Raw genomic sequence first — 60,948 nt, forward strand, 5'->3', positions numbered from 1 at the left:
TAGAGTACTTTTAAAGCGAAATTGTAGCAGGCTTCTCGTGTTCGAATGGCGTGGTAGTCAAGACACCGGACTAGTAACTGATGGCTGGGGAGAAGCGCCGCAGGTTCGAATCCCTGCTTCTGCAAATTTTAGAAAAAATTTCTTTTTTTTCTTCCGCTTATTTTACATTATATTATTTTTTTAATGTGTTTTTCTATATTTTAGAGGGTCCTACATAGAGCAAATAGTTTTTTTAAAATGGGAAAATTGCGAATAACGGGTAAAAACAGGAAAAATCCAGGAAAATTGATTTATTTCCATTGTTTTAAATTATTTTTTTATAATATATTCGACACTTTATCATACCAAAGGTGATCTATGAGTAGAATCGTGCATCTTACGTTGTTAAGGAACGCATAATAGAATAATAATTGTTAAAAAAAAAAAAAATGGCGGGGAGGAGTTCGAATTTCGAAGCCATCTAACTCCCTTCAATATTTAATTATAATTTTCAAACTCGGTCCCTAAGTAGGGGTCTATGGTCCAAACATATATGCTGGAGGAAATATTTATATGTGAATTAGGGGGTGCAGGGGGGGCATCAGAGTTCAATTGCATAGCTGACTGTGAGAGGACTTTTGAAGCGAAATTGTAGCAGGCCTTTCGTGTTCGAGTGGCGCGGTAGGCAAGACACCGGACTAGTAACTGACGGCAGGGACGAAGGGGCGCAGGTTCGAATCCCTGCTTCAGCAAATTTTCAAAAAAATTTCTTTTTTTTTCTTCCGCTTATTTTGCATTATATTATTTTTTCAAAAAGTTTTTCTATATTTTAGAGGGTCCTACATATAGGAAATAATTTTTTTAAAATTCGAAAATGATGAATAGCGCTTAAAAACAGGAAAAGTCCAGGAAAATTGGTCCTACATATAGCAAATAAGTTTTTTAAAATGGGAAAATTGCGAATAACGGGTTAAAACAGGAAAAATCCAGGAAAATTGGCTTATTTCTATTGTTTTAAATTATTTTTTTATAATATATTCGACAATTTATCATACCTAAGGTGATCTATGAGTAGAATCGTGCATCTTTCTTTGTTAAGGAACGCATAATGGAATAATAATTGTAAAAAAAAAAAATGGCGGGGAGGAGTTCGAATTTAGAAGCCATCTAACTCCCTTCAATATTTAGTTATAATTGGACTTTTGAAGCGAAATTGTAGCAGGCTTCTCGTGTTCGAGAGGCGTGGAAGTCAAGACACCGGACAAGTAACTGACGGCTGGGGCGAAGAGGCGCAGGTTCAAATCCATGTTTCAGCAATTTTTCAGAAAAATTTCTTTTTCTTCTTCCGCTTATTTTACATTATATTATTTTTTCAAAGTGTTTTTCTATATTTTAGAGTGTCCTACATATAGGAAATAATTTTTTTAAAATGGGAAAATGGCGAATAACGGGTAAAAACAGGAAATATCCAGGAAAATTGGTTTATTTCCATTGTTTTAAATTATTTTTTTATAATATATTCTACAATTTATCATACCTAAGTTGAACTATGAGTAGAATCGTGCATCTTTCTTTGTTAAGGAGCGCATAATGGAATAATAATTGTAAAAAAAAAAAAAAAAAAAAAAAATGGCGGATAGGAAAAATCTTTTGTCAGATGCTTTAGATGGTGAATTTAAAAAAAAAATCAGATTTAGATCAAATCGATCCGATTTTGTGATTAAAACATAATAATGATTTTTGCAAACCGCAGCTTCTGGTGAGCGTTGTAGTTATTAACTTTTCAGTAGATGAACTGTAAAAATTCAAACATTTTCTGTGCATATTTTTTTGTAAAAATAATATACAGAAGTTTGGTTCATATAGATTGGCTTAAAATTTATTTAAATGCTGCCACTTTAAAGTAAGGTTTTTGCAATTTAATTAAAATTTAGTATTGCACCTAGAACTTGCACTTTTTAACCAACTTAAGGCGACAAGATTTGTTTTTTTTTTTTAAATTCGTTTTTTTAACTTTTTATCCAAAAAGAGACAAGAGGGAATCAAATGCTTTTTTTTTTTTTTTAACCAATATTCTCAAAAAATTCACATTGTGCTGAAATTTAGATCTTTTTTCCAAACTTCGAAAATCCCTTGTCACCTTAAAATTGACGAAAAAAATTTTTTTTCAGCGTTTATATTATTGCTGAAGTAAAAGCAATTTAAAACATAAAAAGTTACTTTTAAATGAAAATTGCTTAATTGACCAAAAATGGAATCCTCCCACCGCATACTTGCTTCTGGCGATTATTATAGGTGAAACCACTATTTTATCAGAAATTGTTTTACTGCATAATTGAAGTAGGAGGGATGGTCACAAGGGTTGCATTGAGCTCACCACTCCAACCCTCCTCAAGAGGCTTAATAAGATAGCAGCGTAGTCCACCATAACAATCCGCTATCACCGGATTAAAAGAGACTAGTTTTGAAATTGGATCAAATTACAGCTGTTTCACTTACGGATTGAAAGATAGTGGGTCCGAGCATTAAAAAAAAAGTTTTGAAATTAGTTTAAATGACAGAAAGATTGAGTACCACAGAAAAGTTAATGGGTTCGAATATTGGTCAAAAGAGACTGGTTTGTAAGAAACTACCCAGTTTATAGCAGGCACCAAGAAAAAGTTAGAGGGTTCGAGTACTTATCTGAAAAGAATGTGTCAGGAAATTTTTCAAATGACAACGGTTTCGAGTAGAGATATAGATAGTGGGTTCGAGCTAGATAGACTGTTTGCTCAAATTATAACAGATCCAGGGGGAAATAGTAAGTTATCAGTATTTTCCACCAAACACTGGGCAAAGCGTGGAGGTAGCGGGTTCGAATCCCGCTTTTACACTGGATGTATCTCCGTGCAGTCCTTCTCTGTATTGTGCTATCTGTCCAGCATTTTGACAAAAGTTTATAAGCCTAAATTAATCACACAAGCTTGCAAACATATGAAAATCCAATAAACTGTTAACCATTATACTTTTAAGCTGAGATAATAAAAACCTCTAATTTGCAAGAAAAATTTTGCATGAGAGTAAAACACGTACATCGTAATTTTCGAGAGTTATCTTTTAGTTTTATTCATTATCAACTTTAAATAAATATCCATGTAATACCCTATTTTAATTTAGTTAATATTCACATTAATTTAGTTAAAATTGTTTTCAGTATTAGACTTCTGGTTTCGCATGTTCTTTTAAGCGGATCCCTCTCTTAAGCAAATATGCTTTCCAAAGGGGGTCCACTTTACTGAAGTTTCCTTGAATTCTGCACTAAAGTGAAATAAGACCAGTTATTTCAGCTTGACAACTCAGAAACTGGGAGTTCGTGTGCAGGTCGTCGGGCTACCGAAGCAGGGGTGCCATTCCCTCTACAAAGATCAAAATTGTGATGACATGTCTTCGGATCATCCTCAGGCATGTTTCACAGACCGTCGCCAATTGACCTCAGCGCAGCTCTAGCGCCACGTAAATGAACTACAACAACAGAAACTGGGAGAATATTTTCAAAACTACAAATTATCTTCAGGAATAGTTTTAACAATATTCGAATTTTGAATATGCTTGCATAAATGAGTGTTACCAGGCACTGGATACTCTCTAAATTTGGTCAACTCAGAGTACCAGGCACCGGGTATCGAAACTAGAAATCAGATATTAAAATTCTTTTATCTAAAAAATCTTGCCTGGCAACAAATAATTGCCGAGGTACATCTTCAGGTCCATCGCTAAGGATTTTAAATAAAAATTTGCCAAATATCAACAGTATTCGCTCATTTTCGAAAGTCTTCGCCAAATGCAAGTCTTAACAATTTTTTATTATAAATTTTTTTCCTCATAGAAAACTATTTTACGATAGTTTTGTACCAAGATTTTGGAGTCAGTTCTAATTGGTTATGCAGCGTTTCTAATGAATATGTGAATGCAATCAAATAAAAATACTGATTGCTTTTTTTTTTCTTTTTTTTTTTTTTCAGAAATTCATTTTGGCGTAGTTTTGAGGATAGAGTAAAATATATAATTTTCTTTCTAGTGGAAAAAATCATTCGCCAATACTTTTGCCGAAACACAATTTTATTCGCCAAATTTACGATTTCATTGCATTTTGCGAAGTGCTGAATGCTTACCAAAGTCGTAATTCCTGATGGTTCCATCAAAACATTTTGATGGTTTATGTTGGTTTCAGTATGATTTATGATGATCCAACATCATTTGATGGACACCATCATTCAACATTTTTCGTTCATGGTTTTTGATATGGCAACAAATTCCCTGATGGAAAGTGCTACTTTAATACTATGATGGTTTACCGTCGAGAGAAGTTTGATTCTTATGGACCATCAATCCGCGATGATTCCAACTAGACATTTCCATGATGTTATATATTGGGAATTCTTGATGGATCTCTGGAAACCATCAAAACAATTTTTTTTTATATTAGACCATCATAAATCAATCCGAAAGCTTACATTGAGATGATGGTTTTTCATGATCGTCCCTACATTTGATTTCTAGGAAACTATGATGGAAATTACTGATGGTTCAGCTTGAAGGGATCATCAAAACAAGTTAATATGCAGGACGTCATAAATCAGACCAAATTCTTACATTGAGGTGATGTTCGTTACCATCAAAAATATAATGGTTTATGATGGAATTATTGATTGTTACCATCAAGACTTTTGACTTGCGTAGCGCGGATGCTGCATCTAGTCAAAAATCTTGATGGTATACACAATGGACAGAATTCTATGGTTGAATAAAAATTCTGAATTGTTCACTTTTGACTGTATTTCATATGAAATTCACTAACTGTTATATTTAAAATGTTTTATTTAAAAAAAATTATTAATTTTACAATTCAAAAGAATTCTTAGTAATAAAACACTTTAACTGTTTTGAAACGTTCCAATTTTACAAAGAATAGCTTTAAAACCATTAAGACCAAATATTCTTTAAAACATAAGTACAGTGTGCAAAATAAAAAAAAAGTAAACACCCTGAATAACTTTTGATCTACTGATCGGATTTACACGTACTATGTATCAACGTTGATTGTCTGAACGCCTAATCTTAAACATGCTAATGAATTAATACAGACGATTTATTGAGTTACGTACTTCGTACGTAACCTGACACTCAAAACAGGGGGGATAGCCTGGTTGGTGGAGCACTGGGCCCATGACCAAGAGGTCGCGGGTTCGATCCCTGCCTGACAAAAACTAAAGCCCGCTACATCTGTCGGGTCACAAAGTCCTCCATGTTCCCATAACGAATCATACCTCTGGGGGTACTGACCCGGGGGCTCCTTGTCTTCTGGATTGGTTGAAAATTACAAGGCTGCGGAGTTGAACGTTAGTAGTCGTAACGCAAAATTGGGTTGGCTGTTCAACGATTGTTGTTGTTGGCGTATGCCAGTTAAGGCAAAGGGGTGCGATTGTTCTTGTTTGGCATGGTATAAAGAAAGATGTTAGGACATGGGCTCAGCAATGCTTGGCTTGCCAACGTTCTAAGGTGACACGTCACACGCAGAGCAAGTTTGGTACATTTGTTCCGCCAAATGCCAGATTCGAGCACGTGCACATCGACATCGTAGGTCCCATGCCGCCATCAGATGGTTTTCACTACCGCCTTACTTGTGTCGACCATTTTTCCAAGTGGCCAGAATCTTACCCGCTCGCAGATATAACAGCCAAATCTGTTGCTGAGATTTTCTATGCTGGATGGATTGCTAGGTTTGGAATACCTCTACGAATCACAACAGGCCAGGGAACACAGTTCGAAGCCGCACTGTTTGATGCCCTGACTAAGTTCATGGGTTCGGCCGTCATCGAACAAGCCATTATCATCCCGCAGGAAATGGTCAAGTGGAAAGATTTCACAGACAGATGAAGGGAGCGATTAGAGCCTACAGTACAAGTCAGTGGACCAGAGTTTTACCTACCATTCTTTTAGGTTTTAGAACTGCATGGAAGGAGGACTTGCAAGCAACGACAGCGGAAATGGTTTCATGGAACGACAGCCTGGAGAATTTTTATGTTCGTCTACTGGTACAGCGGATCCCGCTAACTTTCTTGAAAGCTAAAAGAGACCATGCAGGAGTTGCTGCCAGTAAAGTCCAGACATCAGGGTCATAGAGCAGTTTTTGTAAGTAAAGACCTTTCGTCGTGTAGTCATGTTTTCCTGAGGTCCGATGTCCTGCCTGAAGCCACCATACGAGGGTCCATTTCAAGTGCTGAGTCGAGGGGAGAAGGTTTTTAGGATTCTTATTCATGGCCGAGAGAGTACGGTAAACGTGGAACGTTTGCTTATCAATGAGGTGAACTGGGTTCAAATCTCAGCGAAGGCTAGTGTATACGAATTACGATCCTGGCTCCCACCGACCACAGTGATGACATAAATTATCCTCAGTGGTAGACAGATCATGGGTTAGAGTTCCCTTGCCATCAGGCTAACCGTGGGAAGTTTTCTTATCCATGTAAAGCAAACGTGGGTTAGTTCCATCAAAAAAGTTCTCTACGAAGACAAATTTCTCCCAATACTTCATGAAGGAGTTCCCTTGTCTTCTGGATCGGGTTCAAAATTACAAGTTTACGTAGTTGAACAATAGTAGTCGTAAACCCAAAAAGTTAGGTCGGCTGTTCAACGACAGTAATAAAATTATAAAATATATCTTGATTTGATAATAACTGTTTTTAGCGGGTGGCTTAATAATTATCTACAATAAATTACTTTAAAATGAAAAATTCAAACTATTTTTTTTAACCCAGTTGAAACCTGTTTTTGCTACGGCTTTTTTTATTTTTAATGGGAGGCTTATTGAAAATTTTGGTGGGATAAGATAAAATAGTAATTTCTAACAAACTAACACTGAAGAATTTTGGTTCAAAAATTAGCTTAGTCAGCTAAAAACTGCTTCGGCTAAAAAACCTCTTTAGGTAGGTTAAAACTAAGCATTCCCGTGCGACCCTTGGCACTCCCTGCTTGGCACAAAGAGATTAAGGATTTACAATTTTGCCACCAATGTAATGACGGGGTTGCCACTCAAATCTGAAAAAAAAATCGTGTTTCCCCTGTGCATATTATACACAATATATTAAGAGAAAACACACATTCACTCTGCTCTTATCTAATCTATATTAGTCTAACTATACTAGTTTTAATTGCTGGAAAAGTTTAAAGAAATATGGAACAGCTTAACCAATTTAAAACAAATAATTCTATAGTAAATGAAATAGTTTAGTATAGCAGAAATGTCATCCTTAAATGTGTCATAGAATGCGCATTCAGTGGTCACCACTTATTAAAAGACAAAAATAGGAAACAAAATCCCCTGTATCTTCCCAGTTTTTAAGGAAAAACTCGAAATTCCCCTGTTATTTTAGGTGATTTTTAAATTTCCTGTATTTTCCAGGTCCTGTAGAGTGGCAACCCTAAATAAGATTAATTTGGAGTTGGTGGGCTCTGTGTAAGCATCTAAGCTAATTCTTCTCAACAAAAATTTTGTTTTAAACATATATGTTTTTTAAGTTGGTTAGCTAATGAAAGTTTTTGATGCCAAAGGTAGGTTTACGATACACTGTTATTGGGTTAATTACGTTAAATTTGAAATTTCACTTTAAAAATCGTGGATTTTTAGTTAACAGGAAACTGCATCAACCGATAAAACAAAGTTTTGGTAGACTATTGTGTGGAAATAATTGGTAAGTACACTAATTATTTCCTACAATTTGAACACAATGTCCAATTTCTTCATATTTTTATTTTATATTATTACCGTCGTTGAACAGCCGACCGAATTTTCATTTTACGGCCTCCAATGTTCCTTAGCCTTGTAATTTCAAACCCAATCCAGAAGACAAGGGAACTCCTGGATGGAGTATTGAGAGAAATTTGCCTTCGTGGAGAACTTTTTGATGAAACTAACCCTCATTTGCGTTACATAGAAAGGAAAACCACGAAGACCACTCACGGCTAGCCTGACGGCAAGGGGACTCCACATGCTTCTAATTGATTTAATGATGATTAATTTAATGATTGATTAATGATGATTCTAAAATTATATATGAGTATGTAGATTACGGAACATTCTGCATCATAGAATCAGGATGTATCAGTTTTATAATTATAGATTCAATGTTAATAAAAGATATTGATTTAATTGTGAAATATAATTTTCTTCTGTTTGACGTCGTGCTGTAAGAAAAAGTTACTTTTATCAATCTATGTGTATATTTCGGTTTCTGTATATATCGTAATCTGCGTAAGGGATTATTTAAAAAAAAACCTTTAGCCAACCGTTGTTAGATGCCTGCTCAAGATACTTAATCGTTTCTAGAGTATCGTCAATTAGCAATTCGAGTTAAGGAACTTGAAACTTCTGCCTCAAGAGTTACATACTAGAATTGTTTTGAAATCCACTTTAGTTATTCTTTATTGACTTAATACTAGATTAATAATTCTATCCAGTTAGTTTAGTTCACTATTTAAACCCTCTATCTCTAATCGTACCCATTATGTTTCAACCTGCTATTAACTGTTGTTTTCAAAAATTAGTCTTAAGACGGATACTCTAACTCGCAATTAGTTTAGTTCACTATTTAAACCCTCTATCTCTAATCGTACCCATTATGCTTCAACCTGCTATTAACTGTTGTTTTCAAAAATTAGTCTTAAGACGGATACTCTAACTCGCAATTAGTTTAGTTATCAAAACTAGTCTCTTCAATTTAACAGTCGAACCTATTAACATTATGTTACTCCAGTACTTGTAAAATTTTCTGATCAAATGATTGTACAAGCGAATATACGAACCAGAGCCGATTAGATTAAGAAAAAAAATCAGTGTTTAATAACTAATCGAATGATCCTGAAAAAAGTGTTGAACTTGAAGTGAAAAAGTCCTAGTACTGAGATGATCGCTTTGAATATTGAGTAGGTACGAGAACTGATTGAGAAGTAATAGGTTAAATGAAAACGAATTAGATAAACAATGATATTAGGTTAAAAGTATTAGTAAATGGATAGATATTGTGAGATGAGATAAAAGAAATTTGTATATGATTAAAATAGTCTCACTATACTATTTTCTCTGTTATCAAACGCATTCATTCTACCTTTATATTAGTACTCGGACTCACTCACTTTGATTGTATTGTGAATAGCCTCGTAATTTTGAACCCAATCCAGAAGAAAAGGAAACTCCTGGATCAAGTATTGGGAAAAATTTGCCGTCGTAGAGGACTTTTTGATGGAACTAACCAGCATTTGTGTTACATGGAGAGGAAGATCACGAGAACCTCCCATGGTAAGTCTGACGGCAAAGGGACTCAAATCCATGATCCGACCACCACTGAGAATATTTCACGTCAGCACTGTAGTCGGTGAAAGCCGGATGCAGAATTCGTACCGAACAGCTATCACCGGGATTCGAACCCGGTTCACCTCATTGGACGGTAAACGCTCTATCCCCTGAGTAAAAAAAAAAAAAAAAAAAAAAAAAAACGTTTTTGAGTAATATAAATGAGGTGTTGTCTATAATGAATAACACTTCGATGCACAATAGATAATTTAGTATCTGCATACAAGATATCGTTAATTTAAATTAATATTTTATTTCAGTCAAAAGTTATGTCTTAAAGAAAACTGTTTAGGGTCAAATACTGCTTCATTAGAGGAGAGTTGTCTAAATCGTAGAACATTTACAGCCACAAAAAAACTGATAATTGAATTTAAAATATTTTATTAATGAAATATAGTTATTCTGCTACACATATTACTTTTTTGTTAATAAATTTGTGCAGTGAGTACAGAAAATTAATTATTTGTTCAAGTTCTGCAAGTGGTATGATTTAAATCCTAATTGTCTAATTCGTCCACCAGCTCTCTAAATTGTACTGACCTAGAAAATTTGAGCAAAAAAGACTAAATTAAATCAGCAGTTAGTAATCGAAAACAAGTGCTTAGTATTATAATGTAAAATACAGTATTCTTATCTTAACTGCTACGAGTTCAGTAAATGGTATTTAAAATCAAAAAAGTTGCATAAAACATAACAGTTTGTTAGAAAGCTCAAGTATGACTTTTATTTGAGAATAAAAACATAATCATAAAAATAATTAGTACTTATAAAACAAATTATTACGTTCAATATTTGATTCAAGGTTTAGTTATGATTTAAGTACCACACGCAACTTCCTTTTTATAACTTTTGGCAGGCTCGTTTTTCATGAACTGAAGTTCCGTACAGTAAATATTGCACCATACCTTCAATTAAATGAGCCTCACACATAAAGCAAAGCGTTCGTTAGGATTAACTTCAATGATTGCGTCATCCTGCAAAAAAAGTGCTTTTTCTGATTCAATGTACACCTAACTTGTTTCAATTTCTTGCTTAGATGATTTCTTCTATTTGATTTTAAGTTCACTCGATAATAGCAGTTAATTTTTGTAAGTGTTGCTTGCTTGATCTAGAGCACTTTGTGATTTACAAGCCACTTTTTTTTCCTCTTAGGTTTTCGAATCGTGGAAATTAATACTATTGAAACATGCTGTGAAGCAAGTTGGTCTGTTGAACTCTTAGCAGATGTATCATTATTTGTATCATCACCGATTGATTCGTATCCATGATTATAATTTCAGCTGGCGGAAGTCAGTTTCATTAAAAACTGGTGAATCACTGAGACACATGTCAGAAAACTTAAATCATTGAACGAGATTTTCAATTGTTGCTGCTTGTAAGCCTCGGTAACGAGATCCGAATCTAGGTATTGTGGGATAATGAGACCAGGCCAACATTATCCGCGCCACACATACCCGTTCATAGAGAGAACCACCCATGCCCAGAGCAGGACTCCAACCCGCAGCCATTGGCATCGCAGTCAGTAATTAGATAAATGTAAAAATCTATAGTCTCAAACATTCGAGATTTTCGTTGTCAATTTTTAAAATTTAATCTTAAATATATTAGTGTCTTGGCACATAAAAGTTTGACATAATTTGAGGTCATTTTTTGTTAATCAGTTATTTACTGAAATATACAAATGTTGTCATATGCACAGATATAAGCTGTAATCTTATCTATAAGTAAAACCTACACACCTAGCACAACAGTGTCCATTTTCCAACTGGATAGAACATTTAAATTTTCACAGAGGCTTTGCTGTGAAATATGATACAAGTTTTAAATGTTTTCGAACCACCAAAAATCTTCAACTTGGACATAAAGTAACCCAACTACTAGTGACCACACGAATAACATTTAAATTTAAACATTTCTCTGGAAATGCTTAAAATTTTATATTGCTTCATTTAGAAATTTTGAAGTTATGAGATCAAAAATTTTTTCTTTTTTTCAACTTTAAAGTAAAGCCACATTATGTTTTTTTTTTTTTTTTTTTGTTAAAAAAATTAGAAATGAAGTAACTAGAAAATAAAATGCATACATCATAAAACAACTAAAATAAAAAACAATTTGGAAACTTTTTATTTTATTTAGTGAAACATTCCTTTTAAAGCATACAGAAAGATTTAATCCTTAAAAAAAAAAAAAAAAAAAAAAAAAAGAAAGAAAAAAACATCTGTCACAAAAAAGTTTTGAAACATAAACTTAATAATAGACAAACATTATACGTACTAATATCATCCTGAACCATAATTTTATAACAATGAAAGTATCAATGATTATTCATATATAATTCTAATTAAAACAAAATAAAGTATTTGCTTATAGAATCAAAAATTACTAATGAAATTAGTCTAAAAGGGAAAAAAAAGTATTATTGTTTTATACGTATATGTGAGAGGAACTTTATTCCATCATAATAAAACTTCCGAATATTTTTTTTCAAGGAATAGAAATTTCAGGAAATGTAATGTTCTTTCACAATCAATACTAATTTCATTGGTTATAGTTATGCAACTCTTAATGGCATGTTGTCACATCTGGTATTATTTAAGACTGCAAAGAATAGAAAGTACTGAAAGAAAAAAATATCAAAGCTTAACATACCAAGAAAACAGAATCAGCTAATAAAAATAGACATACTAAGAGAAGCACATCTAAATCAGATAAATCATTTTTGAAATTTATTTACTTTTAAAAAATTATTGCTACATTTTTGAATAAAAATTACTAAAACAGAGAATATGTCTTAAACCTACTGAATTTATATTACAATAAAAGCATTCAGTAATCATTACTCTAATTGGATATTTTAAGAATCCGTATGATAAAAGAGGGATGGAGATTAAGTAAGGAAAACAGAAGAATGCTACTTTACTTTTGAGGAACTTGGCACATTATTCAATAGTAAATACTTTAAAAAGTATTTAAATTTGAAAAGAAATTTGATGTTGTAAATCGGAGCAAAGAAAACTGATGTTTTCAGGGAAAAACTGCATTAAGAGTACACAGAAAAGAACAACATATTTAACTCATTTTTATATGAGCTTGAACAGTCATGATACAAAGTGCTTTTAATATTATCCACACATTAAAAGACATAATATTTTATACTAGTAACAAAAACTAAACTAATAAAACCATATAACAAACAAGTAATTGTTTATAGAATACATGGGTAGGAATGTGACGCACTATTTAAACATCAGTTATGAAAACTATTAATAGATAACAACCCACAATGAAACGAATGCATAAAGAAGTATTAAAATTCACAAAGAAACAATCCAATTTTAAGTAAACTTTTAAAAACATAAACTATAAATAATATTTAACAAAGAAATATATATATACTTTTTCTTTCTTTCAACTTTACACATTATAGATTAAATTCACACATAAAATTCAGAAATTTTTGTAGCAGCAATTTCTTCTAAGCTAAGTCATTTGTTAAAAAAATATAGTTTTTTTAGCTTTAAACAGTACATAGTTTGTAAAATAAATAATTTTTCAATAAACAATACAAAGCTATTTGTTGTAAATTAATAATAAATGTAGCAATATGAATGATATTACTCATAAGAGCTACATTTGATTAAAAAAATCTTTATAACAATTCTTCTAAAAATCAAAACATTTTAGAATAGTCTCTTCTAACAACTCTTAAAAATGCTGAAATTTATCAATAATTAAAAAAAAGTTATCGAATAAAACCATGTTTACATTGTTAGCAATAACAAGAAATGATTATATAAAAATACATATTTCTTAAAACATGATTCATTACAAAAATTGTAGTTAAATGCAAATGCAGAAATATTTTGCATTACCTGATTTAAGTATCTAAAAGTAAGCACATCTGTAGCTAAAAACATTTAGAATGTAAAGATTTCTAAAAGTAGTACTGATTTTTATACCTATTTAAAATTTCATACACAAACAAAGTTTCGTAAATATTATCAGTTAGTTAATCAATAAGTATGTTGCAGAAGTGCACAAAATGAACTTGAATGGGCAAGGTTAGATAAATTGAACATAATAATAGAAAGATATATTAATAATAATAAAAATATGAAGAAGAAATAAGAAATCTTATCACTGTTTTTCTAACTGATTTCGATGAACATTGAAATTCAAATTGGTTTCCTCTTACTTACCACTTTTTATTTTTTTAAATTTGCTTTTTTTTAAAAAAATGTTTAAAACAAATGTAGTTCAATGGTTTATATAAAAAATTAAACATGTCTGCATATTTCATGCAGGATAAAAAATAATAATAGTAATAAAATTCATTTTTTTATGCGGAAAACTATAAACCAGCTATTGAATTTAATTAAAGACGACGAAATAAGAAAAACTTGAAATGTATTGATTCAAAAAAATTTTCACTCATACCTTTTTTTTAACACAAATTAAACTTGTACTTTTTAAACTAATCAATTAATATAAATTGTAAAGTCTTTTTTCCCATTGCAAAGATTTTTTTCCACAGAAAACTCTTTTTTGTGGCCCCCTTTTGGAAAAGGTTGTGCACCTCTAGTATATTATGTATTAATAATTTTTACAATTAGATACAGGTTACAGAAAACGTTACCGTAGGAAAGTAGCAATTAAAAAAATATTTTTTCTCGAAATAAGCACTCCATTTTAAATTTTAATGCTATAATTCCACAAGAAAGTTTCTTCGTGAATGGCATTTACGCATATTAAGCATATCTGCTGGACAGCTTCAATGTTAACGCCTTCAATGTGAAAAGCTACATTCACAAACAAAAATCTATGCGATGCAAGTTTATTGGCATATGTGTTTCTTATAGAATAAAAATGATTATAACAGGTCAGTGAAATTGTATTTTGTAACTTGTTAAGTCTGCAACATTGTGGACATGTCCAATTTAAAAATTCTTAGAAAAATATCAAATTAAAATAAAATTATAATTTTTAAAAATCACATTTGTTACAGCAAATAGGAAATTTAATTTTTGGGGGGAAAAAATCACTTAACAGCTTTGTTGTAATAAAACTTTTAAAAATGAGTCAACTATGCAAATAAAATATACATTATCTCTTAAAATATCATATTTTAATGATTGATAATGATCCAATTTGAATTCTTTAACATTTTATGCAATTTTAAGAGTTTACATCATTATTTTGAAAAAACTAATTTTATATTCACAAAATACATTTAATGATCTTAAATTTGTTATGTGTGATACATTGAATTTGTTGCAAAAATAGTTTTCAGCATATCATGCTAGAAATAGAGTGGAATCACAAATTACAATAACGATATTTCAAAACAATACCAAAAGTTCTAGTAATACAGGAATATAAGATATTAATAAAACAAAAAAATAAATAAAACCAATGAATAAAATCATAATTTTAACGCCTGCATCTTACACCTAACTTTTATACCTTTTAAGCAGGATTTGCAACTGGTGTCAACTGTTATTGACTGGCTACGTCTGGCATAGAATAAGAAAAAAAATTACCAAAATGACATAAATTTTGGTACTTTCTTTATTTTTTTTATTAACTTAACTACTGCAATGAACGATTTTGAAGGAACAGTTTTGCTAGATTTCATACAATTTAAATATTTGACTATTTTTTCCAAAAAAAAAAAAAAAATCTAGAAATAATTATTTAAAAAATTTTTTCTTTAAGAGAACAGCTTTGTCTCGTAATTCAGAAAGGGTGTCCCCTGCTGGAAGAACCAATTCTTCGATACCATACTTTTGAGTAACTTCGTGCATATTATTGTTACTACTTATCAACGTATTTAAATCCCATACACCCAAATGCTTACTTTTACCCTGATAAGCATATACATGTACATTTGATGCATTACTTAAAAGTTCTTCATTTAACATTTCAGTACTGACAATATGTACTTTTAAACCAGAAGACATTAAATCATAATTTAAACCTTCATCTTTTTGTAACTGGAAACAGAGTCCACTAATCACAGCCCAATGTGCACACCTACCATTATTAAAACCAGGCTCATGGTTTTTGTCTGCATCATAGGGCATTAGCACAGGTAAACCTTTACAAATGTGAGATAAAATCATATGCACATTGTTTTTTAAATCGTTTATCACAAATGCATCACAGTCTAACAATAGAGAAGCAAGTTCAGACATGTTATAAGCCGAAAAGACTTCACCAGATCTTGAAAAATTAAATTTCTTAGCACACGCGAGTATGTCAGATGTATCGATATTATTGAAAAATTGACTAGCCATGGATAATGCAACGATGCCACAACTGGGCCCTTCTTGTATAATGGAATGGACAGAATTACAATAGGATACAATTAATAAATCAGTGTCACGAAAGACATATTTGAGGCGGGAGGTCTGTTCATTGGCATTTAAACAATTACCTGAATTGACAATTTTTGTCCTTAAATCTGTACATTTTGAATTCTTCAGAAATGAAGGAGGTGGAGGGGGAGGTGGTGGTGGTATTGAAGTTTGTTTTGTCCTCACACCATTATTCTCCATTTAGAGTACTTCAGAGTACAAACTGTACTAATAAGTATCTGGAAAAAATGAAATTAAGTTGGTTTCAGCAATAAAATAAGAAACATTAGGATATGTTCAGTGTTTTAAAAGAAAAATATTCGTAATGAGATATATCAGAGTTTAAAAAACCTCAAGACTTTGACATTCCATGCCAGGGAAAGGGCTCGGCCAGTTTTACAAGCTCAGCCTGGCACGTTAGTCTAGAAATTATATATCCCCAAATGAAAATTTGGCAAACCCAAACATCTTTTTTGATAGCATGTTAATTAAAAAACACATGAATTGAACATAGGCAATTTGCTTTAACCACTTCCTTGATTATGCCGAGTAAACTCGGACGCAGCAGAATTCGTCAATACGTTTTGTTTTATCACCTTTTTACTCGGCCGGACGCAAAGCAAATAATAATAATAATTTGCTGTGATTGGAAGTTTGTCAATTTTTGTTTGGGAGTTTTGCTGCTTGTGAGAATGCAAACATGTTTTGTGCAATTTTAAATACGGCGGTTGCTGAATTTAGATAGGGAAAAAAAAGAGTAAAAAAATGGCGTTCGGAAGCAAAAGTAAAGCAGGTGATTTTTCAGATGATGAAAATGTGAACATATACAAAGACTAATATTTAACTTTTTTCATTTGCCCGAGATAATTTGGGATTGTAAACTGATGGTAAATTAAATATTTTTTTCGCATAAAACAAATAAAAATTTTAACTTAGTACTTGTGTATTATGTTTTGTTTTAGTTCCTTGTATTTATTAATAAAATAAAAAAATTTGTTTATTTTTTGAATTTTTTCTTTTTTCAAAATAAATTGGCAAGGGAGGCGGTTAAAGAAACTTATTACCAAATAATACACCTCACTAACAATAAACTAAAAAAACATTAGAAATACAAATAAGAAGAGATTAGAAACTAATCATCATACAAATAAATAAAAAATGCTCTGATATTAAAGAATTTGAATCAGATGTTCAGCTTAAGTTATTTCACGTCTGCTTTTGTTTCATGATTCAATTTTTATATTTAATATTTTTTTATACACAGCAAGTGAAGTAAACTTTTTAATTAATTAAAATGCATGACTGATATACAAAAATACATTTAGTTACTTAAGAAATACAAGAACGAAATTCGACCCATCACTACGCACAGTAAGGTTTTCGAGTGCGTCTATCAGGGGTGATTGTGAGCCCAAGTCAAATTTCCGGAAAATTTCTTGAGTTAAAAAAAAAAAAGAGTTTACATTGAAAAATTAACCTGGAGATGTAATTAAAATTTACAAATGTGTCTTTCTTTCTTGAGCTAATGATTTTATAACAACTATTTACTGATAAAAAATGAATATTAATCTTGAATATAAGCTTATAAAGTATCTCTCTGGGTCTCCCTTACAAAAAAATAAAATAAACTGTGTTTTTAAGTTCCACCTTTGGAAATTTGATTTCTGGAAACTTCTGTGATCAGTGATTTTTTGAAACTTCTGGACCTTCGATCTCCAGAAACTTCCGGATCACTGTTAGAGAAAATTCCGGAGCACAAACAGCCCTGGTCTATGATAAACTGCTAAGGAGAGAATGTTTATATCGACTACGTCAAGGTAATTGATTTTATATAAAATGAATGAGATGATTGTCAAGTGATTTTTGATTAAGCTGATTGTTAAGTGTGTTTTTTTTTTCTTCAATAATTTGACAAAGTAACATATAGTGGATAAATTTCAAGTTTATCTGTTTTTATTTATAATTATTTAATATGTCCTACACTAAAAATTTGGGTTTTTGACAGTAATTGTCAAAACAAAAACAGGGTTCCTACACTACTTTGAGAAAACAATATCCTGACTTTTGCAGGTTTTTCCTGACCTTTTACAATAAAATTCCTGACCCGCCGTTTCCCACTCCAACAAAACCTTTAATATTGCAGTTTCAATTAGTAATAATATGCTACTTAGTCATAAGTATCATAGATTGAATAGGATAAACACTTATATATTAAAGTGGAATTGCATAATAGCACTTTATATCCCAAATTATATTTTCAGAAAACTTGTGAAACATATTTCGAATTATCAGGATTAGATCAAACTTTTAGTGTGTTTTTGTAGTTAGATACGAAAACTATTTAAATAAAGAGATCAAGAAAATCTGTTGAACTATGGAAACATTATTTAATTTAATGTTAAGGGGAACCAAATGCATGAGTGTCGTCAGGATATAAAGGGTTAATCAAATCTGCAAGATATGTATCAGTATCCTCAAATAATATTTACTCTTAAAACATACTAGAACATTTGTTACATTAAAATATTAATTTTTAAAAATCAAAATTTAACTCAAAACTGACTTTTCTTTTAAAAGATAATATTGAAATATAAAGGGGAAAAAAGTCAAGAAAAGTTAATTATATACAAATGAAAATTCAGATAGAAAAATTATGCAACTTGTGAGAAAAATAAAATCAAAAATATATTTTTTTCTTCAGTATTTTTAAATTTATTTCTGTAATACTGTAAGCTTCCGGAGAAACTGAGGGGCTCCTATGTTATATAATATTTCTCAACATATATTTTGTTGTTTGACAATTTTCAGTTCTGTTGCAGCAGTTTTCGTAAATTTAGATTTTCTTAATTTCAAATCATCTATCGTTTCTCTTATTCATATTCTAGAAATTTCAGCTTTTTTATTCTTTTGTTTTATTGGGGGGGGGCTTCTAATGCATGTCTTCATCTTGTTCTAGATCTTTTTACAGCATCTAGCATTTTTTCATTAATGTCTATGTTTTTTAATCCATTTATAAATGAAACATAATCATACACACACCTTTGTGAAATAATAGAGTCTTCATTGAGGTTTTCAACCAATAAGCTTTTATTGATTGAAAACCCCCTTCGACTGTTGCGTTACCATGAGAGAGGATAAGAACAATTTTTATAACCACCCACAAATTTTCACTTTTTTTTTCTCTGTGCAAATATTTCAAAAAAAATTATCTAATCTCTTTTGCCGTGGATTAAACTCTAAGAAACTCCTTTGTTCTTCGTTTTTTTTTTTTGGCAGCATCACAAAACAGTGAAAATTCTTTTTTTGATTTTTCTACTGTTGTTTCAGCTACTATTGTCTGTTAACCAGTTATTCACACAAAGAGCAATAAACCTAGCAACCCAATCAAAAATTCCTTGTCATTGGATAAACAGGAGGAAAATTGCTAACTGGACAGGTTCTACCAGGGAAAGAGGAATGTTATTATGAGGAAATTACATATTTTGAATTGCAGAATTTTTCCTTGAAACTTTATTCTTGCCTGTCAGTCTTTGAATGAACTATAGTTATTTTTTTCCCTAACTTTATGAATATGTAAGAAAAATCGTGACTTTCTAGCTTAATTTTAGAATAGCCTGACTTTTGCAGGAGAGTTCTCTTTTTCAAAGAGAACAATTTATATGCACTTTCGTATTCACTTTTCGATACTTGTGTATTGTGTGGCACTTTTGGAACATTTATATAAAATTGAGAATACTATGAATTCAAATTTTATGATATTGAATTCGTTCTGATAAAAAAATCAATTTATCAAACGGAAATTCCTATTAAAATAATGACCTTACCAAATTTCCCGATTACCATGTTGGGATTAGGGACAGTTGGCTGGAAGTTGGTAGAAAAAATTATATTATGAATTTATACATCGTAAGAATTTTGGCTTATAACTCTCATAGTTAGTGTGCTACTCATAAGCCATTCTCACTGAAATGAAATGTAGGCGATCGCAACGCTTGAATACACCATCTGGGGAGAAGACCGGTTCCATGGCTATGGCCCTACTCCCTTCCCTCTACTCCACTTTTCAGTTATGTAGAAATGTACTCAGCAGTATTTTTCCTATTCTTAATATTTTTCGTCCTTTACTAATAAAAATATTTTTTTAAATTTCCATGATGCATTCTTTTAGAACTATGTTTAATGTAGTTTTCAGTTCCATATTGTTTCCCAACTTAAAAGATTTTAATCTATATGAAAATCAAGACAGGACAAGAAATTCAAGCTAACGAATTTCCTTCTTCTATGACTCTCCACATGCTAAATGGTGATACAAGAGTCTATGTTTTGATAATGATGCAAGAGTGATATGAGTCGAGTTGAAAAATCTCTTTGTAGCCCAAATTTAAAGTAAACTATTGTCTATTTCGAAATTCCTTTAAAGTCGGTTAAAGGAATTTCTCTCCTGCATTTCAGAGGTTCATTTTGCTGATACTTTAACGATTTTTAATATTTTTCTAGTTTACAAGATAACTTTGCCATCAATATCAAGTAAAAGGATAGGTCTCAAAATTTCTAGGAACATATACATTTCTTAAAGAAATATTTATAAAACACTGTTAAAAATTTTTTTTTCATTGCAACCCTAGATTGTTAGCAGAGGTGTCGATAAAATTGACAACGATGAAAGAGTGATTTGAGTCGAGTTAAAAAAAACTTTTCGTAGCCTACATTTGAAGTAAACTAATGTCTATTTCGGTTATAGGAATTTCTTTTAAATTATTTTTCAAAATTTTTTGGTTCATTATAAATATATTGTGTTCATATAAAGTCAAAGGAAAGGTGCCAAATTTTCTAAACACATATACATATGCTGTAAAAGATTTATAAATGTTTTTAATTTTTTTAAGTTTAATTTGTCACTATATACCCAAGTAGCACAGGGATATTGTAACAGCTTTAGTCTACATCGACCGACATTGTCAATATTGGCGAAAATCGACATTGTATGTACGATATTGTACGACTCCCGTCGATTTCACATTAAAAATCTGTTTGTAAAACTTTTGATTTTAAACTTTATTGTGCTCTTAAATCAAAATTAATCATTTAAAAGACAAAAAATGACGTCAAATTGTTATAATTCCAAAAAATAAATTAAAAAAAAATAAATTTAGAGATATCCGAGATGCTGAGAGATATCGATCGACGTTCCCCAACGTTTTTACAATATCGAACAATATTGTTTCGCGATGTTGAATATACGTTATAAAAGGGGTCCATTTTTATATAGTACAATGTTCCGCTACGATATTGTACAATGTTCAAAGCTAAGTTTTTACGATATCGTTTTTGTGAATTGTGCTACTTGTGTAGTTTGCACAAATGTCGCTAAAATCGATTGTAATGCAAATATGATATAAGTTGGGTTAAAATCTTCTGTGTATCCTTTATTCGATGTACATAATTACCTAATTTGGCATTGCTTTTCTATATTTACCAATAATTACTATTTGCTGCGTTTGAGAGGGCCATTTTGCGGATAATGATTTTTTATATTTTTTCGTTCACAAGAGAACTTTGCTATCAATATCAAGGAAAAGGATAGGTGTTAAAATTTCTAAAGACATATACATATATTAGAAAAATATTTATTAAACATTTTTAAACTTTTTTTAAATTTTTTTTTTCAATCTAACTCTAGATTATTAGCAAAAGGTGTTAATAAAATTGTTAATGATGCAAGAGTGATTTGAGTCGAGTTAAAAAAAACTCTTTGTAGCCTACATTTGAAGTAAAATATTGTTTATTTTGATTACAGGAATGTCTCTCCTTCATTTTCTAATTATTATTAGATACTACATTTGAGGGGACCATTTGACGGTCATTTTAATGATTTTTCATAAATATTTTGGGTTCACAAAAGATTTTTGATATTTACCCAAAATAAAAAAATAAATGACAAAATTTCTGAAAATATATAAATATGCTAAACCATATTTGTAAAACATTTTGTAAAATAAAATTAATAATTTTAATTTATAAAATTTAAACTATTTGCTGCGTTTGAGGGGGACATTAGGTGGACATTTAATTTTTTTAAATAATTTTTTGGTTCAAAATAGAAATTTGATATTAATATATAGTCAAAGGACGTGTACAAATATTTCTAAAAACATATAATACGTTAAAATATGATTATAAAATGTATTGAATTTTTTTTTTATTTTGTCATTATATAAGTTAGCACAGGTGTCACTAAAATCGATAGCAATGCAATTATGATATGAGGCGTTTTAAAAACTTTTATGTAGGCTACCGTTATGTAATAACCGGATCTTTACGTTTGTTCTAGGACTTAATTTCAATTTTTTGAAAGGGTGGCCTCAAAACTCAACTTAGTGCAAATTATATTTTAAGTTACGAAATCAGTCACAAAAACGTACTTCTCTGAATAACTATTCGACGGGTCTGGATTTCTGACTGCAAGAATAAAGGGGTGAAGCAGCAATATGAAAAATATGGCCCCCATAGTTTTGTCAGAAGAGCGGTTCAACGTTTGGCCCCTTAATATTAATTTTACTTACCGCACCTTTCGCCATCTTTTGGGAACCTTTTTTTTTCACACCAATTATAAAATTAGCTCATCCAAAGATAATTTTAATTAACTTGTAATAAATATTTATTGCTTTTCATTTTTTTTTTTTAATTTCATATTAGTTGAATATATTTTTAATTCTAAAGTAAACAAATTTTCGCGTCATTTCAAAGCATGCAATTTTAAATGGCGAGATACAAAATGCGTGCAGAATCGGTTGAATAATTACTGAGAAATCGTATTTTGAAAATACGACTTTTTTGAAGTTCTATTTTGCAGGAACTATGCGACAGATTTCCCTCAAATTTTGTATATTACTTTTTAAAATTGCATTCTTAAAAATGATGTGAAAAATTGTATACCTTAAAATTCAAAATTTTTTTCGACTGTTTTGAAATAAAATATAGAATTATCATAAATATTTTTATTATTTTTTAATTTGCTTTATAAGTTCTCGAGATATGCGAACGTAAACTGAAAAAATAAAATTTGCATTCAGGAGTCCAAACTTTTAGCCGATCTCCTAAACAAACTATTGGGGCCATATTTCCCAGATTGCGGCTTTAGTTGGAGGTTCTGAAATCTGAATTCGTCGGGAAAAAAAAAGATATGTTTATTCAGAGAATGTACGTTTTTGTGTCTGATTTCGTAACTTAACCCACTGGCGGTTAAGGAAATGGGCAAAATTGCGAGAATGTTTCTCCCCTACACAAAGTTCCCCTATCAGTTAACATGGGAAAACCGGTTTTGCTATGCAGAGAAGACTGCATGTTAAAATGCGACTTTTTACGTGCAGAACCGTCAGTGGGTTAAATTATCGTCTGCACTAACTAATTTGCTTATTTGAGGTCACCCCATTGAATAATTTGCATTGGTTTTACTCAATTTTGAATACATCTGCTTCATTGTATCTAGTTTTATAAATTCCGTGTGATTTTTAATAAGGAAAATTTGTAATATACATTTACCTTTATTTTAAAACCGTTTGTTTGGCGCAGCATGTTCTTCTTTGGACTTTGTGCCATTAAAACCTACATTCAATCAATCATTGAATAATTTGGATTGAGTCTTAGAACATGAAGACCCGCACATTAGATCAAAAGTTATTTCGGGTAATGGTAATTTTATTTTAGTAATTTTAGAACAAAAAACTAACCCCGAGAAATAGCATTAGGCCAAACGATACTGAAAAAATTGAAAGAGCCAGGTAATCTCTAAATCTTTATTTCGAAGGGTTTGTTCTAAAAACATGTTTTTCTTAATAAAAATAACTTAAAGCTACCGGGAAAGACAACAAATAATAAAAATAAAAAATGGAATGAATTGTTTCAGCTTAATTAATTGTGTTCACGTCTTTCAGTTTTGTGTGCATGATTTCGTTATGTTGATTAATACTGATTTATTGGTTTATTTACATCTTTTTCCCCCATACGAAGAACAAGTAATCAGATAGAAAAAAAGGATCAATGACTTGTTAAATTAAATAGTAATTATAATTAAATAGTAAGAAAATTACGGTAAAATTGCCACCTTTTTAGTGTACTTTTTACGGGGAAAAACAACTGGCAACTCAATTATTTTTTTCTTTCTATAAAATTTATTTCGTCTATAACGAAAAAATCGACGCACCAAGAAGGAGTTGTCCGATTGAAACGAAAATTGGTGGATAGGAAGACAATGTACAGAATAGTAAATGCAGTGGCATACGCAAGGGAGGGGTTAAACACCCCCTTGAGCTCAGACAAAATGGCAAAAATAAAAATTTTAGTTGAAATTATGCGAGCTATTATTTTTCAAGACTATATATTTTTATCTGCCTTATGCCTACTTTTTTTTTTCTCACGGTATTTCTCAGAATACTGAAAAAACATTATAATAGGGTTGTACTTTTGAAACCAAATTCACGTGATACTGTTACGGACTGGTTCGTTTCTGTCCTACCAGTATAGTTTTCGAGACTGGCTGTCATTCGCGAGGTCTTTACGCGATGATTCTGGAATCCTAGACGTTCTGTCGTCTTTGAGACAATTCGAGAATTTTGGAGATGCGGTGAAAAATTATATAAAAAGGGAAACGGAGTACAGTGGAGTTAGTTAGTCAGACTAAGAGTTATCTCTGCCCCTTGTCTTTCGGAGCTTACCGCTAAATCTGTTTTGATTTATCTCAACAAAAAGTTCATTCAATCGCCGAACCGTCCCGCAGTGGACTGATCGTTAAGACACGGTTCGCAGCAGATCACCGAAGTCAAGCATCACTGGCTACGGTCAGAGCGCGGGTGGGTGACCACTTGTATCAGCCCGCGTAGGACGAGGGTGTGCGGTATTGGTCCTCGTTAAACTGTTCTACCGTAAAGTGCTCGATTTCGCGTGCAGGTCGTCGGGCTACCGAAGCGGGAGTGCCATCCCCTCTGCAGAGGATCAAAATTGTGATGACATGTCTTCGGATCATCCTCAGGGGTGTTTCATATACCGTCGCCAATAGCCCATCGTGCAGCTCTAGTGTGACGTAAATGAACAACAACAGCAAGCATAGAACAAAATGAATTCTCTTATCATATTAAAATAACATCTTCCAACCTAAATTCACAACTACAACTACAACAATCGCCGAACCCGTCGTCGTCATTATTTCGACTAGTGAAGAAATCAGTAACAATACCATTGGAGATACTGTGCTCGTTGAAGTTATTCATTCCAGCTCGAAACTTAGAGATTGTAGCATAGCGGATATTTCTGTACCAATCCATATATATATATATATATATATATATATATATATATATATATATATATATATATATATATATATATATATATATATATATATATATATATATATATATATATATATATATATATATATATATATATATATATATATATATATATATATATATATATATATATATATATATATATATATATATATATATATATATATATATATATATATATATATATATATATATATATATATATATATATATATATATATATATATATATATTTGCTGTTCTTGGATCTTTAGGATGTCAAAACGCAAGAATTTAACAATTTTTAATTATTTTGGGAAAAAACCGCGACCTGAAATTAGTGAGGTGACAGCATCTAGTACCAATGTAAGTTTTTCTGTTGTACAGAAATGTGATACTTCCGTTGAAGAAAACGTTTCTAACATAACAAAATGTGATGAATGTGAAAGTGGCCCTCAAAGTGTTACTTCCCACCCATATGACATTGGACTTTTTTTAGAAGATATTACATTATGTTCTTAAACTTAAAAAATCAAAAATATAACTAAACAATGTTGTCTAAATAAAATGTCAAAATGGTCTAGCTGTCTAAATTAGGGAAATAATAGTGCTTTATTATAGAATCGAATTTCTTTTAGTAGTTTCAGAAAATTATGAACACCCCCTTGAAAAAATTCTGCGTACGCCACTGAGTAAATGATTAAAATTTCAATAACAATTGAATAACTTATTGCAGAGTTACAGTAACAAGTTCAATACGGTGTTGACCCGCCTCTAGCCAGGATACAAGCTGCCACACGGCATGGCATAGACCGATAAAGCTCCCGGATGGTCTCTTGCGGTATTTCCTGCAAAATTCGATCCAATTGTGGAACGAGGTCATAAACGTTCCGTGCCAGATGCAATCGCCTTCCCATCATATCCATGACATGCTCGATGGGAGAGAGATCTGGTGATCTGGCAGGCCAAGGAAGAGTTTGACAAGCTTGCAGACAGTTCATAGCAACACGTGCCATATGTGGTCTGGCATAGTCCTCCTGAAAAACCAGCCCAGGGCGCTGCAAAAGGAACGGTAAAGGTACTTAGGATGTCGTCGACGTACAGCTGTGCAGTAAGTGTACCTCTAAGGACGACCAAAGGGGTCCGGCTGTCAAAGGAAATGACACCCCAGACCATAATGCCTTGCTGAGGGCCGGTGTGGCGTGAAATAGTGAAGACAGGATCCCCCCTCTGCCCTGTGCGTCTCCAAACACGTCTTCGATGATCGTCAGGACACAGTTGGAAGTGGGATTCGTCGCTTAAGATTATACGTCCCCAGTCGGCATCATTCCAGCCTGATCGAGCGTCGATTTTGCGCGTCTTTGTGCGTTCTTGGTGCGTCGATTTTTTTGTTATAGAGTGTATATTAATAATAAAAGTAGTTATATTTTGATTTAAAATTTGCATTTTTAATATTTTTATAAAAGCTAAAAAGGTAGTTGATGCATAAGAAATTATAATAATATTAAGCACTGATTCCTTCCTCTTTTTTCAATTTTTTTCCTTAGCTATTAAGTTCTGCACTAACGCGAAATCGAAAGGACGATGCCGAAATAATTAGGCGAAAGGGAAGAGCTTAGAGATGTGAAGATCTTTAGTTAAAATAAATCGTTAACTTTGCAGACATAATGCTATCAATTTTAACTATACATTATAAAAGCAATTCTTAAATTGCAAACATACTATTAGATTCTTTAATTATCTTGCTTGCACTAATTAATTAACATATTTAAAGTTTCTTTTTGCTATTATAAGATTATTTAATTATCTTGTTTGCTCGAATTAATTAACATATTTACGAATCTGTGTGATGGTGTTGTTGTGGTACAAACTTCGAATAATTAAAAAGTGATTTATCACTAACAAAACAGTTGTAGTGTTTTCCCTTTGTTTAAAATGACACGTATTGTACATGTTTGAAATACCAAAAAGGATAAACATATAAAAAAAATTCTAATTTTATCAAAGAAGTAGCTTTTGCATTTAAAATACGTGATTTCGATGAACAGATGTTTAGTTTCTCATCATTGTAGATAAAAACTTACTTAAAAACTTGTGCAAATATTTTTTTGATTTGTCGACCAGCAATAATTGTTACAATTCTCTTTTTAAATCACAACCATGATTCTCACTGGTTGCATTTTAGTGGTGCTTGTTGCAACAGCATTAGGAAATAATGCCGCGGGTAAGTGTAACGACAAAATTTTATTTGTAATTTACGATAATACTGTGATTGTGACTATTTTTTTTAATAACTGTCGTTGAACGGCAGACGCAATTCTTGGGTTTATGACTACTAATATTCAACTACGTAGCCTTGTAATTTTGAACCCAATCCAGAAGACAAGGGAAATCCTGGATCAAGTATTGGCGAGAAATTTGCCTTCGTGTAGGACTTTTTGATGGAACTAACCCGCATTTGCGTTACATGGAGAGGAAGACCACGAGAACTCTCACGGTTAGCCTAACGGCAAGGGGACTCTAACCCATGATCCGTCTACCACAGAGGATATTTCATGTCAGCGCTGTGGTCGGTGCAAGCCGGGAGCGGAATTCGTATCGACCAACCATCGCCGGGACTCGAACCATGTTAACCTCCTTCGAAGGCGAACGCTCTATTCCCTGATCAGTCACTGCTCAAATTATACTCTTTGTACATATGCCTCTCCAGGTTAAGCAATTTCCTCCCACTTTCCCTCTCTCCGTTACCAAGTTTTCAGTAAATTTTGCAAACATTTCAGTAAGAAGTTTAAATGTAATAAAGTGGGGAAAAAGCGAACAAAATTTTGCTGAAATTTTATCAGCAAAGAGTTTAGAAGGTATGGAGAGTGGGAAAATCACGTATCCTTGTATCTCTATTTATAAAGACTTTAAGATAATAAGTTGATCAAATTGTTTTTCTCTTTCCTCTTACATTTATTAATTGTCTCTTACATTTATTAATTATCTCTTACATTTATTAATTATCTTACATTTATTAATTATCTCTTACATTTATTGATCATCTCTTACGTGTGAAGAGAGTTTTCGAAAAAACTACAGATTGTAGTCTTAGAATCAATAAGACATAGAATCAATAAGAACAGTTAAATTTTTCTGAGTACGGCGCAACTCTTTCGTATTTTCATTAAAAAAAATATTAGCTTTTTAATTTAACGTAATATAAATGTTATTATGCATTTTTTTAAAGAATAATTTCAGGCACGGAAAAATAAACTTTCAACCAGTTTCACAGATTGGTTTGAAAACACATTGTAATTTGTAAAAACAAGTATTATAAATGTTTTTTGTTGTTGTCGTTGTTGTAAGTTTGATAACATTGCGGCTACGTGAGAAAAAACCCTCGTATCATTTCACCTGAATTTTATGTAAAATGACCTCTTGAATCTGAGTATCCTATTAACCAACTTTTTCCTGGAACAGCTCCCTTTTATTTATCACTTTAAATTTTGTTCGAAGGAGGAAAAATGTTTTGCCTTTAAACCTGTTATGCTAGGAGGTAAAAAGCTCTAAAACATGAGCAACAATGAGGGAGATTTTTTGGGGGAAAAAGATTTCCCCCTTAGTTTGTGAAGTAAATTATTACAAGTGATCGTTTTTTCTAAGACTTACTTCGCAATTCTACACATTTCAACTTGTAACCTCTCTTTTTTCTTTAATAATTGAAATATTTGAGAGTGAGCAAAAGAAGGTGCGAAGAAGATATCAGAAAATCCTCTTATAGGGGATGTTTCAAACTTTATCTCGATAGCTCTCTGACTCGTGCAAGGAGAGGGGGGGTACTATTTTAACTAGTAACGCGTGACGCACCGTTATCACATGAAGAGATGTAGTAAGTAGGAATTTGGGAGGGATTTTTCCCCTGAAATTATAAAAAAAAGAATGAAAAAATATTATTAAAACTAATCAATTTCAGGTTTTTTTAGCAGTTTAATCTAGTTTAAAAGATGTTCAAGCTTATAGCCTCTCTTTTTATTCCAAAAACATACCCAAATAATGTAAATATTCTATACACAATTTGGCTAACTTTACATACTTATTTAAAGTATGTAAATTCTATTCTTTTTCCTTTACAGATGAGAGTCAACTGGCCATGGAGAATCCTGATTTGTTCGAAGGGGACATAACCAATATTGACCCAAACGTAAGTTAACTATACTATTATAAAATGGGTGGATGCTATTCATTCAAAGTAGGACATTTTACCTTCAAAACTAATTCAGAGCATAAATGAGTTTAAAAGGCTGAACGTTCTGCTCGCCTCCATTTAAGAAAATTTTGAACAAGTTTTGAAAAATTTTACAGCCGAAATGTAGAGGAATTTTTAATGGCCGGAAGCTACAAAACAATGTAGAGAGGCGTGGTGGCTCAGGGGATAGAGAGCATTCACCTTCCAATGCGGTGAACCGATTTCGAATCCCAGCGATGGCTGGTCGATACGAATTCCACCTCCGGCTGGCACCTACGCAAGTGCCAATGTAAAATATCCTCCTCAGAGGTAGAGGGATCATGGGCTAGAGTCTCCTTGCCGTCAGGCTAACCGTGAGAGACCTTCGTGGTTCTCCTTTCCATGTTACGCAAATGCGGGTTAGATACATCAAAAAGCCCTCCACGAAAACAAATAACAATAAAAGATTCCTTATATCCCCTATTCAAAATTCAAGAGTTTGTGACGCCAACCCTAGGTTTCAGAAATATATAGAAGATCTTCATATATCTGATTACACGGATTTCAGCTTTTTTGTGATGTATATCGTTGAGCATGCTTAATTAATCTTCCTGTTAAAGTCAGAAAAGCCTTTACTACCCCTTTTTAATATTTAACTACAACAAAATTTTGGGGAAATGTGGTAGTTTGATTTAAAACGCAAGACACCACTTACTCGCCAGTTCTGGTCGTCTATACCGTTCTGGAGAGTGACATTTTTGCGCCCTAATAAAAAAGCAAATTACGAAGAAAATTGATGTAATTTAGAAACAAATTACGATTCATAATTAATCCCAGTCGATACGAATTCCGCATCCGGTCTGCACCGACCACAGTGCTGACGTGAAATATCCTCAGTGGTAGACGGATCATGGGTTAGAGTCCCCTTGCCATCAGGCTAACCGTGGAAGGTTCTCGTGATCTTCCTTTACATGTTACGCAAATGCGGGTTAGATCCATCAAAAAGTCCTCCACTAAGGCAAATTTCTCCCAATACTCGATCCAGGAGTTCCCTCGTCTTCTAGATTGGGTTCAAAATGACAAGGCTACGGAGTTAAACATTAGTAGTCGTAAACTCATAAAATTGGGTCGACTGTTCAACAACGGTTATAAAATAAAATAAAACATGGATAAATTGTGATGAGATTTGTGGTACATTACAACTAGACAAAAGAAATAAATGGTAATATTATTGTTAGCGACAACATTAACTGTTGACTAGTTAAATGTTGTTTAAAGAAACTCCGCAATATCTATTGATCAAATTGTGGAAGGTGGCCGCAATCTGGAAAATATTACACAGATAGTTTGGTCTGGAAAAGTTTTGACCCCTTAAAGCAGTGTTCCTTAACCTTTTTGATATAATGGAATCCTTTTAAAAATTTTTAAGAAGTCACGGACCACCGCCCCGTGAAAAAAATAATTGCAAAAACGTCAATTATTAGAAAACATTTAATTTTATTATTTTAATAGTATACAAAAATTTTAAAATTAAAATTTTTAATGTGAAGGTTGCTGCTGCTTTGCCTTACTTAACAAATTGAATTGGGGGATGGTTTTCAACAAAGCAAACGGGCATATCATGTTCAACATTCAATCGATTTCGATGTTATGTTTTTATTGTCACAATTGTGAAAAATCCTACTTCGCAAAGATACACTGTAACAAACGCAATTATAGCTGCCATAACTCGCTTTACAAGCAATGGGTAGGCTTCCAAACGTTTTAAAAATTAGGAGTAGTCAGCGGACCCCCAAAATATTACTCATGGACCCCTTAAGGGTTCATGAACCACAGGTTAAGAAACCCTGCCTTAAAGCAATTTAAATTTTTTTTTTTTGCGTATTTCGAAATATCTCGGGAATTTTTTAGCTGAATTTAAATTTTTTTGTACACAATTCTAAAATACTTTTCTCCAAAGAAACGAAAAATAATTTCTAATAATAATTTCAAATATTATGAGTTTATTTAACAGTAGTCATTTTCTATGTATTAAAGTTACGATATTGTGTTTCGGAATTCTCTGAATAAACATGCCTCTAGTGACCCTGAAAACAAGGCTACAATCTTGATAATTAAGACCTCAGTTATTCAGGCAAGAGAGCGATCTCTTAATGCTAATTGTACGCTATCTCTCTAACTGTCTAAAATAGTTTTGCCCCCTTTTATGAAGGTCGTTTATCCTACGATTCGTTTAGAATGCGCCACTTAAAATAATTTATACTTGACGGGCTTGGCTTATTCGAAATAGTATGGAAAAAACAGTTACTAACGTAAACAAATGCAACGTTTCAACAATCAATTACGACAACACTGTGTCATCAGGACATCCACAACTAGGGCTGGGCAATGTCAGAATTTCGATATTGTGGTATATTGTGAGCTTCATATCACGATATTATGATATACCGCGGTAATTAAATTGTTATGTATATTATAAATGCTAAGACTATTTTGCAATTAAAAATTAATGTGTTTAAAGAGCATCATTTAAAAAAAATGGGGTACTTATCCTATATTAGCTCGCAGCATAATTATCCCATGGAATCAACTAATTATAAAGCATCATTATTTTAAAACAGAAAAATTTTATTAATATAAACATCAATTACTAATATAAACATCAACACAATTATAAACATCAAAACAGTTATAAACATCAACACAATTATAAACATCAACAATTATAAATATCAACACAATTATAAACATCACAAGGAGATCCGACAATCTCGGATATTTTTAAAATCAGAAGCACGCTATTCTCAAAATGAAACCAAAATCAGTAACTAAGTATACCATGGAGGGTTGATATAACGCGCGGGTGTTTGAAATCCGATATCGCCAATACCACGGATATGACGCATGCGCTTTAAAGTCAAATGATACCACAATATATTGTAGGAGAAATTTCTAGCTGCCGAGAGGAGGTACCGTAAATATTACGCGCAAGCCTTTGAGTTCTTCACCCCTAAATCAATCACGTGCCATACCAATACCTCCTAGATACCATACCATACCGCCACTTCCTCGCCGCCGGTCGGCCGAAGATATTGGCTAGCGGTGAGTACCGAGAGGTGCAGGCATACCGAAGTTCAATAACTCGGTATTGCCGAAGAATATACTTCCGAATATCATTACCGCGGTATCAAAGAAATACCGGTAAATGACGGTATTACGGTATATTGCCCAGGCCTATCCACAACCCCACTTGCAAGTATCCCATTACGAGGCAGTGGTTCACAGAAATAAACAAACTGACGCTATATAAGACGATCTTGTGACAATCCAGAAAAAAGAATAAGAAAAAATAAAAGTTGGCATAGTTGGGAATACGATATGGAGTAGATAGTTTCTTATTTTAACTACCATTTAAATTGTAAACATTTCTTTCTATCGGGAGAATTTCCAGCTTAAATTACGCCTTTTTCAAATATAATTTTTTTTCTCGTTACCATAAATGGGATTTGCGCTTTATACATTTCCTATACACAGAATAAAATTGAAAAAAAAAGTGATGTACAAAATTTTGACAACATTATTCTTTTAAATTAATATTTCATTTTGGCCGGGTTAGCCTGGTCGGTAGGGAGCTGGAGAAATGTCCGAGAGTTCGTTTGTTTGAACCCCACCAACCGAAGACTCCCCGTGTAGTAAATGGTGATTGGTGCACGTTAAAAGTCTGTCGAGCCGCAAAGTCCTCCCCATAACAAATCAATACCTCTGGGGGTACTGAATCGATCGTTCTCTGATTCAGGTCAAAATTACGATCTGTGGATGAATGAATGGATGTATGAATATTCCGCTCAATAAACGGGTGTGACGTTTGGGTGTGGTAGAAGTCAAATTCTTGGCCATAGATGGCGCCACTGGAAAACCAGAACAATCGCACCCCTCTGCCTAAACAGGCATAAGAAAGCAAGCAATATTTCATTTTTCTAGTAGCCTTAAAACGTAGTAAACGTGAAAAATGTTTCCATTATGCACCGCAGCCTATGATAAATCACTAAATATGAATTTATAAATTGATTTGAATTAATAATTTGATTTGGTGACAATGTTTATAATTTGACTAAAATTTGCGATTCTTTTCTCGATGTTTAGGACAGAAATGCTCATCCCCAAAAAATAAGGCGTTGGCCAAAGGGAGAAATTCCCTACGTTATAGAAAAATCTCTTGGTAAGTATACTATTGGAATAAATAGTCTCTTTTCTTGTCTATACTTGTCGAATGAAAAGAGGAGAAATTATAATAGAGTATATACTCTCGATATCTCGAACTTCGATTTATCGAAAACCTTGTTATGTCAAAAAAGTAAATTCTTCTCAGCATTACATATCCACCTAATGTTAATTTGAATTCCTATATAAAAAAAGTTTCTTCTAGAACCATGTTATGTCGAATTTTTTTTTCGAAACAGAAAAATCACGAAATAAGTTTATTGTAAATCAATTACTTTCTAGTTAATGCTTAATTATTTTTGTCCTTAGCTTTTAAAAATAAAATTATCATTGTTGTATTTAGACTTATAGTTAACGATCGTTACATACATATTTAATAGTAGTTATTCTTATGTTTCATGACTACTTTTTAGAGAACTATTTTAGAATATATTTTTTCGACTTTTCAGAACATATTTAAGACTGAACTTGTTATCTCGAAAATTCGCTATATCGAAAATCTCTCAGCTTCCCTTAAGATATCAAGAGCATACTGTATTTTGATAATCTAAAAAAAATATACCAATACAAGTATAAAAAATAGGTGCTATAAATAGTCAACTATTGTCCCATTATGGATTTATTTTTCTGCCATGCAATTGGAAAAGCGACGGAAGTGTTTCCGTGCAATAAGGTGTTTTCATACCCCTTTTTTTTCAAGCGGACCATCCTGAATAACTTTTGACCCAATAATCGAATCTTCACGTTCTAGGACTCAGTCTTAATGGTTCAAGGGGGTGACCTTAAATGGGCAAATAAATTAATGCAGATAATATTTTAAGCTACGAAAGCAAACAGAAAAGCATACTTTCTCTGAATAAAGATATAATTTTTTCAACGGATTCGGATTTCTGATCCACTGATAGCCGCAATCTGAGAATTATGGTCCCCATAGTTTGGCTAGAAGAGTGCTCCAAATTGTTAATTTTACTGCTTGCGTATTTTGTCATATCTCGAGAACTTTTTAAGTGAAATAAAAAAAAATTCACTCAATTAATAGAATTAGTTTATCAATAGATAAGTCAACAAAAAAATAATTTATCGAATTTTAAAACAGTCGCATTGTTAAAATTCCATTTCTCAGGAACTATTCGACCGATTTCGCTCAATTTTTGCATTACAATGTAAAATCACATTTTCTGAAATGATTTAAAAAAAACTTAAATACTTTGCAATTTTTTCGACTACTATTGAATAAAATAATAAAAAATATTTAATATTATGGTTTGATAATAATTGTAACAATACTTTCATTCGTGAAATATCACACAATTTTAGTTTCAGTTTGCTCAATAAACTTTTTCAAAGCGTTTTTTTGCAGAAAAAACTTTTAAGAAAGATTTTTACTTTTAATTTTTTATTTAAATTCTTGATATTTAATATTAATCTACAAAATATTGTATAACAGTTGCTACTTCTGTAATGCTATTTAAAGTTTTCATTATTTAAGGTCTTTAAACTTTTAAACGTAAGAAATTGATAAAAAATTAAAATTTTAAAACAATTCATAAAAATGCATGGCAGTTGACAAATTCTTTTTTGTTCCTTCACTAATGTTTCAATGACATTTTTTAATATTTCTTGTAGAGGAACACAGAGATCTGATTCTTTCTGCTTTTGAAGATTTCAATAAGAAAACATGTCTGAAGTTTGTACCGAAAACAAACCAGAGGAATTATATCCAACTATATTCAGGAAGAGGGTAAAATATTTATACACTTTCTTTATTCAATCATCAAACCCTACAATATTTTAAATAGAAAACACGTTTTTCTTTGTATAAAGTAGGTAAACATTGTTATGCAGAAGGTAAAATTTATTGGAAAAAGTCTCAAAACGATTATAATATCCACACAAAAAAATTACCCATACGTTAACGAAAATTTCATCAACAATGTATTTAAAGTCTAGCTATGTGAGTACCGAAGATTGTTACCAATTCTGGAATCCTTACCATTTGGTAACAAAATGTTTTGCTAAACAATGCATATGGGTAAAACAGTCTAATTTAAAAATGGCGCTTCTAAATCTAAATCAGTGCGTACTACCGCAAGTTACTGATTTAAGAAAGTTTTATAACAATTTGACCATTGCTGAAATTCTTCCGCAAATTGCAAGTTCGCTGTACCATTGAATCAGCTGCGACGCGCTTCCAACACGTCACACGTTGAACACATTCTGTGATCGATTAAATTTTAATGAGTCTGACAGATTTTTTGTCCTTCCTTAGGTGCTACAACTCCCTCCTGTTGGACAAAATTTAAACTAATTTTTAATTGCAGAAATCGCTATCTCATGGTCCATAAATACCTAGTTTTATCAAACTTCAATAAGTTGAAGAAGTTTTGATAAAATATATTACATTTATTCGATATTTTAACAGCTGCTTAGGATAGATTAGGAGAATCATCAGTGCTCGGAGCCATCATCTGACTGCAATAAGAAAGCAAACCAATAAGAAAATCAATGATCAACGGAGAAAGTTCTTTCCAATGTTTTTTTCTTCTTCTTCTTTTTTTGTGAGCTTTGCTCTTGAATTTTGAGCTTGACTTTTGACTCCTTAATTTTTAAAAACCTTTTTAAAAATATATTTTAAAACAATTCCTGATACTGTCGCTAAGGAGTATGTTTTTTTCGTAAAATTATTTTTTTGTACATTTTTTTTAATTATTTCAGAATAATTTGTTGTTGTTAATTTCAGATGTTTTGGACCAGTTGGTATGACCAATTGGGGTCAACAGCTCTTGTCCATTGGTCCAGGATGCTTGTACAAAGGTGTTATCATCCATGAGCTCGGACACGCAATAGGATTCTTCCATGAACACAACAGGTCGGACAGAGACAAATACATAAAAGTTCATTGGGAGAACATAAAATCAGGTTCGTTTATTTATTTATTTCTTCAAACTGTTAACATTTTTTTTTAAAATTTATTTACTTTTCATTTGAATTTCTTTCTTATTTATTTATTCTTTTTTAGTTATTTTAGTATTTTTTTCATCTCTTGCTCTAAAACTCGGGGAACAAAATCATTTGAGCGTATAACTTTCGGAGGAGAAATATCACGTGGACAAAGCTTGTTCCCACGAAAATTCCTTCCTGCGATAGTTATGATCAATGTGAAATTTTTGATCTCCACTATATTCTCACGTAGTTATAATCCAGCCAAATCTAATCCTTGACTATCGCTTTTTTTTTTTTACCCATTGGCAAAATGGGTGTTGTTTTGGGTTTGATGGCGTGCGGCACCTTATTTGAACGTCATCACACTTTTCAACTGTGTTCAAGAGTAATTTAAGCAGTGCGCATGCGTAACTATGGCGACCGCTGTTGTTGGTCATCTTTATTTTCACCAGCAGGCATTTTTAATGTATTTGCATAATATAAGTTTTAATATTCTTTATATTATTAACTTATAATAGACAGTTTTTTCTACCCATGATTGGAAATGTGGTGGCGTTTATCGGAGTCAATCCAGAAAAAAGCATTTGACTAATGAGTAACCAGTGATCGTAATAAAACAATCACAATTTTTAAATTTTTTTTCTTTTTCTTTAGTTTCGATAGTTATACGTTGAATGAATTCATATAATTTTTTCCGTCCTACGCTCTTCATTTTTTGCAGCATTCGCGTGACGACAACATTAAAAGTGCTGCTGCACAGCATACAACAAATTAAGTTAATGCAGAGTTAAATGCTTTCAGAGTTAAATGTTTTCAGAGTTTTTAGACCTTTTATCAATTTTTTTAAAATTCCATAACACTCCGCATTCGAAACCTTTCTTTTCCGTTTCTAATTTGTTTCTTTCATACGTTTGAATCATAGATTAATTTACAAAGTATGTACTATTGAAACACAAAAGTGCAACTGTATGTAAAAGTGATTTATCAATAATTGCCTTCTATATATATTTTTATAATCATTTCCTCCCTAGAACTTACACATTTGGACTTACACATAAGGATTACCAAATAATATTTGTGGGAGAAAGAAACATAGACATAATAAAAATTTGACGGAACATTATCAAACACAAATGCACCATATGTTGAACATAAAATTACCAAAATCACTTAATTTGACAAATGGAATTTTTAACTACCTTTTTTAAATTTCTATTAAACCCCTTAACTGCCGAGTAAAATTTACGTGATTCATTCCCCAGTGCCACTGTTTTTCGCTCAAGTGCACTTTCTTACGCTGTGTTTTGGTGGGGGGAAATGATGCACCCGTTGCCATTTAAAAACAGTTTACTTTTACAAGACAAGAAAAAGGAAGGAAAGAAAATACAAAATTTAAATTAAATAATAAAAATACGATATAAAAGATGTTAAAATTTAGCTGTTGTATGATAAATCCTGATACATGGTTAGACACATAAATCAACATCACATTGATTGCACTGATAGCGGGATTCACGACGAATTTTTTTTCTTGAACAAGCGGCACATTTTCGCGATGCAGTTTTCTTTGAAGACGTTGGTGGAAAGAATAAAAAGCACCAAACAGACACGGGAAACGAAAGCGAAAAAAGAATAAACCCGACATTACTCAAATAGAGACATGCAAGCAATTAATACGATATCACTTTTCCATAACATCCTTTCCCCATTCCCCCTCCTCCGAAATTAGTACAGTAGGGAACCGATTATCCGAAACGATCGGGACCATCGATATTCCGGATAACTGATTTTTCCGGTTTTCTGAATCTCTACAAAAAGCCGTTTTTTTATAGTTAAACCCAACAAAAAAAAAAAATTGGAAATAATCTTAAAAAGAAGAAAAAACGATGACACTAATGATTATTTCCAAAATGATGGTAAGGTAAACAGCTTTCAGAAAAGAACGAAAAATCCTAAAATCTTATGAGGAAATTTTTTTTTTTTTTTTTTTTTTTTTAAGCGGGTAAAATTAATCGAATTTCGTTCCGGTTTTTTGGTTTTCCGGTTTTCTGATTTCCGGATAACGGGTTCTGTACTGTAATACATTTGCAAAGCAAACACTTTCAAGGTCATTTTACTGCATTCTGAAGTAGGAGTGTGTGGTTCTATTTATAGCAGCGCAAGGCAAAGCATCGTACTTCGGGAAAGCATATATATACGCCTGCAGCAGTTAACGCATCGTCTGGCCGAGACGTATATATACGCCCGCGGCAGTTAAGGGGTTAAGAGCATGCTTTAGTTTCGTTCAACAAATAAATTGTTTTTCCCCATTCATGAGATTGACCGCCATAATCCCAGATAACAAAATAAGGTTTATTTTCACTCAGCAAAAACTTTTTAATGTAAACCTTAAAAGGTTTGTTATGCGGTTTACGTGTAAACCTTCTAACCTTAAAGCGAGATCTGTGACCATCTGCTCGCACATTATCCTCATCCAAAACCTTGGAAAACAACCTTCTATATAGAAACCTTTCATCGAGATTGACTTAAGGTTTTCAAGCTTGAAAAAATCCTTTAATAAAGCTAATCTCAAGGTGAAAATAATCTTAAATCTAGGTAATTATAAGATTCTTTTCGCAAACTCCTTGTACGCTCAGGTAAAATCCACCTTGACATGAAATTTTAATGGACAATGCAATTTGATCCTATCTCTAGTGTGACGTCATCATAGACTCAAGTGACCATTTCACCTAAGGAACAATACTTTTTAAAAAAGCCTTAAAAAATAATTTTTTATTCCTTTTAGGATGAAAGGTTTGAAACTGCAATATTTTTGCTTTATTGAAAAAAGGTTTTGAGTACAAACATTTTCGTGATAATAAAAAGAAAATTCTGAGACAAGGTTGTCGGATGCTTTCTGGGAATGATTCGTAGTATTTTGATGAAGATTTATATCCTTGTTTAAATATATTAAGAAAGAGTTTTGTTGCATGTTTCAGGAATGGCGCCGCAGTTTACGAAGCTGAATCCACATGAAAACCTCATCTTCAATGAATTCGATTACGATTCCATCATGATATACGGCAACACAGCTTTCTCCAAAGACCTCAAGAATAAGGTGTGGACAATGGAGGCCCTGAACGGCAGAAAGTTGGAGAACGCCTTTTACAAAGAGGGATTGACACCAAGTGATGTAGAGAGGATCCAGAAAATGTATGATTGCTGAAAATCCTTCACTGTACAATAAAGAAACAGTTGAAATTGTTAATCAATATATAATAACTTAAACCCCATCATAACGTTCGTTTATTTAACATCTTACGGGATGAAAAAAACGCATCAAAAAGTCTGTAATGCAAAACTACAAAATCATGCACTAAATTTTCAGACAAATACTGACACAAATAATAAAGTTGAAATTATTCCGATGTTTTTTTAATTATTGTCATTTGTTGACTTTTTCGGTTGATTTACATTATTAGATTAAGGAAAGCAAATTTTTAGCAGTTATAAGATAATTAAAATAGTTAATCAGTTTATAATAATTCAAAAACCATCATAACGTTCTTTTACTTAACACTAGCTGAATGGGTTGTTCCTCGTAAGGAGTCCCTTAGGAAAATTTGCCATAGGTTTGCCATAAAAAAAGGCCATCGTTCCTATGGGGCTTTGCCTATGTCAGAATTTTGCCATATACTTATTTTTATTTTATATCCACCGTTGAACAGCCGACCCAGCTTTTGGGTTTACGACTACTAATGTTCAACTCCGGAGCCTTGTAATTTTTAACCAATCCAGAAGACAAGGAAACTCCTGGATCAGTACCCCCAGAGGTCTGATTTGTTATGGGGTGAAAAAAAGCTCATCAATAAATCCGTAATGAACAACACTATAGACTCATGTAATGAAGTCAAATACCGACCAGTCAAATACCGACACAAGTAATGAAGTTAAAATTATCCCGATGTTTTTTTTAATTTATTGTTATTTGTTGATTTTCTCAGTTGCTTTACATTATTAGATCAAGCAAAGCAAATTTTTAGTAGTTAATCCCATCAAAGTAAAGGGTAACTGTATCCTGCATCATCTGGCATAATGTTGTGGCTCAAGGCGACTCATTTTAAATTTGCCACATTTTGTACACTGTCGCGATCGTTAATATGAATCCGCAAAGCTAACCTACAAAAACACTGTTTTTTTTCTTTCAAATCTTACTATTCTTATCATTTTTCAAAAAAAAAGAATTAAAGCATGAAAAAGTGCTGTACTTTGCGCCAACTTTAAACTTACTTTTTTTTTTAATGCAGAAAGCAATAATTCAATTGATTTGAATATTTTGAGGGAAATTCAACATACGTTCGTCAATTACTTAAATTTTCTCTGAACGAATTTTGCGCACACACTTCAAAAATTACTTGCCTCCTGTACGTGAGTCAAGTCTTGAAAATAGGCCCTATTTTTGAGAGCTAGAAACATGTCAAATTTTTCAACAGTTTTATTTTTTGAAACAAATGAAGTTCTTTATGTTATTAAGTAAACATAAAACTCCGTTATACAACATTTATTTACAAACATGACTTTCATATTGAAATTTCTTTAGAAACTGGATTTCGTGCAGAATCCACTCTTAAATTTGACCATTTTTGTGAGATCATGAAAATTCACTACTATTAAAGAATATTCAGATAAAAAAAGTAAAACAAAGAGCAAAAAAAGTGGTCCATAATTCAAATTAAAAATGACAACGTAAACAGTTCACAAGCTTAATGAATGATTAGCTAAACTTCCATATTAGCTTAGAGCAGAGGTCGCCAAAGTGGTCTATATAGACCCCCCAGGGGTCTATTTAACAAAAGCGGGGGTCGATCTGAGCCAGGGAGTCGAATGGGGGTCGATCCGAATTGGAAGGGTCGAAGAAAAAACAGTTCTTAATATGCAAATCACACATACCTGATTGAGTATGTAAAATTTGCGATTTTTTTTATAACTGACTTAATATCAGTTTCTTTATAAAACATAAATTTATAAACTTATTCGGGTGAAACAAGTATTTACGTATCAGCGTGCAATGGCACGAACTAAGCACAGTTTATAAATCAAACGCATATGTGCGCTTGTCCAAATGTCACGTGAGACAAGCATTGACGTTACAAACGCAAATATCATACTCAGGTTCAGCTATCTTTGCAAATTGTGAACAGCGTTGAATATTTGCAGTGTCATTATTAAAACTTTCATAGTTTTGGATAATCAGTTATAGTTTTGATAAAACCATTCGTTTAGTATAGATATCAATTTTAATTATCAATGCATGTAAAACAAGAAGGCAAGCATAAATAATATGGATTAGTACAGCCCGCAGCAAAACTATAGCACACTTCGTATTTTTTTACAAAATTGACCAATTTTGACGAAAATTAAAATTGACCAATTTTGACGAAAATTAAAATTGACCAATTTTGAACCCAATACAGCGAACTTTGCAAAAAAACACCAGGCACACCCATCTCATTGATTAAGAAGTAAGAAATCTGTAGTTACTTTACTTATTATTTCTACTTATTCATAATTACATATTATTTAATAAATATTAAGGTATTTAAATTTCAACATTAATATATTTTTCATAAAACTATTATTACACAATGTACTATTACTTTAATAAATGTTTAAAATCGCAAAATAAATGTACAAACACGGTATCTAATAGAGTTTTATTTTAATTAACAGAAAATTACTTTTATGGGGGTCGATGAAGATTTCGAAAAATTATACAGGGATCGATGATCAAAAAAGTTTGGCGACCCCTGGCTTAGAGTATCTTTCAAAATAAATAGATGTAGTCAAATTTTATTAAAAAATATATTTGTCTTTGGCCAATAAGGTAGAGGGGTTGCGATTCTTTTTCTTTTCCAGTGGAGCCATCTATGGCCAAGAAAACGGCTTCTGCCACACTCATAACGTCACATCTATTTATAAGGAGGACGCATTCATAAGTTCACAGATCGTAATTTTGACCAGAACCAGAGAACGATCAATTACCAATACAGTACCTCCTGAGGTTTAGTTTGTTATGAGAACATGGAGGACTTTGTGACCCAACAGATTTAACGTACATCAGTCATTATTTACTACACGGGGATTTTACGGCCGTCTGGATTTTCCGTCCCGTTCTCACAAACGTGAATCCAGCGTCCTGCCAACCAGGTTATACCTGCCAAAATAAGATTTGAAATGATGTGTAGTAATTTTTTTTTAAATTTCGGCAAATTTATAAATATTGACTTCACTAGCTTCTCCCTCCTATTAGTTATTTGATTCAGTTACTAATTACGTAACATAAATATCACCCCGAACTAAAATTTACTACTCTTACAAAAATACAACGTCTGAATAGTTTTCAATCACATTTACATGTACCAGAATACAATCTTCATTATATGAGTTGAAGACTCAAGATATACAAAATACTAATCAATAACCATTTAGTAATGAAAACGAAAACATATCTTTTCTTTGCTGAATGTTAAAATAGCTAAAAAAAATTTCCTCCGTAATTTAAAATTTGTATAGGTTCGTAGTTTCTGGGGGGGGGGGGGTAAAAAATTATATAATTTAAAAGTGCTATAACTCTTTATTGAGTTTGTTAACTAATAAAAAACAACCCCCAATCACATCAGTCCTAATTTCGTAGTACTTTTGACTAGCTTAAGAAAGTGGTGGTTTTTCCTATGCAAAGCGATTGTTGGGAGTTGGCGAAAGGTAGCGAGGTAACTCTCTGATTATGTGCATTTTTTCAACTCTATCTATAAACACTTTATGATGCACTTTGATTTTGAAAATAAAATATCTAAAATAACATAAACATTTTATACTCTAACAGTGGTTCCCAAATTTTTTCGGATATGGAACCCTAAATGTTCGACCCTCTTTTGGATGAACCCCGAGACTTTCGGGAGCTGCTAGTCTTCTAATTTGATTTCAGTGTGTGTATATGTTACTGTGAATAACTGAAACTGGTGGTTGTTGACATCTACCTATGAATGTTGACAATCACAGAGTCGTTTTGGTAAATGTCCGAAATATATACTAGGTCTGGTTAAGTGCCACTACACGGTATACATTTGCCTGGTATGCCCTATACTGAGGTTTTTTTAAGGTTCAGTGCCACTGCTTGGCATACATTTGCCCTACATCAATATTTTTTAAAGTCCCACTGTCAGGTATACGTTTGCCCGGTTCTCCGAAGACTGATATTTCTCTTAATCTGTCTTCGGCAGATATTAAAATATCGAATAAATATAGTAATATCAATGAATAAATTAATATAAAATCGGATGTAACAAATATTTTGGGACATTCACTATGCGATTGCTGGCATTCACCGGTGAATGTTGACATTCTCTTGATTTTGATCATTCACGGTAACATATATACTGAACATACATGAACTAAAATGTGGTCTCCATAGAAACAAAAACAAAAAAAAAAGGAAGATAATAATTAGAGATACATGTTTCTTCATTGTGGAATTCGGTGAGTTTTATTTTATGTAAAATACTAATGCACTATTTTATAAATGCGTCTTTTTAAATGTCCATTCAATATATCGTTATATGATTGTTTTTTAAAATTTGCTTTTCTTCCTTTACGAGCATTTTAATTGAATAATTTAATAAAAATTACGCAAATAATAAATAAATAATGCGAATCGAATACAAATTTAATTACATTTCTCGGGATTTAACTGATTAAAAGAAGCTCTTACTCGCGGAAACCCTGTGGCTCTATTACGGAACCTTAGGGTTCTACGAAACGCCATTTGGGAACCACTGCCTTATAACACACTTTATTTTCCACTTTTATAATTCGTTTTCCAAAAAACCTTAACATAGATAACTTCAAAGCTTCAATGAACAAAACTTTTATGAATTATATTTTTTATGACGTTAAAATATTTTTAAAAAGATAAACAGATGTTTTGTTTCTCATCTTTTCAAATAATCTATCGTTCGTCCAGGTGAAACAGTTGGAGGTCGTTTTCGTTCAATCAGGTTAAGTTCTATTACAAACAATCATGGTACTTAAAATAATATGCTTTTTGACAGTTTTAATATCTTCTGGTCTTAGTCATAATGCAGGTGAGTTCGTTGAATAAACTGCTTTTAAATGTCATAATTTTAAATAAATAATAATCTGGATTGAATACCACTATAAATGTTTTAAAAATGATGATAGAAATAAGCAATCAGGATTGTGTTCAGCCGAACAAAAGACAGGACACTTGTTTTTAAACACTATTTCTTTTTATATAAATTATAGTGTATCGACCCCCCCCCCTTTTTTTTTTAATTTTTTGTGTTGTTTTACTGTTTAATACGTGACTACAAAACAACAGTAGAAGATTTTTAAATAAAATAAACGGTCATAATATAGTTCAAAATATTACGGTAAAATGATAAAGTATACTTCGATGTTAAAATGTTTTGTAATATAAATCAAACTAATAAATTCATCTTTAAATTACTTCTCACGGTTTAACTAATAGTCTATATAAAACCATGGTGGACACCGCTGTTGCCGCTATTTTGGTTGTTCAACTTAAGATTACATCTTGCATTCTTACACAGAATAAGTATTAAACTTAACATTTCGAAGATGTCTCGAAAATTATACAAGGAGTATGATGAAATGAAAGATATTTACATTCGATAATTAGTTCAGCAATTATTAATTGTTAAGCTTGTAGCAAAAAATGTCATGCGGTTCGCTTTACAGACAACATAAATGCAACTACTGAGTCGAAACTTGACGTGTTGACATCTGTTAACGAACTTAGAATGATTGTTTTTTTCAAAATTCTGATTTGTTTTAATGTTATTGGAATTTTAAGTGCTCTATTCGAGATAATTTTTTTTCACTTTTTTTCACTATACTTAAAATTTTTAATACTTAAAAACTATATTAAAAAAAATTTGAAAATACAATGGGATAAAGAAAAAAATGCAGAAAGTACAACAGAATAAAGAAAAACATTCGACGATTATTTCTAGAATTATTGACAGTTACATTTCTGTTTAAAAAATACGATGCGAGCACATTTGCTATCAGTTGAAAAAGAAGTTGCGTAGTTTGGCATGCTAAATGAGCGATTTTTATTTGTTAAATTGGTGCTAGCTTTTTTTCTTTTTTTCGAAATTGTAATTTGTTTAAAATTAGTGATTTTTACTTGAATTTTTCCCAGTTTTCAAGATAGCCCAGGATATTAAGTGCCCGGATTATTCTGAGCGTGTAACTACAACTTATATCTAAATTTTACATTGTATTCCTACTTTACTCTGTTATTTCACTTGATTTCGCAATTCGGCTCCCTACGTGATCGTGATTTGCTCTTTATTTTGACCCTTGTAACTGTTCGTTGAACGTTGGACTTAAGCGTTCGCTAACGCTCATAAACCTCCTCATTCTTAACCACTAAACCTCAACCACTAAATATTATAGTTTCCTATGAATTCACATTTCTAAATTTCAGTATTGAGGCACACAACAGCTCCAAGTCCTCACGTTTCTCCCAAATTCGCAAAATGTAAAAAAAGAAGCAAAAAAAAAATAATAAAGCGTGGAGTCCCTCCGCACGGAAGAAGTTAAACTTCGCAACCTGCGACGTTAGTTGTAGAAGAATCAGCAGTCGTAGAAGGATCACTAGTTCTATTCAACGACTCTTTTTCCTGCTCGCTTCCGTGCTCTGTAATCACGGTAATATTGTGCATTTTTCCCTCGTGAACCTCTTGATCCAGTGCTTGTGGTTGACTCATCGTCTCGCCCTGGAAAATGTATTTCTATTAATAATGTATGTGAATGCGTCATATTGTAATTTCAGAAGAGAAAACCTAACAATCAATTGATATTCACAAGAGACGTACCTTGACATAACCTTAATTCCGTAGCATTATCCTTGGGTTCACTCTGTTCATATTGTTTTCACTCCTTTTTTACAATTGTTATTCACTAAATTTGAAAATAAATAATACTACCCTATTAAATTATATGTGTATCAAAACAAACTAAAAAAATGTTTATAGAAAAACAATACTTTTATGACTTTTATTATTTTTATGCTAATGATAACCAAAACATTATGGAAATGAATGAGGGAAAACTGAATCTTACCACGTGATTTCCCGGCCAATAAAAATGCGTTAAAAGCGTTAAACGTTTAACGCAACCTTGTTGGAAGTCGCATAAGAATTATAACTTCAAAAAGAGAGAGAGAATAATGATTATCGTAATAAAGTAGGTGAAGATTGAGGTCGTATGGTGCAGCAAAGTTCTTATTTAAAAATGCCTGAAAAAGAGCATTCGAATAACAAAATTGCACCATTCGTAATTTTAAACGTGCCTTGAAGCTCTTCGTTGTTAATGACGCTTTTAAAATTCAAGCAGTCAGATTTGAAGATGGATATCTTAGAACTTAAACAGGGTGGCCACTCAAATCAGATTTCAAATTTCCCTGATTTTTCCAGGTTCTCCAGATAAATATCTTAAAATTTCCAGGTTTTGTTTCTTTTTTCTTATAAAGTGTAGGATGTGTACAAGAAAAGTGTAAGTATTATAAAATATTTTATTCAAAATATTATTTTTTCAACATATCATCTTGAAAAAAAATAATTTATTTTGACGATTTGGCAAGATTGTTTTATTTAATTTTTAATGTTTTGGTACAAAATTTTGAATCAAAAATCATTAATGCAACAATTGTAAAGATTTGTCGACAAACATTGCTGTTAGCGATTGTAAAAAAATGTGATTGGTTGGTTTGCAGAGAAAAAATAATTCATAGATTTCTTTGAATGAGAGTAGAAAAGCTTTTAGAAAAAGGGTGCAATATAAAGTCTATTATTATTAAGTTATAACCAACTAATTTTTGGAGAATTCATAAAGTTAAAAATGCAAAAACATTTTGTCAAAATAGAAAAAAAATTTACCACCAAAGCATTGGAACAAACTTGAGCCATAAATGGATTCAGCCCAAGGACAGAATTTAAAAACAGAAGCTAATTTCCTAATCCCTTTTTCCACCTCCACCAGAATCTTTCCTAAATTGCACAGTCCCATAGCGGTCAAAGGTTTCTACATTCGTTTAGCAACCGTGGCAGAATTTTATGTGGCATTCTAGTTTAACAGAGCTGTAATGGAGCAAATTTTGATGCAAGCAAAGTATCGCTAAGTTGATGATATTTCAACTGTTTGGTGATACATTTCTGTTTAAAAAAAGTGGGTATAATGGAGGAAATAATTTAAATTAAGAAAATTAGTATATAATTTAAATTGATGAAATTAAAAAAATGATCATAGAAAAAATTTCCAGCTTTTCTTTAAAATTCCCTGATTTTTCCAGGTTTTTATCCAAATTTCCCTGATATTTCCAGGTTTTTTCCAGTATAAAAAAATTCCCTGATAATTCCAGGTTTTCATGGTTTTCCAGGTGGGTGGCCGCCCTGTTAAAATGTTAAAAAAGTAGGAAATTTAATGATTATTGTAATTTTTAATTAACAAAAGTAAACAAGCTAAATATTAACTTACAAAAGGAAATAAAAGCTAACAATTAAAATAAGCTATGCAATTAATAGTTATAAAAGGAAATTAACAAAGGATTACTAACAAAAAAAAACAAGCTAACAATTAATTGTTAGCAAAAAAAAAACAAGTTAACAAGGAATGTAACAAAAAATAACTATTAAAGTTAAAAAAAACTAACAATTAAAAAAACAAGATAACAATTAATAACTAACAAAAAAAAACATTTTTACGACTAAATATAAATGAATTATTAAAAAACATGAAGCTTAAATTTCTCTTTTAAAGTATTTTTAACTTGTATTTAATTCCTTAATTAACGCACTGTTTATGTAGTACATTTTATTTTATTTTACATTCAATATTATTAAAGTAAACTATTTTAAACAGTGTATTATAGGTAACGAAACAACTTTTAGAGTTTTTTATTGCATGGGCCATCAAATTTCGAAATCGCTAAAAGTGTGCTGCGGCGAAGAAAAAGAGGGAGAATCAGCGTTTTATATAATATGTATAATGATATATATTCTTTGTTTTGTTTCAGAAAAGATCCGTAAAGCCATGTACAATCCAGACCTTTTCGAAGGTGACATACTGGGCATCGATCCCCAAGTAAACTATTTTTTCTTCCTCTTTTAATTTAACAAAAATACATTTGTTGGTCAATTCTATCTAATATACACGTCGTAGAGTTTTTTTCTTTCAATAAATATGGCAAACTATTTTTATGCATTCGTCTTTGGTATATTTCAAGCATGTCCTTACAAAATGTTTCTAGTTTATTAACTTACACCCTTGTGCAAATTAATTGAAACAAGCTCAATAAATTCAGAAAACTAAGAGAAAATGCTATTTTATTTAAATTTATACAAATTCAAAAATTTTTAGTACATAATATGATCTCCACGACACTTTATTAACATTTGGACACGATTCGGCATGGATTCCACGAATTTTTTACAGTCATTTATAATATTTGTGTCCTTGTACCACACATGAATTAACGCCGTGATTAGCTTCTCCATAGTTGTACAGTCCATATTTAATAGGCGATTCTTGCATATGGCCCAGAGATTCTCAATTGGGTTGATATCCGGAGAGTTCCCTGGCCATTCCAATGTCTCAATTTGATTCTCAGACATGAATTTCTTGACAATTTTGGACGTATGGCAAGGAGCTAAATCCTGTTGAAAAATCCCTGCTCCATCAGGATATCGTTTCTTCAACTCTGGAACAAGTTTTTTACCCAGAATAGTAATGTACTGCTCAGAACGCATCATACCGTCAATAGGCTGCAAAGGTCCAACCCCATTGTAACCGAAACAACCCCAAAATATATTCTTTAAAAAACACGAAAAAAAAAGTTTGTTTCAATTAATTTACACAAGGGTGTATTTACACTAACAAAACGTGGTAAAGATTTGTCAATACATGTCGACGTGGCTCGGGGGAGGGAGCATTCGATGAGGTGAGCCGTGCTCGAATCCCAGCGATGGCTGGTCTATACGAATTCCACACTCGGCTCGCATCGACTACAGTGGCTGCCTGCATAAAATATCCTTAGTGGTTGGCGGATCATGGGTTAAAGCCCCCTTGTCGCCAGGCTAACCGTGGGAGGTTCTCGTGGTTTTCCTCTCCATGTAGCGCAAATGCGGGTTAGTTGCATCAAGAAGGCCACCACAAAGGCAGATTTCACTCAATACTTGATCCAGGAGTCTTCTTTGATTGGATTTAAAATTTCAAGGCTTCAGAGTTGAACATTAGTAGACCCAAAATTGGGTCGGCTGTTCGAATGCGATCATAAAATAAAATATAAAATGCATGTCGATAAAAATATATTCACGAAATTACCTACCTACACTAATAGGTGACCATTAAATAATGCCTCAGTAGCAATGGTACCTTATAAAAATTTATTTGACCTTTTTACAGCAAAACATACAACGGATTGCAGGTAACGTAACGCTAGTTTTTCTCACAAATGTTCAATAACTATCATTATTTTTATGGCAAATATCCAATATAAAGAATAATTATTCACACACTTACTTTAATAAGCCCTGAGTTCACAGTATGAGGAGAATTGGGCACCGTGTTGGATGTATGTCTTTTAACTAATAACGCATGAATTAAAAATTTGTAAAAAAATTTGATTGAATTACTTCAAATTTAATGCTTGATTTGGTGTAAATAGCACAAAATTAAACAGTTATAATGCATTGGACATTTCGTACGTTCAATTTGGATCTTTTCAGATCCATTCCTTTTCTCCAATTTCAAAATTTCATTAACCGAGTGTCCTGGTCAGTTAAGTTCTCTTATATTTCAGATAAGTTATATAAAAAAAGAAACATTTTGCGGTGTTCAGGAAAAGTTATGCGATATTTCTCTTCGTAGAAGGCGATTACGAAAAACTAGGCATTATTCTTTCAAAATCTTTTGCTACTGTTGCTAAGCAACGGTTTTATTGAGATTTTTTAAAATACCACAGGCCTAATTTTGCTGCATCTCAGAAAATTATTTAAAAAAATAACATTTTTACCTATCAAGTATTTAGGCATTATTTAATGAAAAACTTCTTTAATCTTTGCAACTTTATATTAGATTAAATTATCTTTTAACTCTCACACAATAACCCACCTCTCATTTCCCCTAACCACAGCAACTTAAATTCGCCGATCTGAAACTCCGCAGAATATAGTTCAACAGGTTTAGGTACCTGTGCATCAAATTTCATTATAATTTTAAAGTGCAATTTGAAGACCATCATCCCCTTTGTTTTAAAATGAATCAAAAATGTTATACAGGTTATTCTGCAATTATTGCTCTTAATATATAATATGCTCTTAATATATACTAAGTGTGACAACCGGTCATTGAATTTCATTTTTGAAATTTTTACCTTTTCGTTCCTTGAAGCTCGCCTCTTGAAATTCTTAGTCGCCATTGGCGCCTGTGTGTCGACTTCTTTGATCGACACGTGCGATTTCGTCATGTTTTCGGTTTAGGTGTGACTCGCCTCTTACTTGACCCTTCTAAAAATAAAAGGCTGCTGAAAAATTAACGGGGCAAAAACACGTTTGATTGGAACATTAATTTTTGAGGAAGAAATAAATCCTGGTATAAATGCTGAGACATCCCCGCGTTGAACCTCAGCACAAGCAATAGGAAATTTGTTCTTATCCTTTTCCGACTCTCCAACCAGAGACATGACAGTTATTACTCCTTCGTTGGTAAAAAAAATGTTACATTGAAAAGTCTGCAACTCTATACTCTTATCCTGGTGCTCCAGCCAGATTTTCATTAACTAACACAATGAATGAGGTAGCTGCTTTGTTTGCATTCACTAAGAACTTTGCAGTCTCCACTTTGTTTTTCCAAATCATCCTCGGGGGTGATGAAGCATCCACGCCTTGGGATGCAGTTCCCCGTGAAACAATACTTTCGTCATTTATCGAAAATTCCCGTTCAGTTTTTCGAAAGGAAGATGCGGGGTGATTCCTTAGCGTCGGGTTGACAGCCGCCGAACTTTACGGACCACTCTCAAAGAGTTGTTGTATAAATATATAAGTTCAAGATGTAAAATAAAACAGAGAAAAATTATAGACATATGAAGAAGAAAAAAAGGGGGGGGGGAATAGTAAGTAAAAATAACGAACAACAGTTTAAAAAAAAAAAAAAGGATGAAATTTTATTTATAAAACCGGAAAAAAAGACATAATCTTTTCATCAGCCCACACGATTATATCCGCAAAACAGAGTGCTTTCTGATATTCTATCAATAAAGCCAAAGCAAAATATATTAATACAATAGTGTGAGGAGCACTCAAAAATTTTTTTTTATAAAAATTACAACAAATAAAATAGAACACGAAAAGTAAAAATGAATAAAAATAACATATAAAAACAGAAGATAAAATAAAGGAAAAAGAAAAAACAGTATGAAAATGGACTAAAGTGAGTAACGAAATCAGATCAACTTACATGGACGGGAATTTTTCACGAATGATTTAAAAATGTTTTCGCAAAAAGATTACCAGATTACAAAATATGAAAACAAAGTCCAAATTGAGTGTAACAAGAGGGTTTTAAAGTGTCATTCCTACTGCACCATGTATATATATATATATATATATATATATATATATATATATATATATATATATATATATATATATATATATATATATATATATATATATATATATATATATATATATAATTTGAAATTTAATTTGAATATTTAATTTGAAACTATGCCTCAAATAAGCATCAATAAATGATATTTAAGTTGAAAAAGCAATTCATACCAATTAATCTCAAGGCTGAAGATGAGAAATTAAACTTTTCTAAAACTAGTTTATCAGAGGATAGAAATTTGACGATAAACTCATTCCAAGATAAATAAATTAGTTTTTGAGAATGTTTACCAACTGTTTTTTTCTGATCCGATGTAGATGGCTCAGAATTTGAAAAATGTCTTCTTTTTTTTATTCCACGTAACTTCTGCGATCTCTAATGGAAGTACTTTATGCTTTCATTTTTTTTATAAAGATTCTAAAAATAAATATTAAAAGCTGTCAATGCGAAACACCGTTTAAGTCATAATAAAATTTGTTACTAGGTTTTAATTAACTCATTTATCTGTGTGTGAGAGTTGAATTGATATCAGAATTTTAATCGCTTTCCGATTAACGAAATACCAGAATGTTCAAACCTCTGTTGCGTCTCTGTGCATGATAACGATGCAAGTTTTAATGATTTCCTGCCCACTAGAAGAAGAACCATTTTTAATATAGAAAATATTATCCCCAAATATAATTTATTAGCATTTCGACTACTTAACTTTCCGACTTGCTCTCAAATCTCACCTTTTGTTAATTGGCACAAAACTTTCCATTTATTTCTAACTACAACAAATAGAATTTATTATCAAACGGACTTTATCACCAGTTGAAATTTCGACCGCCTTCTGACTAGCTAGAGTGCTCAAATATTAACTCGAGCTCCATGCTTGATCTCCATTTCATAGCCTCTAAAATTTTTTGAAAATTTAAATTTTGACGACTTTTTTGAGAAAAACAAATTGACAGTTATAAAACTTGAAAGAAAAGAATAATCTAAAACAAAAAATTTTAAACTACGTTTTTAAAGAAGGTTAAGAAAATATTTTTTTTTTATTTTTCCTTGACGATAAAGATTCTAAATAAACTCTTATCACCCCGCATATTTCGAATGTGATATGCGTTTTCCGTATTAGTTGTGGACAAAATAAAATGATTTTATTAAAATACACTTAAAAAAACATAGAATAAATATTTCTTTATTTTTTTAAAAAACCTAAAATCATTTAAAACATGAGAAAATCCTAATACTTTCTAAATGCCAACTTTTTTACTCTTTTTAGGATCGAAGTGCCATTCCATCTGAGAAAAAACGATGGACAAACAAGAAAGTTCCATATGTGATTGATGAATACTTAAGTAAGGCAGATTCTAGTTAAATTTAAGAGTTTCTAACTATGAATAGCGAGTAATCGAAATTACCAAAACGAATTACCTGTGCCCGTATTTACATTACACGTCCCCCAACCATGACCAATACCTCGCCCATTTCAGGGATCTATCTTCAAACATCCATGGTAAAAACGTAAAGTAGGTCAGGTGACGTGAACAGTGATTAAACTATAGTTTGTCCACGGTAAGAACTCCCCCAGCCACAAAGTCTGAGGCAGTCTGCTGCTATGGAAGCAAGAATAGTGCATTTCAGGGAGGGTAGCTTCTCTTCAGTCTAAGGCTTCCCCTTCTCTCACTGACCCCAATCAAAACCAGTCCTAAGCAATGACCCCACACCCCTACTTGAAGTAGTTATACCTCGTTACCATAGTCACCGCCATGGGTCCAGACGAATGGCTAGGAGAGTTCTTACTTTAGACAAACTATAGTATGCCTCCATACCACTGCCTTTCCTCTTTTTGTACCGGGAATGACCGAAACCAAGAGAATGTCGACGTTTACCGGTGAATGTCAACAATCACATAATCGCTTTGGTGTAATATTTGCCATATCTGATATGACATTAATTTATTCGATGATATTATTATATTTATTCGATATTTTAATATCTGTTGAGGATAGACTAGGTCAGTATCCGGAGTACCGGTTAAATGCATATTGGGCAGTGACTCTTCATAAGCGTCGTTGAACAGCCGACCCAATTTTTAGGTTTACGACTACCGATGTTCAACTCCGTAGCATTGTAACTTTAAACCTAATCCAGAAGACAAGGGAACTCCTGGATCAAGTATTGGGAGAAATTTGCCTTCGTGGAGGACTTTTTGATGGAACTAACCCGCTTTTGCGTTTACATGGAGAGGAAAACCACGGTTAGCCTGACGGCGAAGGGACTCTAACCCATGATCAGTCTACCACTGAGGATATTCCACGTCAGCACTGCGGTCTGTGCAAGCCAGATGTGGTTTCGTATTGAGCAGCCATCGCTGGCATTCGAACCCGTTTCACAGCATTGAAAGGTGAACGCTCTATCCCCTGAGCCATCGAGGCTCGGGCAGTAACTTTTGACCTTATAAAACGTTGGTGTAGGGCTTACCGGCCAAATATATACCGGGCAATGGCGCTTAACTAGGCCTAGTATGTATTTTGGAATTTTAACAGCTCCCTGTTTACTCCAAAATAGTATATTGATTTACTTTAATCAGACGCAGATTTCCAATCATTGAACCGGTGAAAGATATTTTTTATAGATTAAAATTCATTAAGTCTTTTCTCCACACAAAAATATAACATTTGACTGTAAAGCTCTGTTTTGATGTGGGTTTAAAAGCAAATAACAGCTTAAATTATTCATTAAAGGTTTCCTATCGCTAAATCTTTAAATAAAAAAGCATCTACTTACAGTTTTGATGTTTAAATTGTCTTAATATAATTTGATCTCCAGTTTTTGACAACATTGAAACAACTACTTTTTTTACAATTTTAAAAATTACAGCTATATTTTTAACACAATATTCACAACTCCCTTGTAATGATGCATGTTATTTATTAATTTAATATTTCAGTGCCCAGCGTATCAATTATTTATGATGCTTTTGATGACTACCAACTCAACTCTTGCTTGAGATTCGTTCCAAGAACAACCGAAGCTAATTACATCAGAATATTTCCTGGAAGAGGGTATGTATGTATTTTCAGCCGATTTCGTCCCAACTGTTGCTCTAGGACTGTTTTAGGGATAATTCTAAAATTTCACCATAAACCCAAAAGAATTTAGCTTTCTTTTTTTTTTCAACATAACTTCTTAAATGTTAACATTATTAGTATGAATCAAGAGCAGTATTTTCTAATGTAGTTTATTCAATATATTTAGCAAGTTATGCAGTTTATTAAGTGGGTTTCATTTTCATGACCGTCTTGTTCACTGTTATTTTTACTTATTTATTGATTATCTCCTATTCAATAAATATTTTACCATATTCTTTTGAACTAATGTAGTTCTTTTTTGGAATTAAATTCGTAAAAATGTATTTTTCGATTTTTCTAAGTCACAAAATAAGTTATGGATCAAAAAATAACTAAATTTGATCATATAGTCAAGCCTCCAGAAAGACCACCTTTATTTACGACCACTTTTGGGACTTTTCCCATAGACTTCATGTTGAAGAAAGCCTTTAGAAGAGAACCTCTCTCTGTTACCGGTTTTCATGGTGCCAACAGAATCTGCATTACTGCACCATGGAACTGGCACCGAATAAAATTAAAATCACTAGTGAAAAATCATGTAGTATCTTCGATAACATTTTGAAGTCAGTGGAAGTAAACCTTACGAGTGAACAATCTCGATTAACAACCATTTTACTGTGGAAAATTGAGTAGTCACTCCCGAGAGGTTTCACTGTATCGTTAAAATATTTGATAAAGTATATTTTTCACCATCTACAATCGATGACATTAAATTTCTGACTGACCAAGAGGGAATTGGTAATTTTTATCCGATTTACTCAAACATCCGTTAATGTTGCATTTATTGAGGGTAAGAATTTTCCTAATCCAATAATAAACAATCATTAAAGTAATTATGCAGATAGTGTTCATTCTTGACTTCACAACCAATACTCTTATTTTCAGTTGCTTTGCACATGTCGGGATGAATGGTGACGGCGAGCAACCTGTGTCCCTCGGTGAAGGTTGTGTCCATAAAGCTGTCGTAGTTCACGAGCTCGGTCACACGATTGGGTTCTGGCATGAGCACAGTAGATCAGATCGTGACAAATACCTCATTATTTACTGGGACAACATTCAAGAAGGTAATAAGAAACGTACATTATCCAGCAATACTCCTTATTCACTTCCGAATACAAATAGGATTATTAATTTCCATAATCCTTCTATGGACACACACATCGGTAAATAATAAGCAATAACAAAATAACATTTGCTGTAAGCAATGGGATATCTGCAAGTGACGTAGTTTGGGTATCTCGATCCTGATTGGTTGTTGAAACGTGATATTTGTTTACGTCAGCAACTGTTCCTCCCATTCTATTTCGAGTACGCCAAGCGTTTTAAGTACCAATTCTAACTAACTAACTAACTAATCAACTTTTTTCAGAGTACCTATCCATGTATGGATATCTGCTCTTTCATCTAAATTGGATAATATGTGGTGGAAGGGAAGGGAGGTGCTGCGTTAACATTAAGTTAAATCTCAGAATGAACAATAATTGATAAAATCAAGTCTGAGTCATACATAAAAATAAGTCGCAAGTTGATACATAATACAGGGAACAAATTGAAGATAAAGATAAAGAAAGAATATTTACACTATTTACAAATTTACAAAAGGGGGAAGACTCCCTGTGCACTCTCTCGCCTCCCACCGGTATAACCGGGCTTCTAAGTACCAATTCTCTTAAGTAGCACAACCTATATTCTTTCACAAAAAAAAATCTATCACAAAGATTTCAATTTTACCTCTATATATTTACACAAGGACAAGAGCGAAGCAATGTAGGGCATAAGCAGATTTTTTATGCGTCGAAGTTGCCAGGTACACACAAGAAAAATATACCGCGTTTACAATAAAATACATAAACAGATAATAAATCAAAGTTAAGTAAGTAAAAGAAGTAGACTAGAAAGAATTATATTTCAACAAACAAATTCGATGTGGCTGTGCATTTAATTAACTTTAATTATAATTTTAAGTTATGTAGAGAAACTTAGCTCAACTTAAATACTCCATGCTGCTGATAAGGATTAGCTAGTGCTGACGTCATAGGTCACATAGGTGGGTATCGGTTGTCTTCTTCTTCTTGGAGTGCAAGTTCCCTATTGTAGCTGCCCCTTTCCTTCTTGGTAATGAAGAATTGACACTTTTATTTAAAAATTACAAGATACAGTTACAAATACGATTCATTGTTTTAAGATGGAATTTAATATGTTATGTAACTTAAACGATGTAGGTAGTGCGTCCTGGATCACTATAATTGAAATGATACGGCAAAATAAATTTAGGTAATAAGCAAGCTTGTACACAGACGGTGGTCACTAAATTATTTTTGATTTTCTCACTATTGTATTGATAAGCACTGAATATAGTGATGTTTTTATATGATTAATTTATGCAGGGAGAGAAATAATGAATGTATTTAATAAGCATTTTCTAAAGCAAAGCAAAGGAATATGCAAAATAAGGGTGGCATTAATGTTTAAAGATAAGAAAAACAAAAACTATGTCTAAATGTGACTAATGACTATTGAGAAAGACTATATTAACCTTTTGCTTACGGCGCTTAGCATGATGAACCCATTATGGTCCACTTATTGTACCAGCAATAAGCACAGGTTTCAGGGGAGTCGGTTGAACATATACCAAAAAAGCTAAAACTGACTTTTTTAGATGTACTTTTTCTCAGCATCTAAACAAGATATTGCCTCAGTTTTTTTCCCCAGAGAATATTTACATATACATGCGTTCACTGTTAATGCTTATCTTTGACAGATATGTCTTAGAAAAATTCGTAACTGGGATCTTTTAATTTTTTTTAAAAAAGTTTCATCAAAAATCTTTCATAGCTCAAAAAGTATTCCTGTTTACGCTAAAACATAATCACCGCATACAACAGATAGAATCTCAAATATCCCCAGAAAATTTTAAAGCGATAAAGTAGTGTTTTAGAAAAGGGTACATCGAAGTTAAGATAATCAGTTTTAACTTGATATACTGACTTTTTTCGATTTACCCATTCTGTTGACATATATTCCCCTTATCGACTCCCCTTAAAAACATCGAAATTAGTTTGAGTAAATAGTGAAACTTGAAAGTGTTTCTAGCTCTCATCCTCCATGTTGACGATATTATAATAACACACTCTCAGTGTCGGACAATTGAACATGTTAGTGTGTTTTTTTTTTAATTACGCGTTCCTCAATCATGATTTTATTTTAGTTTATAACCGACGTTGACCACCCGACCCGCGATTATGAGTTTACGACTATCAATGCCCGTAGCCTTGTAAATTTGAACCTAACCCAAAAGACAAGGCAACTCTTGGATTTAGCATTAGTAGAAACCGTCGTATATGACTTTTGTTAGAACTAACCTGTTTTGCGCTACGTGGAGAGGAAAACCACGAAAACTTCCCAAGATAAGCCCGACGGCAAGGGAACTCTAACCGATTATCCGTCTACCACTGTGGTCGGGGCGGAGTTCGTATCAACTACACCTCGCTGGGAATCGAACCTGGCTCACCTCAGAGCCGCTCACCTGGAGAGGCTAATGCTCTATCCCTTAAGTCAGTGGTTCTTAACCTTTTTAAGCCGCGACCCAAATTTGAGAAATATGTACATGTCGCGACCCAAAAAAAAGTCAAAGTTAGGCTGAGTAAGCCACAATGACTTCTTCTAGGAGGTGTTGGTATTACTTATTATTTGGTGTATTGCTAACTTTTTTGGTTCGACTCATCGCGACCCAAGAAATATGCTTCGCGACCCAATTTTGGGTCGCGACCCATAGGTTAAGAACCGCTGCCTTAAGCCACTACGGCTCCTTCCAATTGTGATTGAAGTAGATAGATCCTCAATAGTGATAATTGTTTTGCTTTATTTCTGGCATAATTATTAATGTGCATGCTTTACTATTTTTTTTAACGTAAATATTATTTTCGAGTTGTTCTGTAGTGTTTTTCTCTTTTACATCCCATTGGATAAGGGTTTTAAAATTGTGTGGTAAGGGTGGTGATAACGGAGTACTCTACGCATCGGCGTGTAGTGAAGCGACATTAGATTATAACTAATATACCGTAGTTACATAATTAATTATAAATTATTAATTATCAGGTATGAAATCTCAATTTCTCCTGATGAATCCTGAACAGAATCTTCTACTGTCGGAATTCGATTACGATTCAGTGATGATGTATGGCAATTACGCATTCTCAAAAGATGGAAAATCGATTACAATTGAGGCCAGAAATGGACAGAAACTGCCCGAAAAAACAGAAGAAGGATTGAGTAAAAAAGACATCGAAAGAGTTAATAAAATGTATAAATGCTGAACTGAAGTTACAAAGACATTTCTGCTTCTACAAAATAAGTTACTAAGCTAATTAAAAAATAGCTTCATATTTGAATAATGATTTTCACACGGTTTCATTTAATATGTGTGGGGGAAAGGAGGCACATGCAAACAATTTTTTATTTCTTTATCTTTTTTAAAAAAATATAGTTAATTTTTCGCAACGAAAATGTCCGTTAATTTTTAATGTTGTCGAAATCATAGGTCTTTAAGCCACAAGGTGAGGTTGTTTTTTTTACCAGTGGTGCCATCTATGGCCAAGAAATTGGCTTCTATCACACCCATACGTCACACCCGTTTAAAGGGTGGACCCATTCATACGTTCATTCATTCACTCACAGACTGCAATTATGACCTAAACCAGAGAATGATCCATCTCCAATTCAGTACCCCCACAGATATAATTTGTTATTAGAACATGGAGGAATTTGTGACCCGACAGATTTAACGAGCACTAGTCACCATTTACTACACGGGTAGTCTTCGGCCGCCTAGATTGGAACTCCCCTTCTCATCGTAAATTTTTAATACAATATTTTCTTACTTTACGATATTCAATCATTCCGAAGTGTCCCCATAAGGATGATTTAAGTCTCATACATATATCCAGAATGTCTAAGTAATATGCTACAATAGTTAATTTCAGCTTATTGAATTAAACTAGTCTTCACTTGAAGAAGTCAGTGATTAAAGTATATACTACAGCTGATAATTTAAAGAAATTGTCACTGTACAAATTGAATTGCTCATCACTCCGATATATTTGCAGAAAAGGAAGACTGGAGCTACCAACAATTGAGAATTCTTATGGATTTTGAAATTTATATTATCTGAGCAAGGAATACTATGTTTATACGTGCCCTTTGTTTGCATGTGCTCTCCTCTCCCCTGTATCATATTTAATAAAAAAAAGAGGAAAATTCTTAAATGTTTAATAAAAAGTGTAATATTTTTAATTGGTTAACCATGGTTCAATGAACTCTACAATAAGAATAATTTTCACTATTAAAATAATTTTGTGGCAACCTGTACTACATACAAATTTTTCTGTCCAAGTTGAACAAAAGTTTTTTGACTCTTTGGTTTGTTAATATTTGTTTTGTTTTTTTTTCAAAATGTCTAAGAAATAATAAATGGTTTGTATTGAACAGTTAGAATGTTTTTAGTATAAACGACTATTCATTTTATTCAATTCAGATTTATTAACAAGAAAAGTTACTGGAACAGTTAATTGAGAAAAAGTGAAAACAGACATTTTTGAAACAAAAAAAAATCATAAATTACTATGCCATGAGGTAGGTACTTTATTTATGTCGAACTACAGCTGTACAATGGGCTATCGGCGACGTTTGGGAATCATCCTTGAGGATAATCCGAAGA

At 32.3% G+C, this 60,948-nt stretch overlaps 3 protein-coding genes across 3 annotated transcripts; 2 read left to right on the forward strand and 1 right to left on the reverse strand.

Annotated features, from left to right (window-relative positions):
* Window positions 1-11,471: 11,471 nt before the first annotated feature.
* LOC107445155 (actin maturation protease) lies at window positions 11,472-19,694 on the reverse strand. The gene is made up of 2 exons (XM_016059496.4): window positions 19,545-19,694; window positions 11,472-15,959 (listed from the first exon to the last, which is right to left on the reverse strand). The coding sequence occupies exon 2, from the start codon at window positions 15,919-15,921 to the stop codon at window positions 15,055-15,057; it is 867 nt and encodes a 288-aa protein (XP_015914982.4). The 5' UTR covers window positions 15,922-15,959; window positions 19,545-19,694; the 3' UTR covers window positions 11,472-15,054.
* Window positions 19,695-27,111: 7,417 nt separating this feature from the next.
* LOC107445157 (astacin-like metalloprotease toxin 5) lies at window positions 27,112-39,689 on the forward strand. Its single transcript, XM_016059499.4, has 6 exons — window positions 27,112-27,270; window positions 29,162-29,229; window positions 33,397-33,472; window positions 35,101-35,215; window positions 36,215-36,393; window positions 39,396-39,689. Exons 1-6 carry the CDS (start codon window positions 27,207-27,209, stop codon window positions 39,620-39,622), a joined length of 729 nt encoding a protein of 242 aa, XP_015914985.1. The 5' UTR covers window positions 27,112-27,206; the 3' UTR covers window positions 39,623-39,689.
* Window positions 39,690-44,392: 4,703 nt separating this feature from the next.
* On the forward strand, window positions 44,393-60,718 carry LOC107445158 (astacin-like metalloprotease toxin 5). The gene is made up of 6 exons (XM_071178226.2): window positions 44,393-44,537; window positions 48,518-48,585; window positions 53,381-53,456; window positions 55,052-55,166; window positions 56,118-56,296; window positions 59,331-60,718. Exons 1-6 carry the CDS (start codon window positions 44,474-44,476, stop codon window positions 59,546-59,548), a joined length of 720 nt encoding a protein of 239 aa, XP_071034327.1. The 5' UTR covers window positions 44,393-44,473; the 3' UTR covers window positions 59,549-60,718.
* The last annotated feature ends 230 nt before the right edge of the window (window positions 60,719-60,948 follow it).

This window comes from Parasteatoda tepidariorum, chromosome 6 (genome assembly GCF_982258835.1).
Source record: "Parasteatoda tepidariorum strain Cologne lab strain chromosome 6, Ptep-v5.0, whole genome shotgun sequence".
Taxonomy (NCBI): Eukaryota; Metazoa; Arthropoda; class Arachnida; order Araneae; family Theridiidae; genus Parasteatoda; species Parasteatoda tepidariorum.

Bases quoted from the DNA above. Each gene is read 5' to 3' on its own strand.
- LOC107445158 (XM_071178226.2), top strand. From the start codon at position 44,474: ATGGTACTTAAAATAATATGCTTTTTGACAGTTTTAATATCTTCTGGT. The intron at 53,457-55,051 runs GTAAGGCAGATT...TTAATATTTCAG, and splicing joins TGTGATTGATGAATACTTAA to TGCCCAGCGTATCAATTATT. The intron at 55,167-56,117 runs GTATGTATGTAT...TCTTATTTTCAG, and splicing joins AGAATATTTCCTGGAAGAGG to TTGCTTTGCACATGTCGGGA.
- LOC107445155 (XM_016059496.4), bottom strand. From the start codon at position 15,921: ATGGAGAATAATGGTGTGAGGACAAAACAAACTTCAATACCACCACCA.
- LOC107445157 (XM_016059499.4), top strand. From the start codon at position 27,207: ATGATTCTCACTGGTTGCATTTTAGTGGTGCTTGTTGCAACAGCATTA. The intron at 27,271-29,161 runs GTAAGTGTAACG...TTTCCTTTACAG, and splicing joins ATTAGGAAATAATGCCGCGG to ATGAGAGTCAACTGGCCATG. The intron at 29,230-33,396 runs GTAAGTTAACTA...CTCGATGTTTAG, and splicing joins TAACCAATATTGACCCAAAC to GACAGAAATGCTCATCCCCA.